This window comes from Zeus faber, assembly GCF_960531495.2.
Source record: "Zeus faber genome assembly, chromosome: 10".
Classification (NCBI taxonomy): domain Eukaryota; kingdom Metazoa; phylum Chordata; class Actinopteri; order Zeiformes; family Zeidae; genus Zeus; species Zeus faber.
In genome coordinates, this window is record NC_137199.1 from 29,194,225 (window position 1) to 29,264,336 (window position 70,112).

Here is a 70,112-nt window from a genome sequence, read left to right on the forward strand (position 1 = left end):
TATGGTTGTTGTTTTTTTCCCCCCCGAGTACACACAGGAACACGCTCTGTGGTTGTTTATGCCCGCAATGCAGCCACCCTTCTCTACGTTGTGTGTTTTGTGCCATAAAGCTAGCTGACCTCTGCCCCCTTTTTTTTTTTTTTTTACTAATTTGTGTTGCCTTCCTCGATCCTCTTCACTTCCTTCTGTAAGGATATCTCATACTAGCTCCTCTTTATACACACATAATACTTACCTACATGTGTTGTGAGTGGGTTATGTTGTGTTGCACATTGGATTTTCTCCTTGCTCATCAAAGGCAAGTTTGGATACCTGTTGTCGGTGTGAACAGTGTCTTGGATCCACTGTGAAACTCCTTTGGTTTTCTGGACTTGCTTGCTTTAACAGGGCTTGGTTTCACATTAGTGCTTCTGCTTTGCTCTGTTCATGAGTCGAGGAGGGCGCTGGCTTAGTCCGCTCTTTCTTCAATAACTCCTTTAGTTGCCTTCCTGCTCTTTTTTTAATGTCTTTTTTTTATTTTGTTAAACATTAGTATTATTTGTGATACTTTCAAAACAAAGGACGGGGAATTGTACGTATGATGGTGATAAACTGAATGAAATGTGGGTGTTTGAGATTTCAAAAGAAAAAAAACTTTTACATTTTTATCTTTTTTTTTGTTTGTTTAAAAAGTGTGTGCGTTTGTGTGTGTGTGTGTGTGTGTGTGTGTGTGTGTGAAGCTGTGTGCGCAGCTGTGCGCGCTTGTCTCTCTTAATGTATGTAAGTGAGATGGAGTGTGTGAGTGCGCTTGTTTGTGCGCACGCCCATGCATGTCCGTGAGGGAAGCAGGTTAACTAGACTTGTCACACCTCTTGTATGTATTTACTATATCATAAGCTGTATGACTGACCTGTATAATACAAAGACAATGAATATACAAAAAATTAATACAAAAATAAAAATTTGAGTATAAAATGATTTTGTTGTGGATTATTTCAGACAAATAACATTACTACAAATGTACAAAGTATCAAATATCATTTTTATGGTTTGGAGACAAACATACAAACTTATTATCAGTGGTGGAAGAAGTACAGACCACTTTAGGATACCCTCATACAAAATGTTATGTTGTCAAAGCACCGCGTTGACATTTCTGATAAAGTCAAACTATATAAGCACTTTCTATCAAATGTAATTAAAATATTAAAAGTAAAAGTACTTCATGCCCTGATGAGGAATACCCTTATCTTCTGCAGATGAGTGTTCATGCAGATCCTGATAACATTTTGCAAAAACATAGTATATGATACACTTTTGATTTAGTTTAAAAAATTATGAAGTAACACGACTATGTGAGACATGTATTTTGTTACTTGACGCACCTGGATGGCCGGAAGGAGGCCTATGTGAGAATACTGTTCATTGATTACAGTTCAGCTTTCAACACCATAGTCCCCACCAGACTGGCTGTCAAGCTGAAGGAGCTCGGACTGAATACTCCGCTGTGTGCCTGGATCCTTGCCTTCCTCTCAGCCCGGCCGCAGGTGGTTAGGGTGGGGAGGCACATGTCCAGCTCCCTCACCCTGAACACAGGATCCCCCCAGGGCTGTCTCCTCAGCCCCCTACTGTACTCCCTGTACACACATGACTGTGTGGCCAGGTCCAGCTCCAACATCATCGACAAGTTTGCTGACGACACCGTTGTCGTGGGCCTGATCACCGACAACGACGAGAAGGCCTACCGCGAGGAGGTGGCTGACCTGTCACTCTGGTGCCAGGACAACAGCCTACACCTGAACATCAGCAAAACTAAGGAGCTCATTGTAGACTTTAGGAGAGGATTCCAACCGAGGACGCACGCGCCCTTGGTGATTAATGGGAATTCTGTCGACAGGGTGAGCAGCTTCAAGTACCTGGGAGTCCACATCACAGAGGACTTAACATGGACTGTACATACAGACACTGGTGAGAAAGGTGAGGCAGCGTCTTTACCACCTCAGGCAGCTGAGGAAATTCCAGGGTTCGGTGAGGATCCTCAAGTCCTTCTACTCTGGAGCAGTGGAGAGCATCCTGACAGGCAACATCACTGCCTGGTTTGGGAACTGTACTGCCCAGGACAGGCGGGCCCTGCAGAGGGTGGTGCGTTCAACTGAACGTACTATTGGAACTGCCCTCCCCTCCCTGCAGGTCTTATACACCAGGAGGTGTAGCAGCAGAGCGGCAGGATCATGAAGGATCCTCATCACCCCAACAACAGACTGTTCCAGCTGCTGTTGTCAGGCAAGAGCCTCCACAGTCACAGCGAGAACAGAGACTGAGACAGAGTTTTTTCCCGCAAGCCATCAGAACTGTCAATGCTGACCTCACCAGGGGCCCTCACTGAGACACACACATAGGCCCAACTGCCTTACTGTACTATATGATGCATACTGTATCGCATACTGTGTCACTGTTCAGGGTTGTTCGTGATGCCGTATTGCTGCGCCGTACTGTTGTATACTGTGCTGTATTATCCCACAAACACTACCTCACTTCATTCACATTCCACTTTAATGCACATATCTGTATATACATAATTGCCTATTCCATATACATAAGCATATTCCCTCTATCTATTCCATTTTATTTTATTATATTTTATTTTATTTTATTCTATATATTTTTATTTTATTCTACAAGTATTCGACTTACTGTATTACACTTTAGGAATCAGTTAGTTGGTCTAGTAGAAGGAAATTTTGGTAGGACATATTGTGTGTTATCACCGGGTGCGTTGCATTACATTTCACTGCATGTATGTATGAAAGTATGTATATGTATGAAAGTATGTATATGTATGAAAGTATGTAGATGTATGAAAGTATGTATATGTATGAAAGTATGTATGTGTATGAAAGTATGTATATGTATGAAAGTATGTAGATGTATGAAAGTATGTAGATGTATGAAAGTATGTATATGTATGAAAGTATGTAGATGTATGAAAGTATGTAGATGTATGAAAGTATGTATATGTATGAAAGTATGTATATGTATGAAAGTATGTAGATGTATGAAAGTATGTAGATGTATGTGACGAATAAACCTCTTGAATCTTGAATCTCACTGACGGAGGCCTAGGAACCAACGTGCCGTTCACGTTTCGGGGGAATATTTCGCCGACGCGCCAGCGGCGTTTCCGGTTGGCAGGCGACGCCGTTCGCGTCGCTGCGTAGCACGTGAGGTCGGTGCGTGTCAGCGGCCCCTTCGTCCGAGTCGTCGGTGGAAAGATAAAATAATTAAAATAAATACATTAAAATAAATCTGTGAAGCGCGAGGATGAAGCTGCTGACGCACAACATGTTGACGTCCCATGTGAAGGGAGTGACCAACGGCTTCCCGCTGCTCATCAAGGTAAACGCGCTTGTCCGAGATGAATTGGCCGGTCCCGCGTCCGGAGTCCAACACGGGTTTTAAAACGCTCCGGTTGCGTTTTACTCTACTACATAACTACCGATTCACATAACTACCGACTTACATAACTACCGATTCACATAACTACCGACTTACATAACTACCGATTCACATAACTACCGACTTACATAACTACCGATTCACATAACTACCGATTCACTTAACTACCGATTCACATAACTACCGATTCACATAACTACCGATTTACATAACTACCGATTTGCATAACTACCGATTTGCATAACTACCGATCTGCATAACTACCGATTCACTTAACTACCGATTCACTTAACTACCGATTCGCATAATTACCGATTCGCATAACTACCGATTCGCATAACTACCGATTTACTTAACTACCGATTTACATAACTACCGATTTACATAACTACCGATTTGCATAACTACCGATTTGCATAACTACCGATTTGCATAACTACCGATTTGCATAACTATTTGCATAGCTACATCTCCAACACAGTTGCTTCGTCAAGGGTCGGGGTTCGTAGGTCTGTATTAAAAGCAATGGGGACCGATCCACAGCAACAGTCCGCTTCCGTCGTCCTTAGTTACCATGACAACACCTGTTTACTATTTGACTGTAAACTGTCGTCAGGATCTGCGCTCATCTGCAGGAAAGAGGAAAAGAAAACACGTGAGCTCCCTGGTGTCCAGGCACTGAAGCACTTTAAATATTTAAATTCAATTTAAGAGCAAGTAGAGATGAACTTTCACTGAAGTAGAGCTGCTAATGTGGTACTTTTGACTTTCACGAGAGTCATTTTGTGTAAAGTTATATGTACTTCGACTCGAAGTTCCGTGTGTTTCTTCCACCAGCGTCAGTATTTTATTTCCGTGTTCAAGAGGCTTTTAGGGAACTTTGGGACTTTCTTTGGGGGGCGTTTACTGTAAAGTCGGACCACGGCGGCTTTTGTCGAGCTTGGCGAGCGCTCTGTGTGGAGCCGCCGGCACTGACGGGGTCTTGCTCCGCCCCTCGCCTGCAGGCCACGGAGGTGAAGGTGAACGAGGTGGAGTTCAACGCTCAGTTCGTGAGGCGTATGATCCCCAAACTGGAGTGGAGTGCCCTGGTCCAGGCAGCTGAGGGGGTGAGTCCTTGAGGGATGGAGCTACGGCTTGTCTGTGTCGTTGCCGGTGTCTATTGTGGCATTTTATACCTTTTTTTTAAGTTGTTTAAAATCCTTCATTTCAGTATTTGTAAAAAATAAAATAAAAAAATATTATTAACAATAAAATATTGTTATAATCTGTTTGATATGGAATTCCTTCTCCCGCCCTGAATAGAAACAGGTACCAAAGTCAAATTATCAGCACTGTTATGTGTATTTTTAATCCGATAACACCAGCAGGGCTGGGTCCTCGTGCAAACCAGATGCTGCCACATTTATTTTGGCTACTTGCAGTTGGCGCTGATGTACTTTCCCCGTCCACAGCTCGGTCACCTGCAAGGCCTTCCTAGCGAGCTTGAGCCAGAGTGTGAGAACAACGAAGAGTTCCTGAAGAAAGTACACAGGGTACTGCTGGAGGTATTTAGCTTCTTCTCCCGTGTCCCCTGCTTGTCAGCGGGTTGTGGCCGCTCTCGGACCTTCTGCCCTCCTTCTCACTGTTTGTAAATGAAATGTTTGATGTCGAGTCTCCCTCGATGTTTCATAACCACATCGGGCATCTGATGAAGAAGCACCTTCAGCACTGGGACCTTCGGCTCTCACGTAAAGGCTATTCAAACGGATACAACTCTAAAAAGGTTATCCCTTTAAAAGTGAACCACATGCGTGAATGTGTTAACTTTTTAAATCATATGAATCTTTTCCCATTTGAAACTTGGTTTATTCAAGCGCTTGATTTACTTCGGTAGTTGCGCAGCTTTCACTGCAAAAGCAGGAGCAAAATGATTCCCAGAAATGTGAAACATTTTTTAATCTTTTTCCTTTGTTTGATCATTTGAAGATGTTTTGAATGTGTGTTGAATGACATCATGTTCACATGTTCCCCTTGTGACTAAAATGTATTTAAAGATTGGACGTTGCGTGCCACATTCTTACTAATTACAGACTTATTGTATGTCGCTTTATGACAAAAGCGTCTGCTAAATTATGTAATGTAATTGGGCTGTGTTTTCTGTTACTTAGTGTAATATAAATTAAAGAAAAATATTTGTATATTGTTACAGTATATTATACTGTATATAGTGATTCTTGAAAATGTCAAATTGTGATGTTTTTTTTTCACCGAGCTTTCATTTCATAGCACAACCGTTATTGCATTTCATTAATGGTATTTCTTCCATTTGTGGGAGAACCCTCACAGGTTGATTAAAACAGGCGTGTACTCTGTATCAGATTTCAAAAGAGTTTTGTTCAAGCAGCCATGTGAGACGTCTCTCTCTCTCTCTCTCTCTCTCTCTCTCTGTCTGCTGTGTCTGTCGTTTGACAGGTGGAGGTGATCGAGGGACACTTGAAGTGTCCCGAGTCTGGACACGAGTTCCCCATTTCCAGAGGAGTCCCCAACATGCTCCTGAATGACGACGAGGTTTAGACCCAGCCAATATAAAAACTGGACTCTGGTTTGCATGTGTACCTCAAGAAAACATGCCAGGTTTAGCGGTTTTTATGTAATTATAATATTTGTAGATTTTTCTTTTGTTTTAGTGTCTCACGCTGCCACCAGGAATGAGGAGTTATTAAACCTAACCGATCAATATATCCCTGCACCCAGAGTCTTGAGGAGTGCCATCTGTATTTATTTTTGTACCTGTTTTAAGGTTTGTTGTTGGTTTTGCAATAAAACTATGATTCCTGATTTGCACGGTCCCATGGAAATTGCAATTTCACTGTCCTACTAGATCGGACAAGATACGCACTGTGTGTGTGTGTGTGTGTGTGTGTGTGTGTGTGTGTGTGTGTGTGTGTGTGTGTGTGTGTGTGTGTGTGTGTGTGTGTGTGTGTGTGTGTGTGTGTGTGTGTGTGTGTGTGTGTGTGTGTGTGTGCGCGTGTGCGCGCGCGCGCGTGCGTAGCGCTGGCACTGGCACCGACATCTCCATATCTCCAGCTCCATATTGCTCTCTCGGGGGTTGAGAAAGACGGATGACGTGGCAGCGGCTCGTCTATGTTTGGCCTCAGGAGAGAGGCAGTGGAACGCAGGGAGGCTACGACTTGTTTTTCAAGCGTTTCCCCCCAAGAAGCCACACGCTGCGGTGACCGCCACTGGCCAGCAGGTGGCCTCCTTTTGCTCTTGGCCCGTGGTGCCTCCGCGTCCGCTGCGTGTGTGGGTGTCGTGGATCCACGTGGACACATGCAACTCTGCAGCCGTTTGTTCACATCGTTTCGGGCGCTTTCCGACTTCTCTTATTTTTTATTTATTTTTATATTTTTTTCCTCCACTGTCAAGTTGGAACAGGACCCTGTTTGCTCTGGGGCGGTGTAATCACCCCCCTCCCTCCCTCCCTCTCCCACTTAGGGCAATGACAGGCCCGCACCCGCGACTATGAGAGCCGCGTGATGGGAGCAGAGGAGCGATTAACCCCCCCCCCCCCCCCCCCCCCCCCCGAAAGATTGACGTCGCCTCCAACTCCCGAGCTGTTCCGAGCGGTGGGGGCGCGGGGCGGCGGGTCGGAGAAATGAGAGGCGCGGACGCCCACGCCCGGGCATGAAAGCGGGCCGCGGGCGGGCGCAGCGGCCGGATCCAGGCTCCAGCGGAGGGAGGCTCGGGCCCGATGCTGCCGCGTCTGGTGGGGTGTGGGGGGGGGCTGCGACGGCAACGTCATCGGGCGTCTGCGCAGCGTCTCAGGAGCCAACCTGTCAATACCTGCACGGGGGAGGGGGGGGACGGATGAGAGAGAGTGTGTGTGTGTGTGTGTGTGTGCGCGCGCGGTTTAAGGAGAGGCCTTCAATCTCATAATCATACACCCAAATTACTTTTGTGGCACCCCCACCCGCCAGCTCTCACACATTGGGCTCTCTCCCTCCCTCGCTCTCCTTTTCCCTCCCCCTCTCTCTCTCCCTCCCTCTCTCTCTCCCTCCCTCTCCCTCAGATTGGGTTCATATTTCTGTTCTGTAGTGGATCAGACAGACGGTGCCTGTTTGTTTGTTTATGTTTTTTTTTATTTTTTTATTTTTTTGTAACTTCTCCTCTATTTGCCCCCCGGGGGGAGTTTCCAGGTGGGGGGGATTGATCGCCGGCTGGACGTTTCAGATCCGTGATTTATTGGAGTTGCCCGCGGGTTCCTCTGGAGCGAACAACGACTTCCTTCACCAAGGCTTTTATTTTTGTCTCTCGGTTGTTTTTTTTTTGTGTTTGTTTTCGTTATGTTTTGTTTTTAAATGTCACTGGATGTGATGTTTGCGTGAGCAGCAGGGGCAGGGGCCCGCCGCGGCCCCTCCGACACACAGGGCGACATTCTTCCCGGATTCCGGCACCGGCTACTTTTTTTTTTATTTGCTTATTATAGGGGCTGGGAGGATCTTAGCAACTTTTTTATCTTGACTGGCCCGACTGTGTGGGAACAAGTATGGGCCGCGCTCTGGCTCCGCGGATGGGCCGTTTGGAGGGGAACGGAGCGACGCCGCTCCAAGGATAAAGTCAATTAAACGAAACGAAATAAAAAAAAGAATAAAAAAAGAATAAAAAAAGAGGATCTGATTCGGGGACGTCTTGCGACATGGGCTGAGCTCCGCGCGGTCTGAGCGTCGATCATTGGAAGATGCTCGATGGAAGCCGGTGACTCTTAGAGCGTGCGCGTTTTGACCCGAACCACCGCGCATGGGCCGCCCGGGGCTGTGACCGCGCCGCCCGGAGACCGACCCCCCCCTTCCCCCCTTCCCCCCTTCCCCCCTTCCCCGTCTCCCTCCCCCGTCCGCCCGCGCCGCGCCGCGGAGCCATGCGGCTCGCCCGGCTCGCCGTGCTGCTCCTGCGGCTGGCGCTCACCGCGGAGGCGCTCAACACCTGCCGCTCCATCGACCTGGACCTGCAGAAGTCCAAGCGCATCGAGGCGGTGCGCGGCCAGATCCTCAGCAAGCTCCGCATCCGCGGGCCGCCGTCGCCGCCGCCGCCGCACGCGGTGCCGCCCGAGGTGCTGCTGCTCTACAACAGCACGCGCGAGCTGCTGCGGGAGCGCGCGCGCCTGGCGGAGTCCGCGTGCGACCGCGAGAGCAGCGAAGAGGATTATTACGCGAAGGAGGTTCAACGCGTCGACATGCGGCCGCCCCGCAGCGCCGGCGACAGTGAGTGGACTCAGTGGGACAGAGCTGCAATGTAGTGTGTCTGCGTGGCGCGCGGTACGTTTCCCCATTTAAGAAAAAAAATAAAATAAATAAGAATAAGATTTTTTTATTGCTGAAGTTTCCCATGAGCGACGGCCGGTTCCACTCTTTTCTATAGATTCGCTTCCCGACGCGTCACTCAGTGGGAAAAAAACCCAAAACAACCCGACAACCGAAAAAAGAGTCGTTCGGATCGATTGAGTTGATTGAAACGCACTTCCGGTCAACGAGGAGCCGGAGTCAAAAGAGTCGATACGACCCCCCCCCCCCCCCCCCCAACATGATTGATCGAGGTGGAGGGATGCAAAGTGCTGATCAGTTATACTGTGCCGTCATCTTCTCCAAAAAAAAAAAACCTTTTGCGTGTGAACCACAAAAGTAATTTCCTCCCTGTCAAAAGTGTTTATTGTGGTCGAATGCAAAGTGTAAATAAGGCACATTCACGAGAAACACAAACGTAGTCGTCCGTCATTAATTTTCAATTAGACTTGACAAGCAGAGAATGATCTTTTGCGTCTGAATGCCTGTGTGTGTCTGGCTGAGAGTGACTCACGTTGTAACCGCTCATTATGGCAACTGTTATGGCTGAGACAGCACCTCAGGCACATACCTCAGAGCGCCGCGGAGTTGGCCCATGAGCCCCGCCGGTTTCGGATTCGGGGTCTGACGTTGTCGTCCTGAATGTGACTCGATGCAGACACGGTGACCCCCGTGGCCCCGGACCCGCACTACAGGACGGTGCACTTTGACGTCGGCGGGGTGGACCTGGCCCACGGCAGCCTGGTGAAGGCTGAGTTCAGGATCTTCAGGGCCCCCAACCCGCTGGCCCGCGCCTCCGAGCAGAGGGTGGAGTTTTACCAGGTAGAGCGTCGGCGGCGAGTCCTCGGGTGTTTCGTCCAAACTGGATTCGAACCTCGTTTCCGCCGCATGAAGCGCTTCTCTGACCTTTTGTGCCCACACTGACTCCAGAGCCACATTACATTACATTACATTACATTACATTATCATATCATACTACTGTCGTATCATCTTGACATCATTATAGGGATATTAGCTTACACTGTAGTTTGGAAATGTGTTCAAAAATGACCCGTCCAACCCTCTAGAATAAGATGATAAAATTCTAGCGGCTGTTTTTCGCTGCTCCATGGAAACGTCCCATTTCCCATTGGGAAACGGCTGACTGCCGTACGTAATTGAAGTTCAACATGGCAAGATGGCGAATAAAGTGCCAAATGTCCACGAGTTTAATCGTGGGAGCCAAGAGGATAAATTAAAAATCTCTTCACGAACCCCTTTCAACACAGTGGATATTATCACAACGACCTGTCTGACTGTGTGCTTGTGCTTGTGCTTGTGTGTGTGTGTTTCATGTCAGCTGCTGAAGCCAGATGAGGACAGCAGCTCCACACAGCGCTACATTGATTCGCGCACGGTGCAGCCTCGAGCCAAGGGACTGTGGCTCTCCGTCGAGGTCACAGAGACGGTCAAGGACTGGCTGGGAGACACAGGTCAGCCCAAAAAAAAAACCGGCTCTGCACCCTCATACATCATCCTCTTCACAGTGGACCGCACCGCTCGCCGCTGTCCCAAGTCGCAAGAGAACCGATGCCGACCGCCGCCGCCGCAAACTGTAGTTGCAGTTTGGCTGTTGAAGTTTTCCCATGCCATTGACTACAGCGATTGGAATTTTTTAGAACGTCCTCTAAAACGATCGTTTTCTAACTGTTTCCCAATTTGATAGCACTTTGATTTGAAGCAACTTCAATTCAGATGTCCTTTTCCTTTTTCCACCCGGTCTATCTCCTAATCTCTCTCAATCCCTTCGCCCTGACTAGACAAGAACCTGGGCCTGAAGCTGGGCGTCCACTGCCCGTGCTGCACCTTTGTCCCGTCCACCAACAACATTGTTCCCAACAAGAGCGAGGATCTGGAGGCGCTCTTCGCAGGTATGTCGGGAAGAAGTTACACCCGACAGTTCCCTCTGCAAAGATATGTTTGTGTTCCCCGGTGGGTAGGCAGACTCGTTGGGCACCTCCACCCCTACGAGACCCGTCAAAGGACCCCTCAGCAAGATCCTTCACTCTGCCTGATCCGGGGCGCTACCTGCAGCAGAGCGCTATAGTTCCATTGCAAGGATCCTCCCTTTCAGTCACCTGTTGTGGTTCCTGTATTTTGGGGTCTTCTTCAGTGTCTTGGGGTCAAACTGTCCTGTGAATTTGGAACTGGAAGCCTGTCTGACAATTTTGCACAACAGCAACGACAGCCCGGCAGATAAACCTGTATATCACTATTATAAAACGGTACATAACCACCACCCCCGCTCTGCCTCACGCCCAGGTGTGGACGACGAGCAGCTCCGACAGATGAAGAAGCCCGGCCCCGTGAAGGGCCAGGCGGACTTCAGCACCAAGACGCCGCACCTCATCCTCACGCTGCTGCCCAGCGACCGGGTGGACGGCCCGACCAAGAAGAACCGCAAGAAGAGGGCGGCCGCCACGGACACCTCGTCCTGCTCCGGGTACAAACCCCCCTCCCGTCGGGTGGAGATGGGCGGAGGCCTCGCCGACCCAGCCTGAGATCCGCAGTGGTGTCTGATAAAGCGGCGAATCTACTTGCGTCGGATCTCGCCGCTCCAAAAGGGCGGGAATTACATATTTTTTTTCCCCCAAGTCTGACCCCAAAACAGTTTTTGTGGGCTATTGTGTGGCAAAACAAACAATACTCAGTCTGTGTTTAGACTGCAGAGCGTCTAGGCTGCAGTTGTCTGATTTTAGACGACCTCACGCTGCAGAGGGAAGCTCTGGCAGCCGAGCACGGTCATTAACTCCGCCTGGCACATTCTCCAGGAGGATCTACAGTAGCAACCCATTTTAATTTTCCCATGACCGACCTGATGGGTCCTGCCCCTTGGCCCTTTCACAAACGCTGTAGTAGACACTGTAATGGGTCAGGTCCTAAATACTCTGTTCTGATTTTCCCACTCTTTTTTTGTTGCCTCAGAAACTCGGACCAGGGCTGCTGCCTGCGCTCGCTCTACATCGACTTCCGACGTGACCTCAACTGGAAGTGGATCCACGAGCCCAAAGGCTACAAAGCCAACTTCTGCGCCGGCAGCTGCCCCTACCTCTGGAGCGCCGACAACCACTACAACATGGTGAGCGGGGGAACCGGGTCGCGTCTGCTCAGTAAGAGGAGATTTGATTGGTCGGAGCCACAGACCGACTGCTCAATGGATTCCGCTGGTCCATGTTGTTGAGCCATTATGTCGCTTGTGAGCTCACACGCCAACAGCAGCATCAGTGACATAGAAGATTGTCAGTTGAGTATGTTATCGTTTCATTTGCAGTACAGTAAATCCAGGGGCGGATTTTACATTTTGGCTTGGTTTTATAACCAAGTGCTTCATACATGTTTCTATGCATGACAGGTTGATAAGTAAAATCAGAAATCTACCCAGAAACTTCCCACTAAATCATTAAATGCATTATATTAGCTCTCCGCTTTGGATCAGACCTGATATCACTGACCTCTAACTTAAATGAGCACCAGGCTGTTTTATCGCCCTTTTTTGAACCTAACTCCACTTTGACTTCAAAGAAAACAAACAACGGAACGGGACGCGTTAAGATCCGTCAATGTGCATTGTTTGTGGCGGCTGTGCGCAGTGGTTTTCTTGGGGTTGGTTAACCCCGTGGTGATAAATGTGCTGTCACTATTATGGCCTGACGAAAAACAAAACGAAACATATTGGATTATACGACGCGGTCCGTCTGTCTCAGCGTCTGGCACATTCACACGCCTTTTTATTTTGTTTACTTGAACGGAGCTGAGCAAGGCAGCCCCCGCAGGTTGCGTTTCTCTGCTGGCAACATTTGCTGTACCACGGTAAAGATAGTCTTTGAACTAATAAATAAATAAATAAATATATATATATATATATATATATATATATAAAACATCACGAAAGACGGATTTGATCTCAACCGTCAATCTCCTCTAATTCGTTCGATCATCTCTCGGCTCGCTTCCTCGTCAGAGTAATGAAGCCGGGGTTGAAACGGGGGACGGGGGTATGAACTCTTGCTGTGTCGCTTGCCGGTGGCACATTCCTTTTGCCACCAAAGTCTTAAAGGCTGTCGATCCCGCCGCCTCCCCCAGATGCTGCCGCTCTACAACAAGATGAACCCCGAGGCGTCGGCGTCGCCCTGCTGCGTCCCCCAGGACCTGGAGCCCCTCACCATCGTCTACTTCATCGGCCGCACGCCGCGCGTCGAGCAGCTCTCCAACATGGTCGTCAAGTCGTGCAAGTGCCGCTGAGGGCGCGGGCGGAGGAATGCGGGGGCGGGGGCGGTCTGGGTGAGGAGAGAAGGGCGAGACGTGACGGAGGAGGGTTAAACGGACCCAAACGGACAAACCAGCGACAATTCCCTCCGCCGAGGGGAAGCGGACACACGGGCCCCTCGTCCCCTCTCACTTCTGTACTCGATCGCCCTCAGGGAACGCGGGAGGTGTTTTTTTGTTTTTAGTTTTTTTTTTTCTCCACGCCACAGAGAATTTCGGGTCTTAAAAAAAAAAGAAGAAAAAAAAAAAAGTATCTTTAGCCAGTTTGTTTTCACTGCATCCAGCGGAATTATTTCCTTTGATGGTGGCCACTGTATATATACTGTAACCCTCAGCAGCGGAGTTGTGTTCCACTTGTACGCTGATATAAAAGTTGTTTTATTTAATTTTTTGAATGAAACCGCATCTCATGTGTGCCAAACACACTGCATGAATAGGTTCCTTTTATTATTTTTTTAACTTGATTCCGGCGAGGAAATATTCGAGTGGGGTCGGAGCAGTGGGCTGCAGAGGTGCCAGCTGGTCGCCGGAGGGGGAAGGTGTTGATAGGTCGGAGGTAGGAGGCTGCAGAGGGTTGAAGACTTGGGGCCTGTGAGCTTTCGAGAGGGAGGCAGAGGGAGAGGGAGCGTTTTGTCTCGGCAGGGGCCGTGCCAGCCCTCTGCGGTCAGAGGCTGAAATCTGCCCCGGCGTAAACAGGATGTGAAAGATTTCCAGACACCGACCCGACCACTCACGGAACGCTGGATCTAAATTCTCTCCTCATTCTCTCTCCCTCCCTCTCTCTCCCTCTCTCTCTCCTTGCTTGAGTTTCATGGATTTGTGGTGGAGGGAGGAGCGAGTGAGAGAGAGAGAGAGAGAGAGAGAAAGCCAGGCTTTGAAAGTGAGACTTGGGATGATAGGGCTGAATTTGGAAGGGCTGCAGTTTTTGGGGAAGGTGGTATTTTGCAGCCGTAGCAAATTTGTAACTATTTGGGTCTGGCTCAACAATTCCATAATCACCCTCTCCTGCTCATTTCCTGGATGTGCATTCATTATCTTATGTAAAAGCTGTTGACTCGTTGTTATTCCTAAGCTACGATTATATTTTGTCATACCTATGTTTACCATCAGTCACGCGGACCCACGCACACGCACTTCCACACCCACTCAAACACACACGCACACACTCACACACACAGTCTCTTTCTCTCTCTACACCCCAGTATCCACATCGACCACTTTAGATAGAATGTCTAAAAGCTGAAAATAAAAACACCCCTGGGGCGCATTTTAAATATAATCCCTCTGGTATGTTAGTGGTTTGTGTGTGTGTGGCTGAGTGTTTTAGTGGGTGTGCGCCGTGTGTGTGTGTGTGTGTGTGTGTGTGTGTGTGTGTGTGTGTGTGTGTGTGTGTGTGTGTGTGTGTGTGTGTGTGTGTGTGTGTGTGTGTGTGTGTGTGTGTGTGTGTGTGTGTGTGTGTGTGTGTGCGTGCGTGCGTGCGTGCGTGCGTGTGTGTGTTTGCATGAGTTGAACTGCTTTTGCCCATGCATGTGAGAAAGGGAGGAGAGCGTGAGGAGGGAGTGTGTGTCCGTACCTGCTCTCCTTTCGGTTTATCGTTATTTTTCTTTTATGATGGTGATTGTCTGTAAAAAGAAAAAACAGAAACCTTTTTCTGTGAGCCTGATAAAAGTTATTTTGTGACGATGTCTGTTTTCTGCTCTGTGTGTGTGTGCGTGCGTGCGTGCGTGCATGTTCCTTCCTGTAAATACCCGGCTCACAATAAAGTATTTTGTTCACCACAAGAGAGGACCGGCATCATTTTAACCTGCAGAAAATCCACTATCGGTTCAAAAATGGAAATTAAATGCAATACTCAGTTGTGTCTATTTGAAGTCTCTTGATCTGACTGAAGTGATGTATAGTTGGTTCCAGGAGCTTGGTCTCCAGTAATAACAGGCAGGTAGTTGGTAGTTGGCCATGTCACTGCTGCCTTTAAAATGTCTAAAAAGATACCAGCTGCTCCCCAGCTATTGCACTAAAAACTTTTTTTTTTTTTTCTCAGCCGCAGTGAGAATGCAGCCTGTGTGTGTGTGTGTGTGTGTGTGTGTGTGTGTGTGTGTGTGTGTGTGTGTGTGTTTGTTCTGGGGTGCTGGTGCAGGAGCTGCGACGAGCCCCCTCCTACTCGCCCCCTCCCCCTCGCCCCTACCCACTCCCATTCAAGTAAACTAGACTCAGCATCTGTTAGTCTTTTCCTCTTAACTATCCCTTGCTATATCTAACCTGTACTTATCCCCTGGTGCAGCGTCCTGCGTCCTCAGGAGGGAGTGGGCGGGAAAACCTCTCTGTGCAAATAGACCTTAGCGTGCACACAAACGCACGTTTTTTTTACATGCACACAAGATGTAAAGTGTGTGTGTGTGTCTGTGGTGTGTGTGTGCTATTGACTTTTGATGTGGAATGGTGTGTGTTTGTGTGTGGTCACACGGGCCGTCATGGATTAAGAAAGCACACCTACACAGTTTGGTGATGTGCATGCGTACACGCACAGACACACACTTGTACACGTAACACATACGCACGCACGTCACCGGGTGTCATGACATTTCAACGCATAGATGTATGACCATATGTATGTGTATGTGACCAATAATCTCTTGAACTTCAACGTACACACACACATTATCAAATATATCACACATTAAAGACTAAAAGGTACTCTTATCATGGAGATGTGGATATTTCTCTTTATGGGGATAGTAGTACAATTAAGATACTGCACTGAAGGCAACGGAACACCACTGAAGAAAAAAAAAAAGTTATACACTTGGTGACGGAATACTGACACAGAGGAGTAAACACATGATACCAATCTGTGGTCTCCAGATTATTGAAGCCATAATCTTCTAAATTTGGACTCCACATCTAGATTTGAGGTTCTGCTGGGAAGCTGAACTACCACACGGTGTAGTACTCTTTTCCACCGGGTGGGGGAGACATTTCCTCCCTTCTATGACCCCTATAAAGAAGTTGTGTTAAATGTTCTCCATCTCCAGCAGCTTTGCTGGCAACCTGTCAGACCACAGATGTAGAAAACACTGACTTTTAAAAACTTGCTGCAACAAGACCAAGCAAATTTAGAACTCTTGATATGTCGACTAAAATATAAATCACACATGAATCTTGGACCTTGGTGGGCAAGACTATAGGTTTGATACCTTGAATGCAACATATTTGTGATTAAAGAGTCCTCTTTTCTTTGTGCAAGTAAAGAGCATAAAGTAGAGTCAAATAAACGAGTAAGAAAGATTAAAACATAGTGTTGTCCACATCAGGACCTCTATCAGTGATTGAAAACTACTTTGGACTGTCACAGAGAGTGGACTTGGTCACTTCCTTTATCCGGCGTTTGGCCCAGTCACCCTGTCGGTTCAACACAGAGTTCACTGCCATCTGCATTTTGTCTTTCTGAGTTCACGCAGTTGCTCTCGATAAGATTAAATTTGTTTTGTTTGGATGAGATTAGGGTAGATTATATTATACTAGATTTGATTAAACAACGCTAAATCAGGAGGGACCTTGGGAGTCTGATGATTCAAATGTAACCCTTGAATCTTTCACAGCTGCTTAATAACTTTAGCAAATAGCATTTGTAATCTGGCCTCTGAAAAACAGGATGATGAAAAACAACATGAAACAGCAACTTGTGCTGATTCTCCATAATTCCGTCCACATAGCAACTCAATTTAAAGCTTTGTGCTGGTCTTTTGTTAATTAATCTTGGTGTATGAGAAGTCTAAGAACAAGTACAGAGTTGTCTCCTTGGTTGCATGTTCAATTCCTCCCTCCGCAGGGTGCATTTCTCTCTTTAGTCCGTGGGGAGTGGGGAGTGAGGTGGGGGTGTGGGCGGGTTGGACGGTGGCCGCAGGTCACCGCTAATCCTCCGCTGGACCTGCAGGGGGCTCCACTTGTGTGGCAACTGCCTCCTCATGCTCCTCCTCTTGGGCTTGCGCGGCCTCTTCTCTTCACTCTTTTCTGTCTGAGCGCGGTCGCTGAGCGTGTCCGAGGACTCGTCGATGTAGGCCAGGTTCTCCCCGAAGAAGTCCAGCAGCTGGCAGCCTGGCAGCGAGGAGGAGGGGAGCGGCGGGGAGTGATCGGGGGAGGGAGGAGACAGGCCCAGAGCGGGAGGAAGATGAGGGGAGGAACGCACGGAAGACATGGGGGAAGGCGTTTTCCCGTCGGTTTCCAGAAACACAGGCAGCTCCTCCGGCTCCGTGAGCGCTGCCCCCTTCAGAGGCTCCGCGGCGCTCTGGGGCTCAGCCGGGCTCCACGCCTGCTCCGCGCTGCCGTCCTCCCGGCAGGCCTCGAAGCCGTGAAGCCCCGAGAAGGACGAGGATGAGGACGGGGTGTCCGACCTGGAGCCAAACAAAGACTGAGAACCGGAGATTGACGCCTCCAGCATGTGCGGCTCTAGCGAGTCCAGTTCCAGGGCAGAGCGAGCCACGGGTAGAGAGACAGAGCGGGCGAACGACCTGACCGGTATGTGCTGCATCGTGACCCCCACCCTAGGCACGGTTGCTCCCCCGGCACCCTGGACCCTCAGCCTGGACCCGGGCCCCGCCGCCCCCACATTGGGAAGCTGGGCCTCCAGTCGGAGCATGGAGCAGGAGAGCCCTCCCCAGCGATTGGGCAGATGTCCATTCTCGGACCCCCCGCGCTCCCAGTATCCCAGAGTCGTCTGGGCACCTCGTCTGACGCGACGGCGCTCGCTGCGCTTCCAGCGCCGGCGCTGCAGAAGAAAGGGATCGTTGAACTCCAGGGGGTTGGGGATGCGGAAGTCCATGGACATGTTCTGGATATTCTGCGTCCAGTCAGTGGCGTGGGCTCTCAACTCCTCCATCTGAGAGGGGGAGAAGGGCGAGAGAGATTGAGGGAGGTACATACATCAGACACGGGAGGGGCGGGAGGAAGCAGATTTCAGCTTAGAACTCACCTCAGCTCGGGTCTTCTTGGACAGCACCCTCAGCCAGTCGCCTATCATAGTAAGAATGGAGGCAAAGTAGGCCAGGCCAAACACGATCCACAGCCACACCAGGGGCTTAAAGATGATGTCATCCTCACGACCTCCGCCTGCACACAGAGCAAGAGGACTCCACTCAGGGTAACACCATCGCTAAACCGGCGCATGATAGAGACGACGTCAACACACGACACGCCCACTCGCTCGCTGTGAATGCTCCGGACAATCACCTGCTTTGTTCACACAAACCGCTCAATCAGACATTACGCGGACGTTGTACTAGGGTGCTGGCTGGGTAAAGTCCGGGTCAAATGATTCAGACTTTTGCGTTCACACATACAGCTCATCCGGGTAATGTCTAGATAATTACAGGTTTACAATGCATGTGTGAAAGCAGCTTGAGACAGGTCTTCTCCGTTAAGAGCCCATACAATTGGTAGCAAATTTCCGTTCACCCAAGAGCACTTCAGCAAGGCAGATGCTGAATTAGCCGAGGTTCATACAATTGTATATTTTATGCCTGATGACAGGTGATGTATTTGTCTTTGTGCCCTGTGTTGCTCTCCCCAAACCTGGTACGTAGTCTCCAAAGCCGACGGTGGTGAGCGTGATGACCACGAAGTAGAGTGCCTCTAGGAAGGACCACTTCTCCACTTCCTGGAAGACCACTGTCGGCACGGCGAGAAAGATCAGGCAGCCAATCAGAATGGAGAGAACCGCCGAGATCACGCGGACACTGGTGGGGCTAACCTTGCGCTTCTGGGAATCAGAACAAAGGACAGAATTTGGGATGATTATGGATGACGAGTATATTTATATCAACTGTAGGGCCTACACTCCTGGTTGGATAAATACAGTTTTATGTATTTGCTTCTTGGAGTTTGGAATTTTCTGTTTTGTTGTCTCACAATGTTCACTTTTTTTGGAAGGGAGGATTATTTTGAGAACATGATAAATAAAAAATAACTAAACTAAATGATTTGTCATTTTTCATCGAGATAATGACAGCAGCAATTTAAGCATTGATCCAACTGAGCCTTTGGGTTTCAGGCCAGGGACAGACCATTCTCACCAGGAAGAGAGTCTCAATCTTGGCCACCGCCCTCCGCAGCATGGTGCCCATGTGGTCGCCCACCCCTGCGAGCAGGATGCCAAACATGGGGATACCCACCAGCGCGTAGCACACGCAGAACAGCTGGCCAAACCACGTCCGAGGAGACAGGTTCCCGAAACCTGTGTGGCGCGCAAGAAGAGGGAGTAACACATGTTGAATATAGCCGCCATAATGACTGTAGTGTCAGTTGTGTTTTTTGTTAATGTTCACTCACCATCTATATAATGGCAGTGAGGATGACCTAACAACACCTCATCTATACTGTAGGTGACAGTAGCACTACAACGCGTGCTGGACTCTGAGGTCCTTCAGAAGCGTACCCCTTTCTCCCAGAAACCCCCCCCCAGCACCACCAGAGCAGGGTGTGTTGTTTCAGTGTGTTGTGTCAATCTGGCGACCGGGGTGGAGAGGGAGTCGAACCGGCTGTCGGAGGCCCGCGAACATGCTCCGGGCGTGCGGTGGCAACGGCCGTCGTGCCACCAGGTCCCCATTCGCGCTCCGCCCTGCTCGCCGGGCAGTTTTAAACGCGTCCTCGGGGAGCGGGCTTTCGGGAGCTGACCCGGCATCAAACACTCGAGCGCTGGAGCCGCCATCATCGGCATGCAGCTCCTGTGAGATGATCCTCGCTGGTTTCTCTTGACGTGATGCTTCACACTGCGGTACACCTGCAGGCTGATGCTCTGCTGATCTAGATTACACGACTGATTTGTTCAGTGATCAATGTATACGCTTTATACATCATAGGAATGTGGGTAATAACACTTAGAGTGCAGGTCTTACACCGCAGGTCTCAACGCCCGGTTCTGATTTGTTGCCTGTATCGGATTTTTTGATCCACCTGTTTACACCTACTTTCCATGTGACCCATATGCAATTGGGAACCCCGTGCCGGTCCTCATCCACATCGAGGTTCCACCTGTTGAGGTTCAGAGGTGTCGCCTGGATCCTGGCACCTTACACCAGTCGGGCCTCCGACCCCATCTCATTAATAAAGTCCTTCCACCCAGACTGGATGATTTTTCTTTTAACTCTGATGGGCGTCGCGCGTGAAAAACAACAGGAGACGAGCCGTTTCAGAGACCCTCAAACAACCCCAACCCCGTCACCAAAAGTGACTCGCGCGTCAAAGTCACTTTGACCACATTCCTTCTCCATTCTGTTGTACAAACTGCACCTAAAGAGCCGGTCTGCTGCTTTTATGTGCTGAGTTGCTGCCTCACGATTGGCTCATTAGATATTTGCAGGTGTAATCAGTTAAGTGGCCACTGAGTGTAAAAACAATTAAATCTAAAAATTAAAATTACTTTATTTCACAGTGAATCGAGTCCGGTGACTCTTACTCTGCACAAGAGAGGACTTCACTCGAAAGTACTTGTCAGCCCATGAAGGTCTAGACACAACATAGCATCGCATCATACAGTGGAATTGGTTCATCTCGACACCACCTACCGATGGTGGTGATGATTGTGCCACAGAAGAAGAAGGCGGAGGGCAGGTCCCAGCGGCTGGTGAAATTAGTTGAACTGCTTTTCAAATCCAGGCCCGCTTCCACGACAGAGGCCAAGCCCTGGGGCGGTGCAAAGGGACAAGAGTGTTTGGGTTTCGGCTCCGCACAGCGGTCATTGGATTAACGTGGATACAGCGCTGACGCCGGAGATCCTGTGAATCTCACAGCTCCGTACGTAGACAAAAAGGCCCAAAAAAAACATTTGCACAAATTGCGAAGATTCATACACACACACATACAGTGTTTGGGCTTATTGCTGTTTTGAATACTGTTAACCTTTTTGGGTTGTTCTTTTTTAATTTTATTTTTTTTTAATTTCTTTTTAGGCTTATATTTCATGTTTTTTTTGGGGTTGATTGTACATGAACAATTATTATTATTATTTTTTTGGATCTTAGGTTCAGTCTTCTTGTTCACCGATAGCTTTATTTCATTAGTTATTGTATATGACCACATTTTTTTCTTTGGGTCAGATCTACTTTCATTTATAATTGTTTTGTTTTATTGTATATTTTATTCGCTACGGTCAGCCGTTCCTTTTTATTGCATATTTCCACATTTTTCCATAAATTGCCATTTTCTTTTTTATATTTTCTTTTATTTTTGCATACTTTTTTTTCACGTAAGCCATTGCTGACTCTGCAATTTCCCTCCGGGGTTGAATAAAGTATCCACCCCCCCGCCCCGCCCACCCGCCCATCTCTCCCTTGTACCTTGATGAGCTCGCGGAGAGCGCTGTCGCTGACGCAGGCGGAGTGGTCCTTGAGGAAGGTGCTCCTGATGTGGTTCATCTTGTCGTACGCCAGGTTCTCCTGCGTGGCCTCCAGGGTGCTGAACACCAGCGCCCCCATCACCAGGTACAGCATGACCCCCGACAGGAGGGCCAGCATGGTGAGGCACTTCATCCTCGCGCCGGTGACTCCCCCCACCCCTCCGCCTCCACCCCGACCCAGGGGCTAGGGGCCAGGGGTCAGGGGTCAGGGGTCAGCGGCCAGGTTGGAAAAAGGGCCCCTCCAGTCAAGACACAGAGGGGGTGCGGCGAGCTGCAAACAGGAAGTCCCTTCAGAACGGGTGCGCGTGTCTGTTTACAAGTCATGTCAGCGGGGGAACCCGACCGGTGCTCTTTACCTCTCGACAAAACACCACAAAAAACTTTGACCCCATCGACGTTCGCTTGTCGATGAAGGCCTCCATGTGCGGTCAGTTTGACTATTAGCCACAAACGCACCTGTCGTACGTTTGCGCTTTGGACGTAGAAACCTTTGAGAGCTTTTTTTCATAGACGACGGAGAACTGAGTTATGTGCAAAGCAGACGCAGGGACACACACACACACACACACACACACACACACACACACACACAAAAAACAAAAAACGGGAGCTCGCCGACACTCGAGTCCAAGTAATGGTGCTGTTTTCCACCGAACACACGCTCTGCGGTGCTTTCGAGATAAACAAGCAGAGCGTGATGTTCCCACCTTCGGGGGCCGAGGGCCCAGCGACCGCAACAGGCTTGAAACCCGTCTCAAGATCACGGCGTCCCCGGGCAAACGTCAATCCAGTAAATTGATTACCCCGTCGCCCCGGACGGTTTGGTGAGTGAAAGGCTGGCGTCGACGGCACCTTTTTTTTTTTCCCTCTCTCTCTCTCGCTTTCACACACAAAGGGTGGCCTCTTATCCCATGACCCGGCTCCGCCCGCACGGTGGACGGGTGACGTAGAGCTCTCCTCTTCTCCCGCTCCTCCTCGGCACCAGCCCCCCTCGGCGGCCCCTGGCTGTCAGGGGCACGTCGCGAGTGCGGGAATCCCCTCTCGACGGCACCGGGACAGAGGAAGGCACAGCGGCTTTTTTTTATTTCTTTAACCCCCCCGAAGACAAGACGGTGTACGGGCTTCAAGTCACTCACAACAACAAAGCGCAATTAGGTAATGGCCGTAAGCCCTCGCCCAATCCATCTGGGCGTCGATAAAAGTGAAACATAAATAGGGTTCCCTGTGATCCCCCCCGTCCGCTCGTCTCTCCGTTCCCCCCCCGAGGCGGCCATAACTCCTCCAGGTGACATCGGCCATAAGAGCGTCCACATTATAAGGCCTTTGTCATAATAAAGCAGGCAGCAACGGACGGACACCAGGTTCTCTGGACGTCAACCTGCCCGGGCGCCCTGCCAGGGACCGGCCGCTGCCAGGCCTCCAAACACACGATACATCTCAACGCTAATTGAAGATGTTTATTGCTTAATCGTCACGGGGGAGCTTAATGTTTTTTTTTGGGGGGGGGGGTTTTCGTCAAATGCTGTTTCTTACGGAGAGAACGGCGGCGCACGCGCAAAGCGGCGGTGGGTCATCCCTGGCCTTACCGGGAGCTGGAATTTTAGGGACTTCTACCCGTAGGGGAACTGACAATGTTCTGAGACTTCCCAGAGGTTAGGCGCCTGTTAGCGTTCTGGTCCAAATGCAGGGTCAGCTCTGCTCTGCTTTGCTTTGCTTTGTGTGGACCGTCTCCCTCTCAACCGCCAGGCTCTAAGCTGGAAGGATATTATTAGTTGTCGCTGTCTAATCCTCCCCTGGCATATCAGATATTTTTGCAGATATGAGTGAGGGCGCCGAAAGAAAAAAAAAAAACAACCCTCGGGGCTGTTTGATGTGCTGTACACTAATCATAAGCCAAACATTGTGACACCCGGGGCAATTAATCAGAAGGTTTCTTTAAAGAAATGTTGTTGGAGTAGATAAAGGAACGTTGGGTCCGTGGGAGAACTGAAGTGAAACACTCGGAAGGTATTTGAAGTCAACATTAAAACAGATTTCAGGGAAACTTCATTTCTATACCATGGACGGATCGTTCTACATAAAATGCCACAGCGTAAACACGTCGGCTCCGCCCAGATTTATATTTGTGATGTCACACCAAGCAGTTTTAAGGTTCATCCTGAGGGCACATTGGGGGGGCGGGGGGGCTCCTATCGTAAGCGTTAGTAAAAAAACAAAAACTCAGTTCTGTTCAACGTTGCGTTTGGGCCAGTCTTAAACTTAGATCATCCCTAAAAGCATTAGAACTGATGTTTTATGTTGGAACATTGTTACATAATAGTACACCGCTCTCTTAACTCTCGTCACATAAAAGTATCAATAGAACTGATCTTGCTCAATAACCTACAATTGCAGAACCAGAATTCCTAAATTGACTTCTGTATACGTTCCATAAAATAAAGAATCTTTCAACAAAATATTTAGGGGATCCTTAAAAAATGAAAAAAATTAAAATAATAAAAAGGGATTAAACACAACATTCTTTGTCCCACATGCTGACTCCCAAGCAGAGCTCCAGAGTATCACCGCGGAGAAAAGGCAGTTTGCTAAAAAACAAAAAACAAAAAAACCTTTAATCGGGTTGTCACATTTTGTTCACTTGTATGTTTTTTGAAATGTATTAATAATGAGCAGAAGAACCCGAAGGCATCGTGTGTCCATGTTGGCCCCCTTGGCACTAAAATGAGTTATTCTAGTTCAAGTGCAAATAGTGCACATCATGCATTTTCTTTTAACTCGGCAGTGTAGGCGGGGATACATCCAAGTCAACATGGTAAAGAGGAGATGGGATTTCTGTGCCATTCAAAGAAAATCAACCGGAACAATTGAGTTATTCCTGGACTTACCTTAAATAGTGGAGACTCGGCACTATCCAAAAGATTCTACCGTGCTGCACACACTGCCCTCTTACTGTTCAACAGCGAAGCTGAATCTTTGTGTGTGTGTATGTGGGTGGGGGGGGGGGGGGTGTGTGTGTGTGTGTGTGTGTCTGCGTGTGTGTGCCTGCGTGTGTGCTAGCCCCTTGGGAGGTGTTTCCCCATTCCTTGGGACCCTACATCACTCCTTGACAACTGAAAGGACGCCGTAGTAGAAGACTTGTAGATGTAGTGGAGCAGAAGGCAGGATGAGATGCAGGCTTGTGTGCTTGTGGGGTGGGAGCGTGAGGAGACCATTACAGCACCGTGGCCATGACAGAATGCAGCCCCCTATGGAGGAAGCCCCGAGCGAGGGGCCCCCAGTGTTTCCTGAGCTGGAAGGGGGGGCAGGTAGGGAGGGGGTCGATCACTCTAGATCCCTGCCTCTCCAGCCACTGTCTTTTCTAGGGAAGTAGCAGACATTTGTTGCTTCAAAGTCAGAGTTATGGTCCTCTCAACTTTTCTCTCTGGCCTGACGAGAAGGTAAAGTGCCATATGAAATATAGCAGACGCTGTATTCTGCCCCTTGCCTTTTTAACTCTTCGGCGGCAGGCTGCTCTCTGGGTTGCAGGCTGCTCTCTGGGTTGCAGGCTGCTCTCTGGGTTGCAGGCTGCTCTCTGGGTTGCAGGCTGCTCTCTGGGTTGCAGGCTGCTCTCTGGGTTGCAACGTCTTCTCTACGGCAGGCGAGTGGGAAAGACCTTTGACGACGGTGGAAATTCTTTCACGGTTGAACCTTCCATAGATACATACAACATACTACAGATGTTCGGGCGAAATTGTTCAGTGTAAACCAGACACAAGCCTCGCGTGTACACATGCAAATGAAAAGGAAAAAAACAAAACAAAAAAAAAGCGACTACAAGGTTATTAATATATGCAGTGTAAAAAAAATTAAATAATCTGAATAAGTTAACAGCAGCATCTTTTATTCTACCTGCAAACAGAAAATAAACAGAATACAATCACAAAAGTCCTACACAGGGCAAAAACATTTCAGTGACATTATGATCGGTGCAGTCAGAGGGCACACAGGTGCCAAAAGACGACAGGTGGCAGAGACATAAAGGCAGTGTTTCTGTTTCCCTGGGTTCTACATAACCAAGCTATTAATTAAAAAAAAAAAAAAAAAAAAAAGGCTGAATAGCGGAGAGCGCTTCTACGTCTTCATAAAGTGTGAGAAATAAATGAAGGCACTACACACAAAGACTCAATCGTGTGAATCTCTAATCACTTCAGTAGATCCTGCCCCCCCGCCCCCCCCCCGACAACATGTGAGAATTCAAAACGGTTTTCCAATCGAGTTTTTTACAAACAGATCTTGTCGTGCTGTACCTGCTGCAAGAACAAGGGCTGCAAACCCCAGCGCGGGACATTTGGTACGAACAAAAAGTACATTTTGGGCCGACTTCCAAAGTAGCCTAAAACAAACAGCACACGCAGGCTGCTGCCATTTGTGGCAGAAAAAAAACAAAACGACAAAATATATAACAAAAAGTTTTACGTGAATCAAAATATATTATATCTGGCCTCGGAAGATGAAAAACATCACCATGACTTTTCACATTTAGGTCTCGTAAGGGGCAGAACAAGCGCTGGCTGAGTGGTTACTCATGTTTGGAGCAGATTGACAGAAATGCGGAGGAGAGGTAGATACGGGAGGGATGGAGAGAGGAGGAATATGTTTTGCAGCGTGTATCACCATACATGGAGCGGAAAGCGACGGGGGTTAGTCTGAGTCATACGCATGTGCTCCCTTAGTTGTTCCCTCTCCTCTTTTACGCACGCGCGCCACACACGCAGTGAACGTGAAGTCACGTCCTGCACACAAACACATTCAAGTGTCTGTTTATGAAGGCACCCCCGCAAAAAAACAAACAAAAAAAAAAAAAGCTAAAACAAACAAACTTTCAAACTGGCTTCCCTACTTTCTGAAAAATGACTTCCATTTAATAAAGCTCCAAAAAAGGTTTAAAAAATATATTTAAATAATTTAATAAACTTGGCAGTGTATTTTCCTGAAACCAATAGTCAGTCACCAACTGTAGAGCCACATTTGTGGTCGACAGGAGGTGACACAAATGAAAGCGTACCTTTGGAAAAATGAAATTAGAGGAGTACTGGTGTTTCCTCCCAACATGCACGTCCCAATACAAAGTCAATTCCATTTGAAAGAAGGCAGTCTGCGGCATTTCCAAAACAACCACGAGTCGAGGCTCCTCCAGCTCCCTTTGAAGTGCTTTTGGAGCTGCGAAGCGCTGCGCGGTGCAGGACGGGTCCAGGGAGTCTCGACCAATCACGTGCGCAGGCCTTGGCCGGCACTTTGGCCGTGTCCAGAGAACTTCTTTGTAGTTGCCGGATCCGTCAGTCTTCTTTTGCTTCGGACAAAAATCACAACACACAGAGGGTGAGCGGGGACAAGTGGAAAATGCGCACGTTAAATTATTCCCGCTCCCGGCAACAGGTTGACATGGACGCACTGATGTCATGGCGTTTGTCGGGAACATTATAGACAATCATCACACTGAACTATAGAATCATGCAAAGTACATCGGACCATCCGTTTAGTTTGGAACACAAAAGTTGTGTCTGCCCGAGTTGACTGTGACGCAAGCGTAGATTTCTGAATAACACCGAGTGCTAAATTTACCTTGAGCGGGAACTAGTCCGTCTCCTCCCTGTGAGGAGTCTGTCTCTGGGGGAGGGGGACGGCAGAGGTCCCCAACAGACCCCTTCTCACAATGTAGGGGCACGCCGGGCCGCTGGGAATGTCTGCAAACCCTGGGAGGAGAAGACGGATAGCCAGCGTGAGAAGAACGGATATACAGGATGTGTTGGAAGAGGAGGCGGGGTAGGAACGATGAAATTGAAAAAGGTGCATATAAACACGTTATATAACAAGATGGTATCTGTGATTGACAAAAGATAAACAGTGTGCAACATTGAGCAGAACCTACATATTTCTATTTTACAATAATTAAGAGCGGTAATCTGTGGGATTATTGTGTAAAAAAAACAAACAAAACAAAAAAATAAAACCATTTGATATGTATTCCATATTTATTTAGCCGGCACTTTATAAGAAACAGACATTCAATGTGTTTCTGTTATGCACGTGCTCCTCTATATGTTGTTTCCATAGTTGGTGGCGGGGTCCACCTTTCCCAGCAAGAATGCACCGACACGTTTAAGAAGCGAAAGGTGATCGCAGTGAATTTGAGCAATCAGCAGCTCAGTGTGGTCAGTCAACGGTTGATATGGATGAACATTCACGAGAAAGAACAGCACCTTTAAATAATATCCCCAACAAACACAAATGACCAAGAAAAAAATAAAAATAAATAAATAATCAATCATTCAGAAGAAGGCATACTTTTTGGGCCAAGAAAAAAAAAAAGAAAAAAAAAAAAGGTGGTCATCCACCCAACATTTTGACCGGCCCTTTAAAGCAGATGCTACCGAAAAAGAAACACTCCTTTAAGAGTGACCAATGTCCCAGAGCATTAACCATGAGCTTGTTGTATTTTTTCTTATAAAAATATGACAAATGAAAAGAATGGAATCACCTTTCATGACAACCTCCGGGAGGCCGTAGGGCTCGTACTCTGTGTCATCGAAGGCGGCTGACAACTGGTTGCGGTTGCGGCGGATTCGCTCGGCCAGCTGCGCCGGGTCGGCTGGGATGGGGAAGGAACCGGGAAACGGCTTCCTGTCCGCCGGTTCCGCCGCCTCCGGCACTGGGGCGGGGGAGACGGGGGAGACGGGGGAGACGGGGGAGACGGGGGCCGAGTTCCCCGCCTCCCCTCCGGTCTGCATGCAGGCGTGGAGGAGTCCGGGCTCGGTTTGAGTGGCGGCGTTCTTCCACGCTGCCTGGCGCTCCGGAACCGGAGCAGCGCTGGCCGGGGATGCTCCGTCGCCGGCTTCCTCTTTGTGACGTCCGGCTGCTTTGGTCTGGTGTGGATCTTTGGTGATGCCTGGCGGCTGCTCAACGCTTCCCTCGGACGTGCTCTGTGGCGGCTGTGGTTTGGTGCCAGTTGCTCTGGAGGCGCTGCTTTCCACATATTCTCTGTTAGACTCCTGGGTGAAAACAACACGCACGGTTCAGCCCATGATCAGCTTTTGAGATTGTTGCGACCAAAAAAAGTTAGATTTTACAGCAGCTTGTCTCTACACTTGCAAATAAACTTTGTTGAGCCAAATATAATAGGACAGTTCATTTATAGTTTAAATAAAAATGAAGCACTTTAAGAGTTTACAGTACGTGCAAAATGTTAATCAAATTAAAGGCCAACCTTCTGGAGTGGATTTAATTTATAATAATCATGAGTAATTTGACTACAAAAATGACAAAATATTAATGTATACGACTGTAATGTAGATGTTTTTGTGTGAGTTTGTATGTATGTATGTGTGTATAGTATGAATTTATGTACAGTATGTATGTGTGTGTGTGTGTGTGTGTGTGTGTGTGTGTGTGTGTGTGTCTGTCACACCTCTTTGGTTAGAGCAGTTTCCTGGATGTGGCCCTGAGGAAGTGAACTGTTTGGTTCAGGGAGGTCACTGTGCTGCAGTCTTGTATCAAAACAGAAAAAAATTAATTGACAAGCAGCAGCATCAGAATGATCAAAATCAACATAACCAGTAGCGGTGCAGTGATTATTTTAAGACAGTGCAGGGGGGGGGGGGGGGCCCTCATGCGCGCTGCACACAGCCCAGCTGGAGAGCGTAATGGCCGGGGAGAGAACGGAGGAGGCAATGAACGGACTTCATCTTTGATGACATATATATTATATGAAATCTAATATGTGCATAACAGATCCGCACGACAACTCTTCATGGGATTCAGACGTGGAAACCCCTGGTGAAGTGTCCTTTAGTTCAACTAATCACGCCACACGGTATATGGTCACACTGCCGGCGCACATGAGCTACAACAGCCTGGCTGAGAGCCTGTAAAGGAAAGGGGTGCGCTGGATTTATAACACAAGACAAAACGAGAGCATCATTGTGAAACGGAATGCGGCACAATAATCGTTTTATCTCAATTATCTTTTCATAACCGTTGGAGGCCAAAATCGTAAAGGAAAATAAAATTTGATTTATCACCCAGCCCTAGCTAGAGGAGCGCATTTTTATTGATTTTAATCGTAAATCATAACAGACAAAAGAACAATTTTGATAATTGGAAAAATTATAAATATTGGATCCAATTATTGACCCCCCTTCTTAAATGAAAAAACATGTAAATCAAAATGTTGTGACTGGGATACAAACACCACGTTCTTAAAAAATATATTATTACAAAAAGAGAGGAGAATTATTCTGAAAGCCTTCAACCCCACCAGGCTCTGTGTGTGTGTGTGTGTGTGTGTGTGTGTGTGTGTGTGTGTGTGTGTGTGTGTGTGTGTGTGTGTGTGTGTGTGTGCGTGCGCATGGCTGTGTGTGTATAGTAATGTTTGTGTTACCTGGAGGTCACCATGCAACTGTGCAGTCTGTTTGAGGAGCAGGACAAGAAAAGCTTGTCCTCTCTTATCACGGTCAAAGTGCTGGTGCTCTGTAGGTGCTCCAGGGCCTCAGGACCCTGACGCTGAGCCTGCACACTCGCAGAGGGGACTTCATGAGCCTGGATCCGAGTCAGCCTGGGAGCATCTGTCTGGTCATGGAGCTCAGACTGGTTCAATTTGAGGTTCTGGTCAAAAGTAGGAGCAGGTTGGGAGGCCAGTGTCAATATAAGCAGCTCCTCTGCCTGTCTCTGCTTCTCCTGAGACAGCGTTTGCAGATCAGCCTGCAGCGCCACTACCTGGACAGAACAAATAAAACAACCTTTAAAAAAATGGCTTAGTTCATCGTCTATGCTTCTAGATGATGACCCATCATATAATACATATAATAGATTATTATCTATTATATTAAATGCTTACATCCACATTGCACAAGTATCAATCACTAATTCCAGCAGTTTGAATTAGGGCTGCAGATATTCCTCGATAATCACATTCAAATTTGTATTCTTTATTATTTTTAATATATTCAAATTTGTAATGCTCAAATTTAGTACGGGGGGGGGGGGTTTAGGCACGATTCCATAGCTCCGATCAGAGATCTTTTCTCCAAACAAAGCAAATACTAACTCTAGATGTATTTGATTTACTCAGTTTCCTACTGCTGCGTCGCTGCGGGGCAGATCGCAGATGGCTTAGAGGGGCATCTCACGTTAAGGGCACAGTTTGCGAACCAGTGGTTGGGAACCTCTGCACTAGAGGACATTCTGTCGATGGTGGTCGGGTTTATTTCCCACTTTCATCGCCACATCTGTGGAAATTACAGGACATTCTGGTTGAAGGCGCACTCTCCCTTGTACACACTGTGAAACGCCGGAGGAGAGGGAGGGAAATAACAGTGCGCTTGTGCGTCTAGGCTGACTTCGCGCACTTCATTGCTCATCATGTGAACTGATTCGCTAACGATAGCCAAAACATTTATAACCAATTATTTATTTATAAGAATAATTTCAGCTTTCACAGTTAATTTTTTTATACTGTATTCATATTCTCTTCAAATGTGTTTCTTGCAGCCCTAGTTTGGATGTCTTCATTATGCTTTCTTTAAGGGTAAGAAAAGGTCTCAGGGTTTCCTGTTCAAGGCTCACCTGTTGCTCCAAGTGGCTAATTTGAAGCCGAGAGACGTTTTCCCACATCTTTGCGGCCCCTTTTCCATTCTGTTCACTCTCTCCATCTGTTGTACTTCCTTCATCCCGGCTCTCCTCTTCTCCCTGCCATCCCTCAGCAATACCATCGCCTGCATCATAAAGTCCTGGGTTTGTGTGTTGTGGGAGTGAATCTTCAAACGCAGATTGTATTGTCTGGTCGCTGACTAAACCCTGTGCTTCTGGTTGGTTGGCCGGTTGCTTGTAGCTCTCGTCTCCCTTCCCGTCCGTGACCTTTCTTTGCCCCTCACCTGCATCCTTTTGGGTTGCCAGGCCCTCCCCCACCTCCACCTGCTGCTGCGTCTTGGCCCTGAGTGCAACCAGCTCCAGCCTGCAGAGCTGCAGCTCCTCTCCCTGGCTGAGGAGGGCGCTCTCCTTTTCCTGCAGCTCGCCCAGCAGTCCTGTGATGTTCTGGCTCTGCCTGTCGAAGGCTGTGGAGAGTTGCTGGGTCTGTCGTGTCACCTGGAAAAGGGAGAATGGGATCAATATGCAAACATTTTTGCAATAGAAAGTAGGGTTGGGATAGGGATATCACTTTTTCATGTACGATAAAGATACCATAACCTGCCGATACCAATCTTTTTCCCCTCTGTAAAACAACTAAGTTGTTAATAATAATACGTTTATCTGGATGCCCTTTGTTTAACCTAGCCATCCACAAAACACGGTGAAACCATGAAACAAATACTCTACTCCCCAAAAGGAAGAAATACATAGCCCTCAACACAACTCAGTGATGCAGAAGCAGAGTACCTATCTTCTGATTCAGTTTCTGGTTTTCTGGGACGTGAAACTCGGGAACGGAAACACAGGAGATGTGGAACAAGTTCAATGTAGAATTTCTATTTAAATACTGTATCTTTCTCACAAATATCAGTAATATTTGTTGTCTATTATAAGCATAATAATCAATATAAGCAAATTTATAATTTATAGTACACAAAAAGATGCATTCAGTACATTTAAAACATTGACATTTTATATTATTTTGATACATCTCTCTCTCTCTCTCTCCGAGTGTTCAAATGAACGAAGAGATGGAAAATCAAACTTTTTTTTTTTTTTTATGTACCTTCTAAACAAGATCACTCGTCAGGAACTGAATCTTAATAAAAACGAAAAAAAAAAAAAAGAAAAAGGAAAGTTGAGTTTCATCCCTAGACTCAGGCGTGAGCGAGTGGAGCTTTCTTCGCGTTTAAAATTTATTTCGGTGACGGGTATTGTTTTCTATTATTTGTGGTGTGTAGACACAGCGGGTGGGGGTGCTGAAGTGGTGGTTTGTGGGGGTCCGCAGCTATGTCGGAATTCACCAGGTTGACACGGAAGCACGGCCTTAAGATCTCTGCTGCTTTCCCGTGTTCCGCTGGTCATGGTGCAGGTTGTGACATCGCTCTTTACAGCATGTCGCTTAAAGCTTAGTTAAGCATTTATGTGATAATTTAGGCTGATGGATCGAATTTGTATCCCTCTGAATGTAAGGTGCTAAGTCATCTACCTGTGTTTGCAGAGCCTCCAGTTTAGCCTGGCACTGATTAGCACGCTGCGACTCCCTGGCACCCTCCTCACGCAGACGCTCCACCTCCATGGTGAGGTCACTGAGGTCACAAGTCCCATGAGGGGAAGCGTTTCTGTGGACCGAGAGTCCCCTGGAGTCCCCTGTGTGCTTCCCTGGAAGCGAGACTTCAGTGTCAGAGGTCCTCTCTTCGGTCTGGACTTGCAGAATATTTTCTGTTTTTCCCGCCTCCACCGCATCTGTGGAGGCTTGTGATTTGGCCGCGTTGCGTTGGTTGGCAGCCTGGCAGAAGAGGCGCTGCTGTTCTGGCGAGGGGAGGAGCTTATTGTCGAGGCTGGTGAGGTTAGAGTTCAGTTGGTCGCTGTGGAGAGTCAGATACGTCAGCGGGCTGTCGGCTTCGGGGAGTTTGATTTGTTCCGACGGGCTCTTCCTGCCGTGGTTTTTGAGCGCCCCCAGCTCTGCCTCCACCTCCAGCAGTTTGAGACTCAGCTCCTTCTTGGCCTCCCTGCCTTTGTCTGTCGCTTGTTTCCCCTCTTCTTCATCCCTCGTTCTCTCGTCTCGTTCTAATGCCAGCTGTGTTTTAACCTCCATCAACTGCTTCTTCAGCTGAGCGTTAAGCTCCATCAATTCACACTCCCGGTCTTCTCGCAGGTTCTCTCCCTCTCCTTCCTCCGCTGTGCTCCTGCTCTCCCTTGTCAAATCCGCTTGCAGGGTGGCCATGGCTTTCCTCAGCCTCTCCGACTCTGCACGTTCTCGCTCCAGCTCCACCCTCCTCTCCCTTTCCTGCTCCTCCTTCTCAGACACCCGGTCAGCCCGTTTCCGGCTCAGTTGTTTGAGACGAGTCCTGGCCTCGGTCTCCGCCCGCCGCTGGGCCTCCAGGTCCTCCAGCCGCCTCTGGAGCTCTTCCTGCACGTCTTTCAGCTCAGAGCGCAATGTGGCGTTCTCCCTGCGGAGGTCCTCTCCATCCCCGGGACTGGAGGGCTTCTGCTCAGCGCTTGTAGGAGCAGCGGACTGGGGAGCCTGTGCATCCATGCTGTCGGCACTGATCGCATCATCCTCTCCCCCGATTGGTCTCCACTTCTCCTCACACTCACTAAACTCTACTTTGCCTCCCCATCGCGGCTGCTCAGACTCCGGGGTGGCCGGGGTGCTGATGTGCTCCGAGTCTATGCCTTCGCCTGGTTCTCTGTCGGTGGGGTACTTGGCCCTGACCTTCTCCCTCCACAGCTCGCCTTGAGGAGTATTAGGCCTCCTGGTCTGGGCGGGAGGTCGGGGCTGGGGAGAGGAGCAGGGGGAGAAGGTGTTTCCCGAGGCACAGAGCTGGGTGGGAAAGACAGGCCCATTCGAAGCCACTTTCTTGTCTGGGATTGAAAGACAGAAAATGGAAAAAATTTAATAAGATTAGACCTGTAATCACTTTGTTCTTTATCAGTAAACATGACAATGTAGCGATGCAACACTGGCAAATGATTCATTCTTAGCAAACAAATCTTTTAAATGACTGGAGTCACAAATCACTTTGGCAAAAGAGTCAATCGTCTGTTTCATTCCCGACTCTGAATTGTAGAATTCTAACTGAAACAAATTATTGAGGATTACATGTGGAGAAAAAAGGTGACGGCATTTGACAGAATTCATACTGAATGTGAGATTCAAACTTTTGCATTCCACCAAAAATAAATAACTGTGACAGAACTAAATGACTCGTGAGAATTCCGTTCAAAACCAAATGAATAAACTAAACAAAGGAAATCTGGAAGGAAAATTGAAGGGATATTACAACTGAGCCACTCTTAGGAAGCGGGTCTAAAAGAAATCTCCAACGCTCCGACCAGTCTATTACACAGTGAATAAGTAATAATATGACCAGCAGGGGGCAGCAGGGGGCTGATTTTGTATTTGCAGGAGAATGTGAAACATATCTAGATTATTGAAACCATCAACTTGAATGTCTCATTTTCTACTTGTTTAATCTAAATGACTGCTTGATCACCACTACGCTGAACTCTTCCCTCACCCCCCGCACCTCTCTGCTCCGCCTGAAGCTCTTTGAGGAGCCGCACCAGCTTCCTCGCCTCCTCCTCCAGTGCTTGCTCTCTCTTGCCACTCTGTTCCAGGCTTGAGGCCACGCCCTGCGCCTCACGCAACACATCCTAGCACACAGGAGCGGGAAAAACATACAGGATATGTTACATGAAGTCAACGGAATGAAAAAGGAACTGAAATGGAGAAATAACAAATAAAGCACTTGGAGAAAAACCCTAAAGATTACCAGCACTTCTGTAATTGCTACCAATTAAGAAAATATAATCCAATCAATTTAAAAACACTGACTAAACCAACATAAATTCTGTTACAGAGCTTAAAAAGTAAAAACTCAGAAGTGCCATTTCATAGTGGTATACCTGACAATATAGCAAGCACTCATCTGAGATGCACGAAGATTTCACTTGTTGTATTGTCTGTAACTATAAATATGTTAGGCTCCAGGTCTGGTACCGATACTGCCTCTGTTAGTATCTTATAAATGCAATAAGTATAAACAGATACAACCCTTGACCCACAGACAAATGTTTGGCAGCACTTGGCTGGTGGGGAGTGTTTTCTTCCTCCTTGCTAGTCTAAAGCTACATACATCATGCTAATGCTTTACTCCACCATATGGCAAATCAGGTGCCGTTTAAAAATTCATTGACTTCATTATATGCCCACTGCTAGGGTAATGAATATTTGATGGAAGCCTCGAGACCACTATAAAGGAGGGCTATGTACAGTATGTGTGTTTTACCATCAGTTTGACTTGTGCCTGTGCCTCATTCTTCTGGCTCTCTGTCAGTTGCTCCTCAGTCCATTTCAACTTCTCTTTCAGGGTCTCCACCTCCCTTTCCAAGCCCTGCTTCTGAGCAGACACCTGAAAGGTACATGAAATTACAGAGTATAGAGGGATTGAGAGATGGTTTCTGCACACAAGACCAAAATGAACACAAAAAAGTGAAGGGAGTAAGAGAGAGAGAGAGAGAGAGAGACAGAGAGAGAGAGAGAGAGAGAGAGAGAGAGAGAGAGAGAGAGAGAGGGGAAGGCAGGATGGAAGAAGGGATGAGGGAAGAAAAATAATAAGCAGACAACAGGGAAGAAGAGAACAGAAACTAGATAGTGAGATCAAGGGCTAGTGCTAAAGCAAACTATATACAGGAAGACTACGGTGAGATGGTAACTTTTGGTTTATGCTTCATCAAAATTGCATGTCATGTGAACTGTAGCTTCTGAAAATGAAAAAACCACTACGTTTAAAACAGTGGAACAAGTGGGTTAAGTAGCGGCACCTATCAACCGTCATTCTAATGACCTCGTCAACTGTGCCTCTATTGTGCTGCGCTGCGCCTGTGTGTATTTTTGTGTGTGTGTGTGTGTGTGTATTTGTGTGTGTGTGTGTGTGTGTGTGTGTATTTGTGTGTGTGTGTGTGTGTGTGTGTGTGTGTGTGTGTGTGTGTGTGTATGCACGCGCTCTGTAACCAGCACAAAACGGTGAAGATACTTGCTTGAGGGGCTTCGAGGGATGCTGTGGGTAGCAACTGAGAAGCCATTGTTTGGAATTTATACTCTGAATTTGCAGCTTTGTCTGGCTGGGTAGTAATTTAAATCATGGAGACGGAGGGAATCTGAATGTGCAGAGCAAGTCAGGGGCTCTAGTAGTAGTTTTATCAAGACATTGTCTCAATTTATTGAATACATAAAGAACACAGATTTCACCTGAAGTGCCTTCTGGGGACAGAACTTCTAGAACTACTGTGTTTAAGCATCAACTGCTGTCAGTACACATTAAGGCTGTGAAGGCATTAATGCCTTTTGTATAGCACTGTATTCATGTCAGTCTGGTAAATGTTGTATTTAAGTTTATGTATCTTTATGGCTTAAGAGATCAAAAGGTTACTCTGCATTAGTAAAAATAAATTAGTTAAGTTACACCTAAGCATCAATAGATAAAACACATATCATATCATGCACCCACACTCCAGTGTATTTTTTTCATGATGCAGCACAATTATCAAAACCCCATCAACCACCATGCTTTCATGCCTCCTTTGATGAGAATGCTGACGTGTGGGACCCTCACACACAAGTTATGGCATCGTTTCACTCTCCCATGGCCTTAGAGTTCTGCATTGTCAGACTGAAGTATTACCTTGGCTGCTCAGCCCCTCCACTGGGGACACAACCCAGGGGACAGGAGGAGGAGGAGGAGGAAGACCACAGGGAGAGGGGGAAACAGAAAAAATGAGAGACTGAGAGAAAGGAAAAATAATTAGCAAGGGTGAAGAGATGGTGTGGGAGAGGACGTGACATTAGTTTGTTGACCTCTTGTACAAATAGTAAGATTCCCATGGGAGGGAGGGGGGTAGCTGGTATAACAAAAAACATTTGAAGTGAGCATATGTTTTCTCACAAAGGGTTCTCAGCTCTTTCCAATCTTGAAACATTCCATAGACCAGCTGGTTTTGTATTGACAGTGTTGAATTGAAGACGTACTCCGTGCCAAAATTCGGAAAAAGTGATTGTACTGCTTTTTTGTTTGTTTTTTAACAGTCAAGAGTTGGTAATGCACTGCTGGGCACAAGTTAGGCAAACTTCCATCTTTCAAAGGGAATATTATGAAAAACTCACTTTTCAGTGCTTGTGCATACATTTGGGTCTCTGATGGGCCTACTAACACAAACTGTGAAATAAGACAGCCCAGTCAGTTTTTTGTGGGCAACCTTTGTCAGAAAACATGTCCTGAAACAACCCGACAAGATATTTGTACCCTTCACACGTCACAGGACCCACAGTAGAATTAGAGCTGTCCCCGATCTAAGTAACTTTTCAAACAAATCTTTGAAAATAATGAGGAATGCCAACTGTCCGTGAAGAAGTTGCAGACGATGGAAATGTAAATATTTTAAAAAATAATTCTGCTGTGTGTTTCTTTTTCTTAAAAAAAAAAAGAAAGAAAAGACGCAGTACATAGACCGTAGGCTACCCGACTTCAATGCCAATACTCGACTATTTGCTGGCAGCGGCCGCAGGGGGGTGGAATTAGGCACTCGGCCAGCTCGGCTCTTCCTATAGGCAAGATAGGCAGCCGCGTAGGGAACAATTCCAAGGCAGGGCGTTGGAGAGAGAGCGGTTGGGGCGCATTTTGTGCACCCGTCGGTTCAGGCAGTACGGACGATGCGCGCACCAGAAACGTCTCTTTATGGAACGAAACACGTGCGTATGGAACGGTATGGAACGAACACTTTCTCTGTGACTCTCTCCTCGATCCCCATCTCTCCATGCGTTATGCGCAGAAAATAATCTTATCGAGTCTACAAGTCGTGCCCTGTTCCTCCGTGCTCCATTCCCACACTGTTTTTAGTTAGGGCTCAGCTCATTCCCCTTGTTTATAATTCCTCATTGAAACGTTATCCCTGTGCATTTTGTAAGTTTTGATCTTTTATCCTGTGATGCACACTGACTAACTAACTAACTAAATAAATAAACAGAACGGCTGCTCGACTTGAATCTCAGTCGACTGACCGGTTTCTTTCCGGTTTCTTTGTCGACTTTAATGGGGCTGCCCTAGTCTTTTTTATTGTAGATGTATTCATTTATTTTATTTTCCGACGTTTACATGAACAAAACATCCCCGCGTTCGATAGTCCCAGTGCGTTGCATTGCGGTGCAATGACACCTAATTGTCTACAACAATCCTGGAGCATCGCAACTAAAGTCGGAACAAACTTTTAAATTAAGCCTTGTAGATTTAATGAGTGAAGATTCAACAACTGGACCGTTTATTTCTCGCCTCAAATTTGTTTAGACAGAGATTTTGGTGGACTGATAAGGTGAAATCAGTGAACGTTATCGAGTAAATACAAAGATTGCCTGAAAGCATGCTTGAACGCCATTGGCTCACAGAACCCGGAACTTGTGCTCAAATCCCATTGTCTCATAGAACTCGGGGCCCCTGGAGGGTGGCTCCTCCCACAAAAAACAGCCAATTTTGGAAGAGGATGGTATGTTAGGTATGTTAGAATGACTAGAATGCATAATCTGAGTGGTATTTTCAGCAAAAAATAAAATAAAAATAAAAATCTAAAACAGGGGACCTCAGAGACTTATATTAATTTGTGAAAAAGGAGCATAATAAGTCCCCTTAAATATTTTGTCATTATAAAGTGTGGTTCAAAGGTCCATGAAAACTAAAATAGCTGTAAAATAAATCAAATGAGATTATTACTGAGCAGTCATTGAGTTTGGTGGCCTTAATGTTATGCTGCTGTTCATGCGAAGGAGAAAAAAAAGAAACCTCTCGCATCCCCAGAGCCATTTTCCATCTGTTCATTGGAAATGTAATCCATCTGTAAACACAACAATAAGGTGACTTTTAAGGTATTTAGTGCATCTACCTTCTCCACCTCGACCTGCAGGCTGTAATGAAGCGCTCTGGCTTGCTGGAGCTCCTGGTTCAGCTTATTCACTTCCTGCTGGTGATGCTTCTCCGTGAGAAGCTGCTCCTTCTGGAGCTCCAATAGGTCCTGCGTGCACACGCACAGACACAGACACACGCACAGACACAGACACAGACACACGCACAGACACAGACACAGACACACGCACAGACACACAGACACACACACACACACACACACACACACACACACACACACACACACACACACACACAAAGTTTCTTTAGATCGCTTGTCTCTTTCACCTGTCTGTCCATTTATCCACCCATCCTTCTCAGACACCCTGTGCCTCATAGAAGTTGGTGTCACCACATGCAGTCTTACCCCAATATTCCACGACTCTTGATTCGCGTTTTCCCCTCCCACCATCATGAAGCCGTTCTACCTTCCATCTACAGTCCATCCATCTCACCTTCTGATGCTGCTTTTCCAGCTCTTTGGTGCGTTGTTGGTGCTGCAGCCGGCTGCTCTCTGCGTTTTGACGCTGGCACTTAAGCTCCTCCTGCAGCTTCTTCAGCCGCTGCTCTGCTCCCGAAGCCTGACTCCAAGACAACAAAATACAAATTTAACTAGCAGTAATGGTACACGGATATGTGTTTTTCATTTTATGGTCGGGACTCTACAGGACAAAAAATAAATAAAAAATTCAGTGTATACACAAAAATGTGCGTTACCCTTTCACTCTCCTGCGAAATGCGTGTGTGATTCAGAGCGAGCCGGTCGTGGCTTTTCTGCAGGTTGTGCTTTGCGGTGTCCAGGTCTTTGCGGCTCTGTCCCAGCTGCTCCTGGCTGACCTTCAGCTTCTCTGCCTCCATGTGAAGCTCTGACTCCAGGGCCGACACGCGTCCCTGCAGCTCTGGTGCAGACAGACAGGTGAGAACCATTAACTCAAACCAATGCTTGAAGACATTGTGCACTGATGAGTTAATAAACTGGTTTTCCACAGAAGAGCTGAGGTCCACATTAGATCCTGACATATTTCAACTGTGATAAACAAAAATGTTGATGATCGGTGAAACTGACGGGTCTCCTCAAGGCAATGTAATGAGTACATAAAAAATAAATACATCAGAATTGGAAGACTTTAAAATTCCTATTGCTGCCAAAGGGAAAAAAGTGGTCTGGTTGAGAAACAAAAGAATGAATTAGAAATTCTTACTAGAATCAACAACCGACTCAATATCGACATAAAGACCAGTTCATAGATCCTACAACAACACATGACCGAAATATAGCACTTTCACAATGGGGTCGATCCATACAGAGCAGGGTTGCATACCCTGGAGAACGGACACCAGAGCCCCATGTGTCGCTCTCTCTATACCCACTCTGTGCTGATGTCATGGTCTGTGAAGTTCGGTCCATTGATTTCCTAAGCTGATGCCAAAGTCATTTGGCTTAAGCCTGCTTTCAACTGGTTGTTATACGGCCCTTTGGTGGCCCAAAATAGAATTCTGGATGTCCAGTCTGCTTGTGGCCGAACGATCACTGAACCCAAAGTGGACTAAAACATTCTACAAACTAAGAAATTAGTGAAAAGTATACCCACAAGCGAACAGATTTTTTTTTACAGAGTAAAAGACAATAAAAAGATCTGTTGTTTTGAGTGTGTATGCAGCAGTGTACAGTCAGGATGGATAAAGTTCTACAGAAAAAAAAGGAATTATGATTCTCTTCTCAGGGGAAAAAAAAACAACAACTAAATAATGTTTAAATAAAAATCCCAGAATAGATTGTGACCCTTGAAAGGTGGTTGACAAGTTTATTTAGAGATGTGGATTAAATGATCAAAGATGCCAATATATGTATAACCAACACTGGTATGCTGAACACAGGTAATATTTGAATTCCCAACCCAGAGATTCACAGGACTCATGAGATTGATATCAATTATAAAGAACGGTGTAAAGTTAGTCAGCTTTAAGCTCCACTTCTGTGTTATGAGTGACAGAATGGACTGCATTCACATTACGCAGTAGAGGACAAATGAAAAAGATTTGTTCTGCCCAACCACACACACTAGTTCATCCAAAGATATACAGACAGTGCCACAGACAGTGCCACAGCCCCACCCGCACGCGCGCGCGCGTGCGCGCGCGCGCGCGCGCGCGCGCGCGCACGCGCGCACCATTATCCCTCCTCTCCTGCATGGCTGCCCAGCAACCACAGGAAGTTTTTTTATGGCACTAGATACCGTTCCTGCTCTGAGTAAACACACCACATACACCCTGTGGAGGTCTTGGGGGTTAGGGGTTGGTAGGAGGTGCTAATGAATCGATAATAATGAAATATTAATAATAATAATAATAATAATAATAATAATAAGCTAGCAGTCAGTAGCTATCATGAGTCTCATGTGCATCATTAAGCAGACAGAGCCTTGAGATGGGCTGTAAAGATCTTCCATACAAACAAATCAAAAAATACCAGATATCAATATGTGGCCCAGCTTTAGGATCAAAAAAGAATCCCACGCTCCATTCAAAACTACACAAAATGCTCGTCTTAATGCTAGATAAATGACAATTGGGCTTTGTGTGTGTGTGTGTGTGTGTGTGTGTGTGTGTGTGTGTGTGTGTGTGAAATGAGCAACAAATGACAAAGCTCTCACCACACTGCCAAACACTCACTGTCAGTGTCCCTGCCCACGTTGTCCATCCTCCCACAACCCCGCTGCAGCAGCTGGCTGGGGCTGACGATGTCAGCAGAAGGAGTCTGGGGAGTTGGGGGGGCACGGTGTGCTCTGGTTGAAGACCCCGAGTCATCCCGCTCCCACGGAAACACCGCCGAGGGAGTGGAGAAGGCCTCCGATTGGTCTGAGGGGTGGCGGGGACGGGGTGGGCCCCTGCCTTGCGGTGGCAACGAACCGGTGGGTGTGTCTGAGAACTGGAGCTGCTGCTGGAGAGCAGAGAGGGAGGAAAGAGAGTCATGGGTGAATTGGTTTAGTCTAAACAGGAAGTCAGGATAAAATTATACATTTCTTACTAACAACTTCAGATGGGTAAAATGGGATATTGCAACATGCTTGATTGAATATTATGATATTGTTAATCTAACAATGTTTTGGTAATAACAATATTATCATGAAAATAAGGTGACGTCATATTATGATACACAATTTTGTAGTGTAAATTAATGAGGGTAAGAAAGGACCCAAGTTTTCCTGATGCAAGGTCTGAAATATTAATTTTTATTTGAAGAACTGATATAGTCTGACATGCTTATCACCATAGTTCAAGATGTCATGATATTCAATTTCATATTAAAGTCTGTATAATCAAAATAAATCTTTCCATGTTGACATGTTCCATGTCCATTTCACTCAAACACTAGACAATAAAACAGTCTAGTAATCACTGTACCCCTTATGACCCTGACAACATTAGGGCTATTATATAAATAATGCTATTTTTATATATAATATTACCAAATTCCTAGATTATATATGGCCTCATTTCACAATACTTTTACTTGGTGATAGTGGTATAAAAAATAAATCATTGTGAAAATATGCACTAAGATATGGAGTCAACTTATCATTTTTATCACTACAGAATACATTTTCATGGTTAAAGATTGCGTCATTGCATGCAACTGTTTACTCAGGCAAAGTCACTGATAGGGCAGAAGGAACAAGTGGTTGTATGTTTTCCTTTTAGGAAAAAACAAAGGCACATGTTAACATGCAAACAAATATGAGTGACAAAAGTAAGACGATCAAGGAAGAAATCTTTCAAAAAGGTGCTTCTAGAGATTGGACAGTTTTAAAAAGTCAGACCTCGACCCCAGAAAAAAATGAAATCTGCAAACTATATCAGTCTATGACATATATATATGTCCCATTCCCTGAGGCGGTAATAAGAGCAACTTCTTCTGTCACCTCAAGACAAAACATTGAAGGAATGACGAGAAGCTGCACCAATGTAAAAAGAAAAACACTGCTTCAATCATTAACTGCAAAATATAAAATGCATTTAAAATATTTTGCTTATCGATAACTTCAGGCAAAAAGTTACCAGTCCAGTCTTGTTCATTCTACAAATAAAAGTTAACTGAAAAACAAGGCTCCGGTAGCAGTTCTCTAACCCTCAAGCCACTCGAATCCCCCTCAGTGTTGGTACTCACTCTGACATGCTGGGCTTGGGTGTCACTCTCACCTCTGGAAGCTGGTCTCTCATCCTTCCTCCCCCCTGCGGGACAAAAGCACAGCATTGGGGTAATTTAAAAAAATTAAAATTACCGTCCACACCTCAGAGATTAACACACCAACCAACTGCCCTGGTGGTTTGTAATGTAACTAATGGCAAGAGCGGAAAGAAACAGCACGTCCCCAGAGGTGAAGAAAAGGACAAGAGAGCAGAGTGAGAGACGGAGGAGTGAACAAATGACTTTTCCTCTCAAGCAGGAGTCCTGCCGTTTGCTATTCAATTTCCAACACTTAACTGAGACTTCAAGTTCAATGTACCCTGTATCGTAAAAAAAGAGACGGAGAATAGAAAGTGAAAGCAATAGAGACTTTGGGACTAAACTATTCATTATAGAACGAAGGTAAAGAGCGAGTGAGTGTTTAGGTGGGTGAGTGAGTGAGTGAAAAGGTGGCATTGGACAGGATCTCACAATTCTCTTTGATTCCCATACAAAGGGGCACGATGCAATTGGATCTTATTACTGTGAATACTGACATTTTAACTTTTCCGTATCCGTATAAAATGTTTTTATGATGTGCATCATAAAAACATTTTGCAAAACATATTCAGCCCGATATATTAATTTGTCCTTTTTATCTTTCTGAAAACACAATAAACATTGCTTTAAGGAAATGACAGAACTTTTTATAAAAAACATTTATAAAAACATATAGATAACCAGAATACTCTCGCTCATATATTATATCTCAAATAAAGTCCTGTTTTATTTGAACAGTATTTAAAATATATTTTAAAATAATACATAAAATATACATATAATAATAAAGTAAATTTGTAAATGTGTTACAATCTAATCTAGAGTAGTCAGCCATGTGATTTGCAAACAGGAGCACAGAGCGGGGTCCAACTTAGAGCGGCCTTGATCTCTTTTTATGGTTTTAAAAACCTGACTTTAGGATTTCAATTTGCAACATGCAACTTTTTACAACTCTCTTTAAACCTCTCTTTAAATTCTTGACCACCTCATCAGCAGATGTTACTTCAGGGCTGTTCAGTGCAAGCCTGGCCATGAGTCTGGTTATGCTGGAAATCAATAATAATGGAAATTATCTTTACAATGTAAGAATAGTAATTTCCCTTAATTTAACCCGGCTCTAGTGTCTTGTAACCTTTTCACATAAAAATCAATCTCTAGGTTTGACTAAATTCATCAAACACTTGTTAATATTGTTTAATTTTTAAGAATCATTTCTTTGATCCCTGCAAGAAAGAGCGACAGAAAGAGAGTCAAAGCCCCAGAGATTTTATCGAGTTGTCTTTTCTACCATTGTGCTGCCGTGATGAGGTCATGTTCCAGCAGGGGGTGGAGAAGAGGCTGGTGTCGCCCGACTTGCTGCTGTTCTGCAGCTTCTCCAGCTCTGTCTCCAGCCTGGCAGAGAGAGGAGGAAACAGAGGGAGAAAGGGTATGAATAACGGGTTGCATATGGTGGTTTTGGGGTAGGGGGTGGAGAGGGAAGAGAGACACGATCGAAGAGGGGTCCAACAGATTGAATTAAGTAATCAAGCATTTACTAATTTAATCTAAAATAAAAGGACAATGATTCATAAGAGGCTTTTCACTGATACAATATCAATATGATACAAAGCATGAATTGGCATTTTTTCCACTGTTTAACTTCTCAATCAGACTCAGGGGCGAATTCACAAAGAAATGGATTGCAGCCGCTAATAGCACCATGAATTGCGGCCGCTATCTGCACCGTCCGAGTCACAAAAGATATTTCCCCAATGATATGCCAACGCAAACACACCCATAAAGTTTTGCTGCTAAGCGCAATTTGCCCTTGTTTTACGTCTGACTGAATTATCTATGTGGCAAATAAATAATCCGTGCTTCAGTGGGGAGGGGTCTCCATTGGAGAGCATATACGCCACTGCTCTACCATTGTCTGGTTTATGAATTATCAGTCTTAAATAAATAAAGTTAAAATAATTGCCGCACAGTAGTTATTTTGATTAAAGTATTAAATGAAAATGGAAAATCGAAACTTGTAAGGAAATTCTTTGAGGGGCTGCACCGGTGCTATGCCAAATCCTTATGAGGGGGGGTTGAAAATAATAGAAATTGTCATAGCCCTCCACCCACCGGTTTCACTTTGTATTTTTAGGTTTATGTGCAGTGATAAAACTTTAAATAGTATGAGAAATCTACAATGAAACTTACTCTTCCAACACAGTTCATATATTGCATGAATGAAATGTTTCTCACTGAATCTTAATATTACAATGTAGAAAGTCTGAAAGTTGATTCAATCTATTTTGCTCTGCCAAGTTCCAGGCCTCTGCGCACGAAAGGCCGCGGCCTGCAGAGCTGTCCATGGTCCAGCAGGTTCGATGCCATCTGTGGGTCAATGCCAATTTTGACCACTTTTTTTTGTTTTTGTTTTTTATATCTCTTGAGTTTAACAGGAATTATCAAACCATTTTTGTCAAAGTTGCTTTTGGAGTACGTTTTGAAGACCTCAGAATGCTACCCATTCCACGACGTACAGATGCCGTGACAGTTATAGGAACAATAATACTTATGTTGAAATATAATTTACAGATCACTCGAAAGTCTAGACATGACACACCTTATAAATGCACTTCAGCTGCACCAGCTCTCTGAATACGGTCGCGCAGTGCTGCCTTTTTTTTTTTTTTTGGTCTCGGGCAATTACCAAGAGCAGATGGTAATAGCGTCACTAACTGCATGTGGCTATTAGTGCCGTTGTTTGTGAATTGGACGTGATTTGCAACGAGGCTCATTTGCATAGAAAGGGGCCAATTTTGCACCAAATGTATGAATAAAACCTCATTTAAATACGCAAAAATAGCACTGGCCCATCGAGATGCTATTTGCGTGGCAGCACAGTTAGCAGTGCATGTCACCATATGCCGGTGCTTTGTGAATTAGACGCTTGCTTTTTCTGTTATTTGCACCGGTTTAGCAGCCGCAAAAGCCACGCAATCCTTTTTTGAATTTGCCCCTCTGTGCACAGGTCTGCTTCAATACTTTGATCAACAGCAAAAGCTCATTGAGTTTTGGTGTTATGGACCAAAGTGATTGAGATGTAATCCGTTTCAAGCCATTACAGAGATTAAAAGGCTTCCTAAAATGTATAAATAGTGATATTTACTTACTCTGAACTTACATTCACTGGGTAAATAGGACATTATATAGCCCATCCAAAATATCCACAGCAAACTACATATCTATTGCAAATGACAATGTTACACACGTTACACTGCATACGGTCAACTTCTGATTCAGTACATTACCAAGTTCAATCAAATTCAGGGAAGGCTCCACTCCTCATAATTACAGTTGTAATAATGATTACATAATCGCCTGATCGCAGTTATTTGCACAGATCATGAGAACCTAAAATCATGTTTTCATCTAAATTCTTTCTCAAAATTCTCAAGAATTTTAAACCCATAATATAAATGGTGGGTTGAGGAAAATGAACTGTCTACCCCCATTTTTATTTTCTAATCGTCAATGCCAATAAAGTGCTCTTCTGCAAGAAAAGACAATTAAATAATTAAATTGCAATATGACATTTTAGTTGATAATTAATTGTCATGATGGCAGATTGTGACTGCCTATTCCTAATGCATTAAACAAAATACAAAAGGTTACACCAGTGGAACAAGAGAATTAAATAATGAGGAAAATTAATTTTCCATTAAAACACAAATGAATAAATAACCATTACATTTGACCATCAGCTCTCACCTTTTGACCTCCTGTGTCAGGCTGTGAGTGAGGGTGCGCGACGCGTCCAGCTGTCCCTCCAGCGAGCACACTTGGGCCTGCTTGGTCTGCAGCTCCTGGGTGAGGCGCTCCGAGGTGCAGCTCTTAACCTGCACCTCGTCCTGCGCCCCCTTCAGCTCCCGCTGCAGGAGCTGGAGCTCCCTGCGCACCTCATCATGCTGGCAAAAGGACAGAGGGAGAAGATAAGGAGAGAGATGACTCAAACGAATACATCGGTCATTAACTATCAGTCATACATGTACAGAAGTACATTTTCCTGAATTTACCCCCTTATTTAAATTTTTATGTAATTCCAATTGCACTGATGACTAATGGGGGTATTGAAAAGGCCAGATAGGCATATCTCACACAACACTAAAAATGTGGTCAAATGCATTCCTGACCACCAATGTCTTTTGGGTGATAAGATTATCAATACATCATGGCCTGTTTTACATCACACCCCTATCAAAAAATTATTGATAGGAATGAGATATTTGAAAATCAACAAGATGAGGATCTGGACCAGCCGACATTCCAAACATAACGTCTGGATATGGGTGTCAGATATGCATTATAGTCACAATAGAAAATGCCACATATCTAACACTATCCTTGTGTCTGATTGTTTAGGCTTTTAAAGCTTACTAGGCTAGCTGCATGGTGGGATATGATGCATGCTTAATGGAGAAAATATAGTCCAATTATAATACAGCCCACAAACAACTTAAGATAAATATGATACTGGCATTGATTTCATGCACCAAGGTAGTATGCACTGACTTTGCATGCACAAGCTTGCTTCATCATATTTAAAGTAAACACTGTAGAAGCTCAAACTTGTGTAGAAGACAATGTAACACAGCACAAAATCCACCAATTTCTGCGCAAACCTTACATAAGACACGAGTATAGGTCAAATCGTTTGGCATTAAAGTCCCCTGTCTTCAAAATGACCACAAATAAAATCTGTTCCCCAGAACAATCCAAAACAATGTATTGGGAATCATCACCTTTATTGTCTGTTTGCCAAGGGCATCCTGGGCGTTGTCCAGCTGCAGCTGCTTCTGCTTGTTCTCTTTGGACAGTCTGTCCTGGTTGACCTGCAGCTCCTTCACCTTCTGCAGGACCCAGCCTGACAGACCCACCGTCCAGTCCTCCTCAGCCCAGCTCATTGCGCTTTTGGCTCACTGGCAGGTTAGCTGGCTCTGTAACCACTAACCAAACCTTTCTGGCCAAGGAAGGGAGTGAAGGCTGGCAGAATGTTGGCTGTGGCTTTTGAGTTTGTCCATCAACCGGTTACTTCACCATGGAAAACAACTTTTTTTTTTTTAAAGTTGTTCCTATGTCTGCAATGATGAAAGTGGTTGAAGAAATATTTCTACAGGCAAAAGATGACTCCTCGTCCAGTTCCAGGACAACAGTTTCAGCGGCAATCTATTTAGGAAACCGAGAGCCAGCAGTTGGAATAATGCAGCAATAGCCACACCTGTAAATGGAGTCTGTAAAAGAAGAAATATCAAGTTCAGTAGAGTTTAGATAGGTGTGTGTGGCGGTAGATGAGTTTGGATGTATATGTTCACAATGACAATTCATTTAATTCCACATGAAAGTGAAGCTTCAATCCGCTGTATGTCTAACTGGGAGCATTCGGTCTTAAGTTGCTTGTTTCAGAGAGGGAGGTGACTAGCCCTTCACTCCCTCGGGGTAATCCGGTAGTTAGCGCAGGGCCTCTGTGACTCGATGTTTGCTGACAGCACATGGCAGTTTCCAATGCTACTTCAAGCCGAAAACCCACACAACACACACAGAAACCACTACAAGAGTGGTTTCTGTGTGTATTGTGTGTTTTTGTTTATCAAGTAAATAATTGTATTGCTTGACAGCTTGCCTGACATGGAAACACACGCAGACACTCTCTAACAGTGCGCAAGGGAATGAAGAAAAGCCTGATAACAAATCATGACTTGCCAAAAGCTGCAGAGGCCAACGTTAGAATCAGGTTTAGACACGTACTTAAACAAAACGACGATTAAAATGTAATTCCCCATCACAGACAGATGCCCGCTGCTCAAATTTAACGCCAATGTTTACGTTGATTCAGGAGCTATGGAGTCTAAACTACTGTCCTGTACTGAGAGGTACCACAGAGTAGCAATGGACTGGCATGACAATGGCAGTCTCCACAAACACCGTCCACGCAACAATACCATTGTCACAGTATTAGTTCTGGGTGTTTTAGTGCTGGAGCGATAACCCTCCAGCCTAGCGTTCAAAACACAAAAGCTCGGCGCCCCCCCCGGGAAACAGGCAGTGAAAACCTTACTCTTCTCGGGCCAAACAAGTACATTCAACGGGGATGAGCGAATACTTTTATTTATTCATTTTAACCCTGGACTCCAGCGACATTCATGGAGGACTATGACACGAGAATCCCAACACGACGGGTCGCGACTTCGCGACAACAAGTACTATTACATCGCATTGTGCTGTTGTCCGTTTTAACACCATTCTGGCGGATTACGTGTCTATACAAATAGACCAGCGAGTTCTTGACGGGGGCACGTTCCGCTGCGGGGTTGGAGGAAACTCCAACGCAGCACCTGTTGGCAGCCCGACAGTCCGGGCTCGTCGGGCTGCCTGGAGCTAGCCGCCATGCTAGGGGCTTCCCGCGCCTCTTACTCACCATCGACTTTCGATCTAGTTTAACGTGGAGCGGGGGCGGAGGAGGGGGCGGTGGCGGGAGGGGGTCGCGCAGCGGCCGGAGACCCCGACGCGGCGCCTCCGTTGCTTAATCGTCGGGGCAAGCACTCTCTCAAAACGACCGCCTCGGCCGGCGGCGGCGGCGGCGGCGACGACGGCAAACACCACGACCCCGCCCGAGCGCGGACTCCGCTGCGCCGGTCCCGTCGGAGCGAACGAGCCGTCGGCGGCGTCCGCGGCACGCGCGGTGGGCGGGGCCGAGCCGGTGACGTCGGGCGCTGGCGCCGCGCTGCATTCCGCCGACGTACGGACCTCGGAAATACTCCGACCACGCTCCGCGGAACAACGCGATAGGGGCCGGCGGTTCCCAAGCGGGATTCGAAGTCGCGGCTTCGGAGGGTGTGTGTGTGTGTGTGTGTGTGTGTGTGTGTGTGTGTGTGTGTGCGTGTGTGTGTGTGTTCGCTGGGGCCCGTGTGCGCCGAGACTTTCGGAGCCGACGTCACAGTCGCTCTTTCTCGGGGCTTTGCGTGGGGTTCGCTTTTGCGTGGGGTTTTAATATCAACGCGTGTAACTTCCATCTAAACTGTTCTGAGTGTTGTTGTTTTTTTGGGGGTCTGGCCTGTCAACCTATATTCGCCGGACAAACACGCGTTGACGGCGCCCGCGGTTTCCCGAACGGAAGCGACGGGGAACACGTTTCACTCCGAAGTTGGAATTTTCCGACTTCGGAGCTCCGATGGAACGCAGCATTAGGGAAAGCCGGTGGCGCGAAATTCTGGTGACCTCTAGCGATGATGGAGACTCAGAGGAGTTTGGGTGAAAACCAAAGCAGGTCCAGCTCAGCACGTTCCTCCCATGCCCAGTGTTCACCGTAGCTGGTGAAATGGTCATTGAGGAGGCCACATGTTAAATGAAGCTTGGCAATAAAGCAAACTTCAGCCAACGTGACCTTCTACAAACCTGTTCATATCACGGACCCCAGGCCAAAGGGCCCCATTTGGTGAGGTTTAGCCTGTGGGACCCTGAGAATTGCTGTATTGTTGTATTGTATGATTCAGTCCAAACGTCCATGCCTGTCTATACTTATGGTGAGAACAGTGAAACTATGGTTAAAAAAAACAAGTTATTATTGTACATTCTCTGTTGTACATGGTAATGTTGAACTATTCATTGTTTTGCTGGGGGACCCCCTGGAGCCTCTTGAGTCTCCAGACCCCAATTTGTGAACCAGTATTCTTACTCATGGAATTGACCATCTGAGCCACACAGAAGGACAAATAGCCGAACGGCCTCAATAATCAGCTAGCCATGCCCTCCTATTTAATGTTTAATAACTATACACCGATCAGCCACAACATTAAAACCAGCTCTAATAATACTAATATTGTGTAGCTCCCCTTGTGCTCCCAAATCAGCTGTGACCGTGGAGGCATGGACTCCACCAGACTCTGAAGGTGTCCTGTGGTATCTGGCACCAAGACGTTAGCAGCAGATCCTTTAAGTCCTGGAAGTTGGAGGTGGGGCCCCCATGGGTCGGCTTGTTGTTCCAGCACATCCCACAAATGCTCCATAAGATCGGACCCTAACCCCACCTATCCACATGATGTAGAGGAAAGGTGATTCATCAGACCAGGCCACCTTCTTCCATTGCGCCATTGTCCAGTTCTGATGCTCATGTGCCCATTGTAGGAGTTTTCGGTGGTGGACAGGGGTCAGCATGGGCACTCTGACTGTTCTGTGGCTACTCAGCTCCATACGCAGCAAGCTGCCATCCACTGTGTGTTCTACACCTTTCTATCATAGCAACATTCACTTTTTCACCAATTTGTGCCACAGTGGCTCTTCTATGGGATCGGACCAGACGGGCTGGACTTCACTCCCCGCGCATGACCGGTCGTCCTTCCTTGGACCACTTTTGGTCGGTAGTAACCACTGTATACCAGGAACAGCCCACAAGACCTATCATTTTGGAGACACTCTGATCCAGTCGTCTAGCCATCACAATTTGGTCCTTGTCAAAAGTCGCTCAGATCCATACTCTTGCCCATTTTTCCTGCTTCCAACACATCAACTTCAAGAACTGACTGTTCACTTGCTGCCTAATATATCCCACCCTTTGACAGATGCCATTGTAACAAGATTAGCAATGCTATCCACTTTACCTGTCAGTGGTTTTTAATTTTGTGGCTGATCAGTGTATATTTTCTCAGCAAATGGACATGGCCTACGTGCTGGTTCCCTCCTGTGTTGATATGAAGGAATAAAGAGTTCATTTGGAAGTTATAGCTGCACAAGTTGACAGGAGAGTTGTTGCGTTTACCAGTTGAAAAGGCAAATGCTTTGACAATTCCTGACAAGGTTGTGTTGAATGCTGCGCCCAAATGGGATCCAGCAGAGGAGTCATATGTTCCCAAGTGTGTCCTTAATGAAGCGCAAGCCCATGTTGATCACATGTCATCGACAGAATTAGTGAAGCCTGTGGGCAAGGTGGAGGTGATCCAGGAAGTGCCAATGACAGTTTTGAGTGGGTACTAAACCGTTCAAATCCAGTGTCGTTGTAACACAGGGCACTGGGCAAAGTTGTTTTACGGTGGCACAGTGCATTGCACTGTTGCTTCACAGCAAGAAGGACCTGGGTTCGATTCCCACCTGGGGCACTTTTGGAACCGTGCTCTGGCGGGTTATCTCCCACTGAGGGTTCTTTCTGTGTGGAGTTTGCATGTTCTCCCCGTGCTCACTTGGGGTTTCCTCCATGTAACATCAATAACATCAATAAGGACCCCCTCTGAAAACATGTAGAACAACTCTGGCAGTGGCTAGTTTGGCAGGAGCTGAACAAGAATGGAGAAGTAAGACAACTCCTTCCCTCCACTAGTCTAGGGTCCACCTTGGGCAAGTGATAGTTCCCCCTTAGCCCCCCTGCCTTGAGTCACAGGCCGGGCAAGAGGACTGGCGACCCTTGCCTGTACCTAGCCTCGAATGGACACTAGTCCCGAGTTGATGTCGGCTAATCACATCGCATCGCATCGCAGTTGTAACACCGGTGTAACACTGAACTGAACGGAAGGCTGTTCTCTATGCTCACTCCACTTCTTCCAGTGGCAGCGTTAACTGTAGACAGCGGCAAATGGATCATAACAGTTGTTGGGCATTCGGATGGCTCATTCTTCCAGGTACCCACTGGATTTGATTATAATCTGGGATTTGGTGGCTCAGTGCTGACTGGTACGGAAATTCAGGAAGCACAGTTACCGTGCGCGCCGTGTGAAGTGCTAGTGGGAAGGACTGTTAGTGTCTGGGGCGGTATGCCGCATCGAGACGGGCTGTTATGTAATCTGGATGTAATGCTTCGTCATAACAGTCTGGCTATTACGGCAACTTCAGAATAACAGCGTCCCACCATTGGAGGATTATTGCCTGCTGACTGCAGCAAATTTGAGATTATTCTATCATTGCGTCTGTTGTGCACCAAGAATACGGTACAAATGAAACATAAAACGAATAAATTCACACGTTGCTTTTTAAGTATTTTAGTTATTATGAGTCCAGCTTAACCGATATCCGTGAATGTTGTTGGAACATAAGGCGGTAACCAAGTAACCAGGAGTCTGCGTTGAGTACACACTCCTGCCGATGCCCTTGACGTCGGCAAGGCATTGACCGTACTGCTAGAGTTTCTCCCCGGGCACTGTGCTGTGCCCCAATAACCGCTCCGAAGTAGTTATGATGGGTGAAATGCAGAGGACAGATCTGCCCGTGGGGATGAATTCAGCGATTTTTCTTTTTCTTGCATCTCACTTTGGTAACCTGCACTCGGCAATCCCCCTTTGGACTTACGCAGGATGTAATGATGTAAATAGTATAATGGAATGTACCCCGTTATTACAATAATAAAAAGGGCCGTCCCTTCAATGACGCTTGTGGTCTATCCATTTGAATGTGAAAAGACAAAAGGGGAAACTAGAAATTCAGCAGCAGAACAAAAACTAGATTCTGCTGCAACCAAACCAGACGCCTTTCTGCTCTGGTGCTTCAGGGTAAAGAGGTGGAGATGCTTGATAATCATAACTGGCACTACCTGTTGGCAGTTTTCACCTGGACGTTAAAGCTCTATGACCAAGAATGCGAATACAACACACATGCGTGTGCGCGCACACACACACACACACACACACACACACACACACACACACACACACACACACACACACACACACACACACCCCTCACCCAGGTGTGTCCATGAGATAAGCTCATTCTGTCACTCACTCCATATTAATACAGGATTACATTCACGCTCAATCCCAAATGCACACACCCCATACTGCTCATCGAGCTACTGTCTGCCACGGACCAACAAAGGTAGCAAGGTAGTCAGGTAGTCAGGTAGTCGATTGAAATCAGCAGGAAAGGGGAGATTTTTATTTAACCAACTCAACTCATTGACTCCATGGAGGCCTTTTCCTATCTGTGTTGCTGACAAAGGATTTTATAATATATAAAGGAGGAATTTGTTTACAAAAGACTACCCCACAGAGTAATAATCCCAAGTTTCATGAAGGTAAGATTTAGTTTCTGACTGCATACCTTCTCAAATGTGACAGTGTTTGCGGTTGGAGTTAGCGCGTCGGCTTGTTTCTTTTTCTTCTGTTCGGAATCAAGTATGTTTAGAGTGAGGTCTGTCACTGCTATCTACCGCTCACGTTTCAAGACGCAGTCTGGTGACAGTAAAGTAGAGTAAACCTCACTATAATATTTGTTTCTCCCAGAAATTGTTGAAATACTTCAGTGTGATGCTGACTCTTTCTCAAAGCCCCGCCTTCCCCTCTGCGTTTCCTCTTTCGCCAGATGCTACCCTGGTCAGCTGTTTTTTCCCTGGAGCCCAAGGTCCCCGGCCGCCGCTCCACAGAGGAGTTGGTGACCAACACCCTGATGCTGGAGCTGGGGGCCATGGTGAAGCGCACCGAGCGAGTCCGCCTGGAGCGGGCGACGGAGGGCCGGCGGCGGCGCAGCTCCTCCTCCGCCGCCGACTACAGCTGGCTGGCCACGGCCCCGGCGCCCCAGCCGTACGAGCTGACCCCGGACGACCTGCTGGAGCTGCAGGACCTCTGTTCCAAGATCGCTCCACAGCAGTGTGGCCCTGTTATCGTCAGGTGAGAGCAGGAGAGAGCGAGCGAGAGAGAGAGAGAGAGAGAGAGAGAGAGACGGGCAGGGGAAATGACAGACAGACAGGCACCGGCTGGAACGGGACAAGATCCACTCGGAGAGAACAATGTCTTCTAATCTGGTTTGGATTCGTACACTTGGGACTTCTAAGAATCCACCCGGCCTACAGAGTATCTGAGAACAGGGATTATGATTCAGCCTTAGATCCCGACAGAGGTCAAGGGGTCATCAGTATGGCTGCTCAACAGTATTACGAACAGGAGGTCATCACTATTATACTTCCCGCCGCCTTCTTCAACGTCCCCCCGTCTTGCCCTCTCAGGTTCCGGCGGCTGGTGTCGCAAATGGAGCCGGAGGTCCACGAGGTGGCGCGCCTGTTCCGCACGGTGCTGCGCAACTGCGTGGAGGAGCAGGAGGAGGAGCCGGAAGCCTCCAACCCCTTCGAGAAGCAGCAGCGCAGCAAGAGCCTCTCCTTCGTCACCTTCCGCTCCAAGTTCCGCACGGGGTACTTCTCCAAGGGGGGCGGGCTGGCGGGCTCCAGGGGCAACCTGCAGCAGCAGGTGGAGTGGTCGGACGAGGAGGAGGACGGGGAGGGCGAGGAGGACGCCGCCCTCCAGGCCAGGGCGGCGAGGAGGGGCAGGAGCAGAAGCATGCCTGAAATCACACCCATAGAGCAGAGCGTGAAGGGATGAGGGAGGGGGGGGGGCGCCGAGGGGGGGCGGTTCGGGGGTGAGGCGAGGCCGTGAGCGTTTGGGGCCATCAGGGGTGAGGGGGGAGGGTGTGAAGCGGGAGAAGTGAGCGAGCGGGTGAGAAGGACCGGCATCGCAGGAGTAAAGGGGGCGGGGTCATGTTAAGGGCAGGGATCTAAAGGGGGTTGGGAAGGATAGAGGGAAGACTATAGGGGCAAAAAAAGGATGGAGACAACTGAGACGGAGGGAGTCCTTCCTTGTTAACGGATAAAAGGAGGAGCGGCGTAGGCTAACGAACTTTTCAAAAACACCACAATCATATTACCCGGGAGTCATTGTGATCCGTCCCAAAACGCACTCAACACTCATATTGTTATTTGACATATCTGACATGGGACGTGTTTGCATCTTGATTTAACTTCCTGTTCAGTCGTGCATAGATCAACAGAGAACAGGTTGGAATGCAATGTGTGTTCTTTCAGAGCATTTTCTCAGTCTAGCTTGTAACGTTCCTTCAAATCCACCTTTATCTCTTGGAATGCATATTATAAAGCACACAGGGCATCCTTTCCTCTGCGGTGGCAGAGGAACATTTAGCACATTACCACTCAAACCTCACGGCAGGAACAGTTTGACTCTCCAGACTTATGCTCAGTCAAAATTTGCTTAACCAGCAGAAATCAGGTACATTGTTTTTTTTTTATTTTATTTATCATTTACATGTACTGTATATCTGAACTAAAAAAATATCACCACATTACAGGGCAACATTTCTGCTATCTGTTTGTGTGCTGTGTTTCTAATAAAATTTGTCATATATTTATATTGGCGGAGCTTTGATTAAATTTTAGGTTTATTGTGAAACTTGAAGTTTGGCAATTCTTATTAGTGTGATATAAAACACCATGAAAACACACGTAGAAGAACATAACTGTCACTCCAATGAAGTGACAATGGCAGTTCAGTACAGTGGATTGAGTCACCTTGGATTACAGCATGAGGCATTGTGACAGGACATCTTGTATAGTTCTACAGAATATTGGAACCGTTTACTGCGCAGTGCTTAACAATAATGCAAATTTGTGTCATGACTAATTGAGACGGCACTCCTATAGTCTATATCGTTTACATAATGACCAGAATACAACACAGCTCAGATTAGTGCAGAGCTCTTGACAAGCCTTCTCAAAATAGCCCAGCAGGTTAGTTATATCACTGGAAGCTAATCCTCTTATAAGAAAAGCCAAGCCATTAACGCAGGCACCCTATCATTCTTTTATTATGCATTCTTTTCAATACATCTTCTCCGCTATTTGCACTTTTTACATTGAGATCAAGGCATTTGGCTAAAAAGAAAAAAAAGGACAAGAAAAATAGGACAAACGTCTCTTTTCCTTCTTAAAACACGTTGGTCACTTACATAACATCCTGTACACAGACCGTCGGCTCTCTCTGAGAGAGTTTAATTGAGAGATGAGGGGAAACAAGTACAGCATCAAGGCCCAACCAGACACTCTCTCTGGAATCTGGTTGATTTATTAGCACTTCATTAGGCTTTAACTGGCATAACCCTGTTGACACCTTTTTTTCCCCAGACACATGCACCCCGTGTTCAAACGGGCTTGCGGGCTTCCCATACGCAGGAAAGTTCAAAGGATTCCAGCTGGAGAAACTGAACGACTTCCAGAGACAGGATTGTGTGCGGCAGTGAAAGTTGTAGCAAAACCATTTATTTTCACATGAAACTGTTATCAAACCGTGCACATTGTTCTGGTCCAAAACAAAACATGGATATTTGTCGACGGGTTATGCCAGCTAAGTCCCCTTCAGTTGACTGTTATGCCATGTTGCATACTTTGCCTTTGATACACAAAGGGTTTGGACCATGAATTCTGTGTCACAGTTTCGTAGTACACATTTTGGCAAATAAAGCTTAAATCCAAAAGGAAATGAATGAGTAAGATATATTGTCAATACTGAATGACTGACAGAAATAGTTGATTAGCAGGCAACAACGTCCTTCCCTCTATTAAAAAAAAACCAAACATCAATGTGAGCTAAGAAATGGGAAAAAGATTTCAAAACCAACTGTTTTTTTTTTTGCAAAGAAATGAAATAAAAATAAACCAAAAGGTGAAACAAAAACTAGTTTGCAGAATCAAACCATTAAGTAGCCATTTTGATTAAATGTTTATGATAAATTGGTCTAAAGTAATATTGAACAGCATATTCTGCTGGCACTCACAACATGGGGACGTCTTAATAATTTATCGTTTCATTTGAATATATTCCGATGTCGTTCTCTGCTGTTGTCTAATCGAACTTGATGCAGTCCACTGAGCAGACTCGGGAATGACACACGTCAGAGTTCATTCGAGTGGCTCCCAAGAAAGAGGAGACAAAAAGAGTTTCATTTTGACAAAGATAGACTGTCCAAAAAAAAAAAAAAAAAAAAAAAAAAAAAAAAAGATATCAAATCCCCCGCTTGGCTGCTCCAAATTCCACTTTAGGCGAAGAAGATGACAAAGATGATAAAGAAAACGATCAGGACCAGGAATATTTTGATCATCAGCCAGCGGTTGGAGGAAACTGACTGGAAGTATTTGAGGATCTCTGTGTGCGCCGCCTCCACATTGAGCTGCGTGTCCTCAACGTTGGCGTCGATCCTGCGAGCGGGTTAAAAACAATTGTTGTAAGACACAGTCCAACACTGAACACCCGGCGCGTGAGGGGTTTCCTAATAAAATACGATCAATGACATTGGCCCAAAAGCGAAATAAATGTGGAGTAAAAGACGAGCCCCCCCCCCCCCCACCTCACCTCTGGATGGTCTCCTCCTGCTCCTTGACCATGTGTGCCAACTGCTGGAATATAGAGCCCAGCTCCACGATGGTGCTCTCGATGTTCTGCATGGTGTCTGCGCGGCTCTGGATGTACGAATCCTGCAAGGAAATAGAAAGGACCAAACAAAGCTAAAGACCGTTTCACGGTAAAAGGAGCCTTACTCACAAACCATTTATATTGTACTGTTTTTTAATTTTTTAATTAAAGTCTCCATTTAGCTCTTAAGAGACATCGGAAACAGGAAACAAAGAACAGCAACGCCCACCGAGCATTTATAATTATTGGCCGACTATAAAGTATATATATATATTTTTTTAATCAACGTTGTTTTACAACCACCAAAACTAGCACACGGGCGCTTTCAGAAGCCCTAGTCCACGGTATCACAGCTTCACCTCTTTATCATCCTTAAACAACCGCATGTTGAAAACCAACCTGCTCATCAATGAGCTGGAGCTGCATGGGGTTGGCTTGGGAGTCCATGTCAATGGCCACATCTCCCAAACTTCTGGACTCATCCTGCATCAACACTGAGCTCTCTGCGGCGGGGAAGAGAAAAACAAGCACACGCGCAGTGTGATGAGAGCGGAAAACCCTGATGGTGAAAAGGGAAAGCATTAAGAGCAGCGGGAACATGGAAGCTAGTTGTGCCCACTGGGAGAGTCTAAAAACATTCCAGGGAAATACCTTTTAAATTTGGAGTGGTATAGCCCTGGTACTCATTGCGCGGCTCGCGAGCTGCATGCGGCTCCTGGGCCCCTTTTTTGCGGCTCCCTAAAATATTTTTTAATTTTTGCATTATAGATGACCAAATACAGTGGGAAGCATTCACATGGTGACGAGCAGTTCGTTCTAATGGCAAATGACTGCTCCAATAATAACAGGAAGTGCGATGCGTGCCAAGTTTTCAGCAGCCATAATTATTGATATTTACAGGGTCTCTAATGATTGGTTAGCCACTCGTATGATTGTCAAGCAGAAAAAGCTTGCCTGGGTGGAGGCTGGTTTTTGTGGCATCGTGCCTGGTAAGGCCAGATAAAGAAAAGCATGAACTGAAATTAAATTGTGTGGCATTTACCTTCTGGAATTATGTAGACTGAGAGACCCTTGTGAAAGCCAAGAGTGGTTACAAGCAGTAAAAGCTGAGTGTGAAGGAACTTACTGAAGTTATTGGCCATGAGAGGGGAGGAGGAGGCAGGAGGCTGGGAGAACTGCTCTCTTCTGCTGCGCTGCTGCTTCAGGTTCTATGCAGACAAAAGAAAAAAACGCTTACAAGTTTGTATTGTACAATCCATTTTGCTCTCCACGGTGCCACTATTCAGCCACTCCCGGTAGTTGTGAAAGTAATTGGAGAGGAAAGGAGATGCATCTCACCTCTTTTCTAACTTCCAGGACGGACTTGAAGTCATTGGACATCCTTGCGAGTTTGGACTGCAAACACAGGAGACAAAGCTTAACGAAATGCAATCAAATATTTCATAGGTAATTGTTCTAGTGGACCTAAATATTAGTCTCTTCTGTTGGTAAAGGTTCTGTGAACACGCCACCCCCAAAAGCTAGCTTAGAAGGCCATTAACAAAAATGTTAGCTTGGGTCCAGTGCATTGCACTGCTGCCTCACAGCAAGAAGGTTCTGGGTTAGATTCCAGCCGGCGCTGTTGGCACCGTGCTCTGGTGGGTTATCTCCCAAATAAGAGCCTTTCTGTGTGGAGTTTGCATGTTCTCCCCGTGCTCACATGGGGGTTTTCTCCACTTAACGTCAGTATGACCCCCCTCAAAAACATGCACCCATCATGGTCTGACCAGCGATGGACACTCGTCCCACGGGCGCGTCCACGAATGCTGCCCACTGCTCCTGGCTGTGCCCCCGGAGAAAGGACAAGCCAGGATGGTTAAACGCAGAGGAACCATTTCACCGGCCACCATCCAAAGCGTGTGTGTGCGTGCGTGCATGTGTTGTAGTGTGGTGTGTGACGATTAAAGATTGTTCTGTTCTGTTCTATTTGAACTGGCTTCATAAGAGTTTATGTTATTCGGTAATTACCGATTGTTCACCGGGAAAACCTGATGAAGTCCGATTTAATGAAATCCCTCCGGTCATACTGTCTTGTGAAGATAATTCCCCCTACGCACACCTTGAATTAGTGCCCTGGCGATAAAACAATAACCATCACCATATTTCTTTCCTCAACGTCGAAATAAAATGGACTCGACCCTTTAGAGAGAAAATTCCGTAGATCTGTTCATGTCTGCGTTCGGCAAGTTGCAACGGAAGCGGATCAGTTTGAACGATCTCAAGCTGACCTTTCACCTCTGACCAATCACGTTTGTCGATATAGAAATAAGCTCCGCCCACAGGTTGTGCTTGTAAACAAAGTACACACGGAGTGGAGACAGCAGCAGCATCCAAAACTCAGAGAAGCAGAGAAATGATGCATCGTTGACAACATGGACACATACAGTACATCCATAGTTTGGCATTTTTTGGGATATTTAAGTTCCAACCCAAAGGAGACAGTAACTATCCATTATGTTTTGAAATATGTCGACGAAACATCCCAACGAACACAGACAACACCACAAATGTTATTATTTATTTAGGCCTAGTTGCCATATTTATTTTGTTTTTTTATTTGATCAAAAAAATGTATTCAAGTGAAATGTTAAATAAAGCGGCTGCTCTTGTTACTTATTGTTCACGAACTGAAATTATTTGATTTAAATTTGTAATATTCCTAATATTTATTTGTTTTTAAAATGGCGTTAACAGGATTTTACTTTGAATATTCATTAAAAATATTATTTACGACATGCCTTCATGATGTCATTATTTATATAGCCTGTCTATCCATTGATTTTAAGTTCAATAAACACAGATAATATTTGTCCTGGACACTGAATTCTTCCAGGACACGTGGACGGGCACCAATCTTTTCTAACCAAAACTCTGCTGAAATGACCAACAGCCTTGGAGTTGCTGATTCTGAGTGGCACTGCACTGAATAGTGTGCCGATGGAAAATAACAGTGCCATACAGAAAGTGACGCACAAATGAATTACAAGAAGGGAATTGGTGGTTCTCAAAAGCAAAAGACAGTCATTGGTTTGACTGATGAAATGGTTTCAAAGAAGGTGACAGACGATCACATGACAACCTCCTTTAGAAGATTTGAATGGGAATGGTAATTTAAATAAAAGACATACCCGCCTATTGAGCAAAGAAACCACAAATGTGTCAAGTCATCCTGTTTAGCTCCAAGGAATGTTAACTTTATTATAGGATCACAAGGGAGCCTAAAAAACCCAATACAGTTGTTGTGTTATTCTTTTTCCTCATTTGAGCATCAGTCGGGTTGAATTTTTTCACAGGTTTCCTGCTAAAAGAACTGGCACCCCAGCCAATAAATTCAAACCGTGTCAGCATTTCAGCTGTGGGTGGCGGTGTTTGTGTTTATGCGTAACAAACGTGTACGACGACCTCCTACCTGTAAAGAGACAACTATGGTGCTGGAGTGGGTCTGGGTGTGCCGTCCTCCCGGGGTCGCTCTGGGCCGCACCAGGTCCTGCAGCTGCGCGATCTGTTTGTTTAGACTGTTGATGTCCTGCGAGCGACAGCAGCACAATGTGTCATTTTTGTCTGGAGGGGGCAGCATACCGGCGGCTGTGACCTATCTGGATTCAAAATGGTGGCTTGGTGTGAACATTTCTCACCTGTTTAATGATGTACGTGAGCTCTTCAATCTCCACTGCCTTGTCATCAAATAAAGATTTTCTTTTTGCCACTGAAACATGAAAACAATTGTACGTTTGTTTCAGTTTCGCTTATTCATCTTACAAGAGGATCATTTCACCAGTTGATCGCACATCAAATCATACTTTTTTTTTCAACTTACAAATAGTGAGCTTCTCCAATTTAGCAAATGTATTGCTCAAGTCTTTTCCAATTCTCCTGCAAAAGAAGAGGAAAAGTTGGTCAATTTTCTTGACATTTGCAATGTCAATAAATGTGCAAATAGATGTTTTCACCTAGATTACATTTCACTGCATATATGTATGAAAGTATGTATATGCGTGTGACAAATAAAAATCTTGAATCTTGAGATCACAGACACAATTTTACTCAAGAACACATTTCATTAGTTACAGAAGGTTTCAAGATTTTTTTATTTGTCACATGTTAACTGTGTTAACTGTTGAGATATTGCAGAAGTAAGGTTACGTAGATTAACTCACTTGGCCATGACTGTAAAGTCACTGCGCTGCTTGAGGGCATTGAGCGCTGGTTTACTGGGCTGGACGCCATTCTGCCATGGAAAGAAAAATGCATTTTATTCTAAAGCCACAGGGAAGTGTAAGTCTCCATCTTATTGTGTTTTAATGGAGCCTTGCAACCAATTGTCATGTTGCATTACCAACCCCTTCGGTTAATAAAGCAAATGTCTGTTGTTCACAGGAGACAGATATCTATCCATCCATCACAGAGCTATTGAAGTGTATTGTATTTATGCTTATCTAAAATTTATCACTCACTTACAGTACTTTACATCCATTCACATATTTTTTACATCGATTTATAAAAATAACTTAACAGGGTTGATCATGTAACCAAATTCAAAAGTAATTTACAGTAAGTAACACATTGGGAGAATATCCAACACAGCATGCATGTGACTGCGGAATAAAAAATTTAACCATCACACTGAAATACAGTTTTACTGCCGCGGTTACTTTTTAAAGTAACAATTCCCCAAATCTCAATACAGAGTTTCAATGAAAAGAAGACGGACAAGACAGATGCATGCTGTGTTGTACTCTGAAGCACAATGATTGGTTCATGGTAGGGCGCGCTATGTTGCTGCTACTTTACGATTTATGTCGTGAATGAGCTGCTGTACGTCGCCGCTATGCGTCTGCCGCGTTTGAGCGGTCAAGATCGGCGAGTTAACAAATACAATGTATAATGAGAAAAGCAGACCCCTCTACAAAAGCGACTGTAATTTGCTTAATTCTGAATCGATTTTCATGTAATTTGGTTTGTTATAGACGTGAGGAAACACGATACTGGTTTCTTATTGGAATCAAATTTCAGTTACTGGGAATCTAATCACAATTCGAGGCATCATACATGCCTCAAATTGCACTTTAATTTAAGAATTGAGTATTGAATTTTTTTTATATATTTTAAGATTTTATTTAAACATTGGACATCTGGATGCTGTTTTCATCAAGACCTTGGGAAAAATTATTTGCTTTACGTGTTTTGCTGAATAAATAGAAAGCAAAGTTATATTGCTGATCCCAAAAATTATCTGATCTGTGACTCAAAACTGTGATGGGATCCAAACCACGAGTTTCATGATCCTTTGCACCCCGAGGGTTTTGGATGATATACCTGTCTGCCCTGGAGGGACTTGCAGGCAGACTGGAACTCCAAGGTCCTGTCTCGGCAGGTCATCTTATCCCCGTCACTCTTTCTCCGCCTGAGCCGCTGCTCGCTGTGTTAACTGGCTGAAGATAACTCCCGTGGCGTGGATCTCGCTCACATCCAAGGTGGTGACTTGTGCACAGACATGGTGATTTCCATTTTCTCTGGCAGCAACAAATGGGACGTGTTCCTCCGTAAGTTTGCGGTAGGAGCATGTCAACTACATTCTTAACTTAGTACCAGCCCCGGGTTCAGAATTAAAAAAAAAAAAAATGTTCAAACAGTGGGTAAAAACTGGTAAAACAAAGAATAACAAAATAAACAAACACCAAAAGTAAATTGATTTTTTTTATTACCCTCGTTTTACACTGCTTCCCCGTAGCAATATGAGTTTTTAAAATTACTTTGAGTGACCAGGTATTTCTGACATTTACAAACAATAAATCTTTCGTAACTTATCGATTTGTTTTCCCATTTGTTCCTGTGTTCACATAACTGAAGGCAAATTGGTTGAGACGATAACTGGGTCAGAGTAGGGGGGGAAAACTGCCCAGGTTTAGTAAAGCTTGCGGCGTTCGTTTCGATCACTGATCGTTTGTCGTGTTCAACAGGACCGCTCTGCACCAGTGAGTCACGTCACAGGACAGTTGTTAAATAGCACAACACAAGCGCAGCTGAGGCAACGAGCCGGCCGGGACCACCCTCCACACAGCCGCTCGCACGGCGACGCTGAAATCCGGAAAACGAGTCCAACGTAAAACAGCAACGTCGGGAAAAACAAATAAATATAACGCCGAAACACATGGTTGTCGGTAAAAAATAAATGCGCACTGGGACGGCCGACCAGCCCGTAAGCACAGCTGGTTCCGGCCTGACCGGCTAACCGCTAGCCGGCTAGCTGGCTAGCTAGCTAGCTGAAACCACGTCACTATCTCGCTTGCCTCGGCTCATTTTTTATCGCCGAGTGACGCAAGAACGAAACGAACTAACTCTACGCGTTGATGTAAATACCTGTAGCGGGGGCACACTCCACCGAATCCTCCGCCCGGCGAGTCGCTGACGGACACCAAGCGACGGCCCTTCGACGGCTCTCGTTAATGAAGCGAGTCCCAGCGGGCGGCCCGCGTCCCGCCCGTAACCCGCGTCGAGGCTCCAATCCGGGCCACTTCCGGAAGCTGACGTCATTGCCACGTCTACCTTCCCGGCCGGGCGCCGCCTGTCATGCGCGGCGACGCCACTGGGTGTCGCCACGTTCAAGATAAGTAATGGCACATGCGTCATGGAGAGAGGGCAAACCCCAAGGGCTGTGCGCAACTAAAAAAAGACAAATAATGGTATGATCTAGATCAGAAGAAAAAAAAGGTATATAAAACAAGCGAAAGATATAGGCAAAAAAATAAATTAGTACGAGCAAATCTGGTGTCTCAGTGGACGCCCAGGGCATTGTGTACAAAACGGCTTGACATCATTGTATATTGTCGGCGGGGTCGCGACCCCCGACCTCGGGTGTGTTTTAAGACAACAATGTTTTCTGTTGCACCGCTCGTGCAGGGAAGATAGAGAAGTGTCCGTCGTGATGTCATGGGGATTGTCCCAGCAAACATTTAGGGATTGGGGCTGGGGGTCCCACCCCGGTCAGGGACCCACTTCCACCGCCATTTCACTGTCACTGTGACTTGGAGCCGCCTGACATGCATGAGTGTGTGTGTGTGTGTGGGGGGGGGGCGGGGTAATGTGATCCTACTCCTGCAGATGAATTGGTCTCCAGGTATGGGATGGCGCAAGATAACATACAGGAAAAAACCCTCTGATCTCCCCGTGCTGCTACTGGTACCCACATCCTCAGTCCAACATGAACCAGCGTGTCCAAACCACAACTATGCCCTGGCCTCTGTACCTCAGGGCCCGGCTACCGCCTACCCTTCTCCCCTGCCCCGCACCCCTGTCATGTAGGCCGACGTTCTCACCTTCCCAAACTTTAGAATCCTCCCCCAGACAAAATTAAGTAACGTAAAAGATTAAAAAAAAAAAAAAAACACACCATGATCTCATCAACTAATTAAAAGATACCAAGAGATCCAGTCTGAGATTTTGATAACTGGACCCCCATAAATCTTTCGCTGAGAAGTATGTCCCCCCCGATAGACTTGACAGGACTGATGAGGCCCGGGGATGCAGGTTTCGGTCCAAGATAACGTTGTGTTTTTGGGCCCTTTTGTTCTTTCGAGTCACAGGGGACTCTATACAAAACTCACTTTCCTGTCAGTTTTAACAGAGGCTTGCCATGGTAAACACACATTAATACGCTTCACAACGGTCAGACTCTACGGCTCTGGCTCATTTTCTGTTGTCTTATCTCTGCTTCTCTCTCTCTCTCTCTCGCTCTCTCCCTCTCACACAGACACACACACACGCACACGCACACACACACACACGCACGCACGCACGCACGCACACACACACACACACATACACACATACACGCCACTCAACTCGAGATACCATCAAACAACACACACATTCGCAGGGGAGATATCATCCAGTAGTACCTGCTTCAACACAGCTGCTGCTACAAAAGATGGGAGGAAAACACGGCTGGAGTTGTTTTATCATTAGAAAAATACAACTTTCGCGAGGTGGAAAAACACAGGAAGCCCCTGGCACTGGCAGACGACAAGGGGTCAATGAATAAAAAAGAGAGAATGAGAGAGGGTTAGGGTTAGGGTTATACAGACAGTTATACAACAGTTAAAGAGTAAGTGTAACAGCAGGGTGATTTACATATTAGGGGAGACGCAGTTAAATGAAGAGTGACAGACAGGCAGGCAGACAGGCAGGCAGACGGATGGTGAAACTGTCAAGCGTCGTGTCCTAAGAAGTCCTTGGCAGAAACCGGTCGTTCTGCAGCTGATGGCATTAATCACCACCGTCACGAGGCCCCGGCGGATTATAATGAAGTTGGGGCTTGAGAAACAGATTTATGAGGTGGAGCATCTCTTCTTTAACCCAGTGTATGACTCATTCTGTTTCAGTTTCCATCCTTTACCCTCTCTCCCTCTCCCTAATCTTGCAGCTATATTTAGCACTGGCAGAACGCCCTTCTAGACAGATAGGTTGGCAGCAGCCCATGAGCGCCTCTCTCCTCCTCCCATCTCCTCTCCTCTCCTCCTCTCTCCTCTCCTCTCCTCATCTTCCCTTTCCTCGGCTCTCCTCTTCCCTGCTCTCATCTCTTTCCTCTCCTCTCCCGTCCTCCCCTCTCCTCTCCTTCCATCTCCTCTCTCCCCTCCTCTCCTCACCTCTCCTCATCTTCCCTTTCCTCCCCTCTCCTCTCCTCTCCTCTTCCCTGCTCTCATCTCTTTCCTCTCCTCTCCCCTCCTCCCCTCTCCTCTCCTTCCATCTCCTCTCCTCCCCTCCCCTCCCCTCCCCTCCTCTCTCCCCTCCTCTCCTCACCTCTCCTCATCTTCCCTTTCCTCGGCTCTCCTCTTCCCTGCTCTCATCTCTTTCCTCTCCTCTCCCGTCCTCCCCTCTCCTCTCCTTCCATCTCCTCTCCTCCCCTCCCCTCCCCTCCCCTCCCCTCTCCTCTCCTCTCCTCTCCTCCCCTCTCCCCCTCTCTCCCCTCCTCTCCTCACCTCTCCTCATCTTCCCTTTCCTCCCCTCTCCTCTCCTCTCCTCTTCCCTGCTCTCATCTCTTTCCTCTCCTCTCCCCTCCTCCCCTCTCCTCTCCTTCCATCTCCTCTCCTCCCCTCCCCTCCCCTCCTCTCTCCCCTCCTCTCCTCATCTTCCCTTTCCTCGGCTCTCCTCTTCACTCGTCTCATCTCTTTCCTCCCCCCTCCCCTCCTCTCATCTCCTCCCTCTCCTCTTTTCTCCTATCCTCTCCTCTCATCTCCTCTCTTACCCTTGTCTCTCCGCTCCACCCCTCTCCTCTCCCCTTCCCTGCTGTCATCTCTTTCCTCTCCTCTCCCCTCCTCCCCTCTCATCTCCTCCCTCTTCATTTCTATCCTACTCCCTCCTCCCATCTCCTCTATTGCCCTCATCCCTCCTCCCATCTCCTCTTCCCTCCTCCCCTCTCCTCCTCTCCCCTCTCCTCCCTTCTCCTCCCCTCTCCTCTCCTCCCCTCTCCTCCCCTCCCCTCCCCTCCTCCCCTCTCCTCTCTGCCCGTGTCTCTCTTTTATGGAGGTATTCTAAACTCCAGTTCCCCTCATGCACACTGCATGCTAATACAGTATATATCAGAATCAGAATCAGAATCAGAAATACTTTAATAATCCCAGGGGGAAATTACTTGCTATATATACTAATATACTTGCTATCACAATGTATTGAATCTAATGCCATTTATACATCACCTCTTAAGCAATAACTGTGGTTCCAACGGCCCTTCCACCTCACAAGTAGGTAATTGCCCTGAGGGTCCGCAGCCTAATTCCTCATTTTCCTTTCTTGGGGCATTTGTGGATACAGCATCCATTATGATGTTAGAGCTACCGACTGTAATCGCCGTTACAACACTCCAGCTTGGCTCCCTGCCTGCGGTGAGAAAAAGCACAACCTTTTGTGGGACTAACACAGACAGGTATGTAACACACACACAGACACACACACACAGACACACACACACACACACACACACACACACACACACACACACACACACACACACACACACAGACACACACACACACACAGACACACACACACACACACACACACACACACACACACGCACGCACACACACAGACCAACGTCACAGTTTGTACTTGACCAGCTCTTGACTCAGCAGAATGGAGGGGAGGAGCGGAGACAATATTTTGTCTCATAACATCATCATGTCCCTCACAGTCACACTCTCTCTGACCCCGACTCCCAGGGTTGGCGGTCTCATCAAATGCCTATTTGTCTTTCATTATCATCGAAAAATGATTAAACAGAGAGAGGTGGTGTGTGTGTGTATGTGTGTGTGTGAGAGAGAGGTTGTGTGTCCTTGCGTCTGTCTGTTTGTGTGCGTGTGTGTGTGTGTGTCCTCGCGTCTGTTTGTGTGTGTGTGTGTGTGTGTGTGTGTGTGTGTGTGTCTGTGTGTGTAAATCAAACCCATAGAAGACGGCGCCACTAAGGCTGAGAGAATCGATGAGGAGCAGAAATGAGAAAACAAATTGTTTATATATGAAAAATAAGACATTTGCTTTAATAATATTTGTAACATCTCCGTTGCGTCTTCGTATGATTTCAGTTGAAAATCATATTTGAGTGTGCAGTATACATGCATATTGTATACTGTATTCAGTATACATGCATTCACATGGACAACAAATAGATTAAATGCCATTAATATACATTACATAAAACTGTATTGTTTTACACATACGTCATCGAGGGCACAAATGGTGTAGCAGCAAAAAAGAGTAGTCTTTCTCTATATACACAGGCTACAGTAGTGGTACAATACATTTTCAGAAGAGATTTGTTGCAAACTACAGCTGAAATGAAGTTACAAGTACATTATATTAGGTCATACACAAAATCAGGTCAGCTTATTCAATATTATAAAAGGTTATGTACTGTAGATATGGCTGTCTATCTGCTACCAAGATACTGCGGGCTAGAATAGGACTACTTAACAGCACAGTGTGGTTTGTGCAGGTACAGAGCACATTAATATAAGGGTATCTCCACAGGATATGGACATTACAATTAGACAAATATATCCCCGAAAGCCATACATTTCACAGAGGTGTGACTGTGAAATTACTGGTGGCCCCGGCAGTTTCCAATGTTATCTGATGGAATACTCATTTCACACATTGTTTAACATTTTGTGGGGAGTAAATACAACTTTTACCAGGAAGCAGTGTAAAGCTAGATTAGAGTGGCGACACAGAGAAGAGAGTTGGTCAAAAAGCTTCATCACTGTCAACTTCACAACTATTTGAGATGGAATGTTAGATATCACACATACATATTTGCACGAATGATGCTTTGCACACACACTTAATTTACCCTTTGAATCTGCATGAACTGAGAAGATTCTGCAGGCAAATACTTTGTGTAATGATTTGCAATCTTACAAACAGTGCAACTAGTATTGGTGTTTAGGTGTCCCAAGGTGTCCCAAACCAGATTCATCCAAAACAGTCCAGCTGCAAGTCTTTAGTATAAAACAAAAATAATCAAAGGTGGTTGCCCTCTGTTTGATGTGAATTTAAACCATTCATTACAATGAGAACCTGAATGAAAAT

The 70,112-nt window shown here is 46.4% G+C and overlaps 6 protein-coding genes across 7 annotated transcripts; 3 read left to right on the forward strand and 3 right to left on the reverse strand.

The window, feature by feature from the left end:
• Positions 1-3,175: 3,175 nt before the first annotated feature.
• On the forward strand, positions 3,176-6,252 carry trmt112 (tRNA methyltransferase activator subunit 11-2). Its single transcript, XM_080008365.1, has 4 exons — positions 3,176-3,375; positions 4,440-4,541; positions 4,887-4,979; positions 5,887-6,252. The coding sequence occupies exons 1-4, from the start codon at positions 3,301-3,303 to the stop codon at positions 5,986-5,988; spliced, it is 372 nt and encodes a 123-aa protein (XP_079864491.1). The 5' UTR covers positions 3,176-3,300; the 3' UTR covers positions 5,989-6,252.
• Positions 6,253-7,939: 1,687 nt separating this feature from the next.
• Positions 7,940-14,459, forward strand: tgfb5 (transforming growth factor, beta 5). Its single transcript, XM_080008506.1, has 7 exons — positions 7,940-8,672; positions 9,409-9,572; positions 10,090-10,222; positions 10,550-10,660; positions 11,052-11,232; positions 11,715-11,868; positions 12,873-14,459. Exons 1-7 carry the CDS (start codon positions 8,330-8,332, stop codon positions 13,029-13,031), a joined length of 1,245 nt encoding a protein of 414 aa, XP_079864632.1. The 5' UTR covers positions 7,940-8,329; the 3' UTR covers positions 13,032-14,459.
• Positions 14,460-16,899: 2,440 nt separating this feature from the next.
• kcnk4a (potassium channel, subfamily K, member 4a) lies at positions 16,900-21,577 on the reverse strand (the record flags this gene model as incomplete). Its single annotated transcript, XM_080008254.1, has 6 exons — positions 16,900-17,931; positions 18,025-18,161; positions 18,624-18,810; positions 19,124-19,284; positions 20,615-20,732; positions 21,386-21,577. The coding sequence occupies 6 exons, from the start codon at positions 21,575-21,577 to the stop codon at positions 16,900-16,902; spliced, it is 1,827 nt and encodes a 608-aa protein (XP_079864380.1).
• Positions 21,578-25,723: 4,146 nt separating this feature from the next.
• On the reverse strand, positions 25,724-48,378 carry LOC307235996 (uncharacterized protein). Its single transcript, XM_080008255.1, has 17 exons — positions 48,066-48,378; positions 47,035-47,231; positions 44,579-44,682; positions 43,231-43,295; positions 41,736-42,003; positions 39,780-39,961; positions 39,518-39,643; positions 39,043-39,171; positions 35,403-35,525; positions 34,641-34,767; positions 32,597-33,975; positions 31,045-31,563; positions 29,861-30,195; positions 28,889-28,967; positions 27,962-28,472; positions 27,046-27,176; positions 25,724-26,773 (listed from the first exon to the last, which is right to left on the reverse strand). Exons 1-16 carry the CDS (start codon positions 48,225-48,227, stop codon positions 27,058-27,060), a joined length of 4,425 nt encoding a protein of 1,474 aa, XP_079864381.1. The 5' UTR covers positions 48,228-48,378; the 3' UTR covers positions 25,724-26,773; positions 27,046-27,057.
• Positions 48,379-54,603: 6,225 nt separating this feature from the next.
• On the forward strand, positions 54,604-55,613 carry LOC307235805 (protein RD3; the record flags this gene model as incomplete). Its single annotated transcript, XM_080008020.1, has 2 exons — positions 54,604-54,908; positions 55,244-55,613. The coding sequence occupies 2 exons, from the start codon at positions 54,604-54,606 to the stop codon at positions 55,611-55,613; spliced, it is 675 nt and encodes a 224-aa protein (XP_079864146.1).
• A 1,260-nt stretch (positions 55,614-56,873) lies between these two features.
• On the reverse strand, positions 56,874-65,004 carry stx5a (syntaxin 5A). Of its 2 annotated transcripts, XM_080007795.1 has the most exons (12): positions 64,890-65,004; positions 63,846-64,042; positions 62,687-62,757; positions 62,347-62,402; positions 62,165-62,235; positions 61,939-62,055; positions 59,829-59,885; positions 59,617-59,698; positions 59,142-59,228; positions 58,890-58,993; positions 58,431-58,552; positions 56,874-58,276 (listed from the first exon to the last, which is right to left on the reverse strand). In XM_080007795.1, exons 2-12 carry the CDS (start codon positions 63,906-63,908, stop codon positions 58,117-58,119), a joined length of 990 nt encoding a protein of 329 aa, XP_079863921.1. In that variant the 5' UTR covers positions 63,909-64,042; positions 64,890-65,004; the 3' UTR covers positions 56,874-58,116. The 2 variants fall into 2 exon arrangements, with proteins under 2 accessions (XP_079863921.1, XP_079863922.1); XM_080007796.1 differs by lacking the exon at positions 59,142-59,228.
• Positions 65,005-70,112: the final 5,108 nt, after the last annotated feature.

Excerpts from the sequence above, each read along its gene's own strand:
- trmt112 (XM_080008365.1), top strand. The coding sequence starts at position 3,301 with ATGAAGCTGCTGACGCACAACATGTTGACGTCCCATGTGAAGGGAGTG. Across the intron at positions 3,376-4,439 it reads GCTTCCCGCTGCTCATCAAG|GCCACGGAGGTGAAGGTGAA; the intron begins GTAAACGCGCTT and ends CCTCGCCTGCAG. Across the intron at positions 4,980-5,886 it reads TACACAGGGTACTGCTGGAG|GTGGAGGTGATCGAGGGACA; the intron begins GTATTTAGCTTC and ends GTCGTTTGACAG.
- tgfb5 (XM_080008506.1), top strand. The coding sequence starts at position 8,330 with ATGCGGCTCGCCCGGCTCGCCGTGCTGCTCCTGCGGCTGGCGCTCACC. Across the intron at positions 8,673-9,408 it reads GCCCCGCAGCGCCGGCGACA|ACACGGTGACCCCCGTGGCC; the intron begins GTGAGTGGACTC and ends GACTCGATGCAG. Across the intron at positions 10,661-11,051 it reads TCTGGAGGCGCTCTTCGCAG|GTGTGGACGACGAGCAGCTC; the intron begins GTATGTCGGGAA and ends CCTCACGCCCAG.
- LOC307235996 (XM_080008255.1), bottom strand. The coding sequence starts at position 48,227 with ATGAGCTGGGCTGAGGAGGACTGGACGGTGGGTCTGTCAGGCTGGGTC. Across the intron at positions 28,473-28,888 it reads AAACTGCTCTAACCAAAGAG|GAGTCTAACAGAGAATATGT; the intron begins GTGTGACAGACA and ends GTTTTCACCCAG. Across the intron at positions 27,177-27,961 it reads CCCGGAGGTTGTCATGAAAG|GGTTTGCAGACATTCCCAGC; the intron begins GTGATTCCATTC and ends TTCTCCTCCCAG.
- stx5a (XM_080007795.1), bottom strand. The coding sequence starts at position 63,908 with ATGACCTGCCGAGACAGGACCTTGGAGTTCCAGTCTGCCTGCAAGTCC. Across the intron at positions 59,229-59,616 it reads TCTCATGGCCAATAACTTCA|GGAGCCGCAAAAAAGGGGCC; the intron begins GTAAGTTCCTTC and ends AAAATATTTTAG. Across the intron at positions 58,994-59,141 it reads TACCACTCCAAATTTAAAAG|AGAGCTCAGTGTTGATGCAG; the intron begins GTATTTCCCTGG and ends TCCCCGCCGCAG.